Source organism: Rhinoderma darwinii, chromosome 2 (assembly GCF_050947455.1).
Source record: "Rhinoderma darwinii isolate aRhiDar2 chromosome 2, aRhiDar2.hap1, whole genome shotgun sequence".
NCBI classification, from domain to species: domain Eukaryota; kingdom Metazoa; phylum Chordata; class Amphibia; order Anura; family Rhinodermatidae; genus Rhinoderma; species Rhinoderma darwinii.
Genome location: NC_134688.1, coordinates 433,051,545 through 433,119,320, shown reverse-complemented (window position 1 = coordinate 433,119,320; position 67,776 = coordinate 433,051,545). Strand labels below are relative to the sequence as shown.

Below are 67,776 nucleotides of genomic sequence, written 5' to 3'. Positions count from 1 at the left end.
GCCAGTGCTGATTTAATGATTTTTCCAGAAAGATACAAAGAATAGACTACAATCGATTTGATAATTATTTACTTTGATTTTATATCAATTCATTCTCAATTTATCTTAAGGTGAAATAGACATTTAAATTGTATTTAACACCAGTTATCCTTTTAAAATTCATTAGTGCCTTGAAAATGTTCTATATATTGAGTATTGTATTTGTAAGAGACATAGAAGGGATAAAATCAAGCGATATTTAAATGAAAAGTTACCATTTTAAATAACTTTTGGTGACACAATATGCTATTTTAATCTCAAATCCAGCGAATAATATGCAGATCTCTTGATTTTTAAATGTGAACATGCAGGTACAAAGCAATATATAGCAATATATAGCATAACACAAACCCATTGTTTATTCTATTCAATTACCACTCAGCAAAACTACATGTGTTTTGCCCAGGTTTTGCGATGCAGCTTTTGGCCGCGTTGCTTCTACAGGCGAAATAAGTTCTTTCAACTTATTTCCCCTGTAGAAGTTGTGTGGGCAAATATTGCATTGCAAAACCTGGGCAATTCTTGGTATAAGCTGCATGTGAAATTGTCCTAAATGTCTGTTCTATGATGCGCTATTGGAAACCAAAGAGTCCATAAGTTGTTCTTGCACAGGGGTCCTATGCTGTCTTTGTCCGCTTCTGATAGGTGCGAAATACCATATAGTCACCCAGTATTCTGTATCAGACAGGCATTTTAGCTGGTGTTTTTTAGCCACAATTATGATAAGTATATATATATATATATATATATATATATATATATATATATATAGATCGCTCAGCCAAACATTAAAATCATTCACAGGTTAAGTCAATAACATTAATTATCTCGTTACAATGGTGCCTGTCAATAGCTGGGTGTATTAGTCATCAAGCAAACAGTTAGTTCTTATAGTTGATGTGTTGTAAACTGGAAAAATGGGAAAGCGTAAGGATCTGAGCGACTTTGACAAGTCTTATGGGGTGTTCCTCGTATGCATTGGTTAGTACCTACCAAAAGTGGTCCAAGGAAGAACAACCAAGGCAACAGGATTATGGGCGCCCAAGGCTCATTGATATGAGTGGGGAGCAGAGGCTAATTCGTCTGGTCCGATCCCACAGAAGAGCTACGGTAGCACAAAGGTCATGAAAAAGTTAACGCTGGCTATGAAAGAAAGGATTCAGAACACACACTGCTTAGCAGCTTTCGGCATTTGGGGCTGCGTAGCCGCAGACTGGTTGGAGTGCCCATGCCGACCCCTGTCCACTGCCAAAAGCGCCTACAATGGACAATTGATCATCAGGACCATACCAAGCTGGCGGATGTAGTGTGATGCTCTGGGGAATGTTCTGGGAAACTTTAAGACCTGGCAGTCATGTAGATGTAACTTTCACACGGACCACCTATCTAAACATTGTTACAGACCAAGTACACCCCTTCGTGGCAATGGTATTCCCTCATAACAGTGGTCTCATTCAGCAGGACAATGCGCCCCACCTCACAACTTACAGGACTTAAAAGATTTGCTGCTAACACATGATGGATACCACATGACACCTTCAGAGGCCTTGTGGAGTCCATAACTCAATGGTTAAAGCTGTTGTGGAAGCTCTGTTGTTTTTTTAATGCTGGTACAGTTGGATTTCCCATCACCATCTCGTCTAAAGACTAGTTTAGAGCAGTAGGAGAAAGAGGAAAAAAATTAGAGAAAAGGGATGGGAGAAAGGATGTATGCACAAAATCTGCCATTCATCTCTTGCCTATATGACTAGCTTAAAAGGCTTTCCCACTATAGAAATTGATGACATATTACTAGTTAAGCGCCACAGCTTCTTCACTGTTTTTCCCTTTACAGTGATGCTCCTGGCCACCCGAATGGAGCTGTGTTATACTTCCCTGCAGAATGGGTGGCCAGGTGCGCTACTCTGCAGGAGCAATGCAGAAGGGAGCTGTCCCTAGTGATGGAAATACTCCTTTAAAGCGGTTGTTAGTTTGGGGGCTGTTTTTTATACTGTGGATAGGTCATCAGTATATAATCGGTGGGGGTCCGACACTAGGACCTCCCCCACCGATCAGCCTCCCTGGCTGGCTCCAGAAGCTTTGCAAAGGTTGGTGCCAGAAGCAGAAGGCTGCGACCATTGTATAGCGGCCCTGTTGGGTTACTGTAGCTCTGCTTCTATACAATGGTCAGGGCCATCTGCTTCCGGCACGACTCCTGCATAGCTTCTTGCGCCCAGAATGGCAGATCGGTGTGGGGTCTTGGTGTCGGACTTCCACTGATCATATATTGATGACCTATGCTGTTGAATGGTCATCACTATAAAAAACAGCCCCCAAACAGACAACCCCTTTTAGTGTCATATTAATTCTTTTAGTTTTTACATTGTAGCCATAATCCAGGAAGTTTGGGATGAATAATGGTAAAAGATTTTCCTAGATACAAAACTTCTGCAGTTCATTAAATTATTGGAGTACACAGAAAACAGTAAAATCACATTGTTAGGCCTCATGCACACGGCCGTGCACGTAAAAACGGTTCGCAATGACGGGCACGGCTGGCTGCTGGCGGCCAGGGACAGCCACCTGCATTTTCGGCCTGTGCTCCTATACAAAGTATGGGAGCACGGTCCGTAAAAAGCAAAGAATAGGACATGTCCTATCTTTTGGGGAGGCTTTCTACTGCCCGGATACCTTCCCGAAAATATACGGAAAGGTGTCCGTGGTCAATAGAATGAATGGGCCTACAAAATCTACGATCGTGTGCATGTTAAAAGGGATACATTAAAAAAATCTATATATACAGATGTGTGATCCCTTAACTAAACTCTAAACTGACATTTCCCGAGATATATGGCGTGAAAAAACATATATGTCCAACAGATTCCATCTGTCAGCCATCCGTCGCCCATAGACCATCATGTTCAAAAAACATATTGAATTGTTATTATGAAAAATTCTATAACTTGACGCGATTCAAGAAAAACGAATGGTGAACACATCTGCACATGTACTTATTATCAATAACTTACTATCGTTGATGCATTTGTAGATACAATTTACATCCCTCACCCCATGTTATATAGGAAATTTGTACACTTTCATATTTTTATCAATGTATATATAAATATTACATTTTTCATGAAATAAATGCATGAAAAGCAATAGAACAACTTCCATCTTTAAGAAGGACGGTACCTACTATTCACCTAAATCCCTATATTCCTCTTGGTACAGCAAATGTCCTGTTTTGGAACAAATAAAGTCTTTATGAATAAATCTATTATATTGCTCCAAAAAGTGCAATTCTCTGTCACCACAAGATTGCACCCCATCATCGACTACTGCGGGATCACACAACATTCGGAAGATATTTCCAGAAGTTTAATATAAGAAAGGTTTTTGTAGTATAGTTTATTAACTGTCGCTGTCACAGGAGAAACAGTAGAAGACTTCTATGGTACTGAATTATATGTTCCTTAGTGTAGTCAGAACCCCTATAAGTGTGTAGTGGTCTGTTCCATAATACACACGGCACCTTGGATCATGGTGGAATAGACCATAGCCCACATATAAAGGTAATTGCCCGAGATTTTATTCTCTCTGTTTGTTACAGCGTGCAAGGCAATATATACATATATATTATTAAAAAAAACACACATTCTTTTATTACATTCACCCGTAGCAGGATTGCTGTGGATTTTCCACCCGGATTTGCAGGCGGAAAGTCCAGATCACATGACAGTAGCAGCAAAGTGGATGAGATTTTCACAAATCTCATCCACACGCTGTGGAAAATATCTGTGCAGAAATTGACCTGTGGTGCAAATTTTAAATCCGCAGCATGTCAATTTATGCTGCAGAATGCTTGCGTATTTGTTGCAGATTTTCCCCTTCAGTGGGGAAGTGTAAATCTGTAATAAATGACGAATGTTGCATTTTCTTTTTTTGCTGAGGAATAGCTGCGTATCCGCAGATAAAAAAGCAAGCAGAAAAAAACCACTACTTCCACTTACCTCCCCTGGTACTTACGTGGAGACACGTGCCTGCTTTCCTGGCAGGTCTCTGTGATGGCGTTTCGTCCTATGTGACCGCTCCAGCCAATCACATGCTGCAGCGGTCACATGGGACAAAACTTTATCACAGAAGACCAGCTGCACAGTGATTAGCCGGAGGAGCAGGGACGCATTGGCATTAGATGTAAATATAGTCTTTTTTTTCCCCCTCTGCTGTTCTCCGCAGCGGCAAATCTGCACCAAAATAATCTGCACCAAAAAATCTATGATTTGATGAGGGTTTTCGGCAATAATTCCCTGCAGAATCTGGGTCGTATTTGCTGAAAATGCCCTTAAAATGCTCTGTACAATTATTTATTGTGCTAAAGGTCAACCTGCACATCAATCATCCATCTTTGATCATCTGAAATGTTGGGAAGTATGCATGACTATTGTTGAAATCTTAATTACATTTGATTACTAATTATTGTTAAAGAAGACCTGCAGTGGAAACCCAACTTTCCATGTCTACATTCCCCACCTGACTGTATACCACTCTCTACACTTATTTTATGTATACTCTACTTACTTTTCAAACTGCTGCCTTGTCTGTGCTTTAAAAAAAGCATCCATCTAAATTCTTAAATTTCCCCAACTTTCTCTTCCTCTCTGCTTTTGTTAAGGATCTGCCAGGCACAGCTTCTGTATCCACGCCCATAGGTAATCAGTCTGCACCTGCTTCTATGTCTGTGAGACTGACTCCATCTTCCACCACTCAGGATGGCAGGCTTAGGAGTGGGAGAGCCTATCACAGCCTGGCCAGACGGAGCTAGCTCCCGCCCTCTGTCTATTTATACCTGCCTTTCCTGTTCCTCCTTTGCTTGTGATTCTTCTCTGCTGGTTTCCTGGCCCTGCTGCAGCTTCTGTACTATTTGACCCTGCTTCATATGACCCTGGCTTACTGACTACTCTTCTGCTCTGCGTTTGGTACCTCGTACACTCCTGGTTTGACTCGGCTCGTTTACTTCTCTTGTTGCTCACGGTGTTCCGTGGGCAACTGCCCCGTTTCCCTTTGTTCTGTGTTTCCTTGTCTGGTTGTCTGTCGTGCACTTACTGAGTGTGGGGACCGTCGCCCAGTTGTACCCCGTCGCCTAGGGCGGGTCGTTGCAAGTAGGCAGGGACTGAGTGGCGGGTAGATTAGGGCTCACTTGTCTGTTTCCCTATCCCTGTCATTACATAATCACAAGCCCATATACCTACTCTACCCTGGTCCCTCACACCACTATGGACCCCCTTGAGACCCTGGTTCAGCAAATGCAGGGTCTCTCCCTACAGGTCCAGGCCCTGGCTCAGAGGGTCAACCAGCCTGATGCTACCATGGTAGTGCCCCTCACCTCTTGAACCCCACCTCAAGTTGCCTGACCGGTTCTCAGGGGACCGGAAGACTTTTCTCTCCTTTCGGGAGAGTTGTAGGCTCTATTTTCGTTTAAAGCCCACTCCTCAGGTTCTGAGAGCCAGCGGGTGGGTATAATTATGTCCCGGCTCCAGGAAGGGCCCCAAGAATGGGCCTTCTCCTTGGCTCCTGACGCCCCTGAACTTTCCTCCGTTGATCTTTTCTTTTCTGCTCTCGGACTCATTTATGAAGAGACTGACAGGACTGCCTTTGCCGAGAGTCAGCTGGTGACCTTACGTCGGGGTAAGAGACCTGTTGAGGAGTATTGCTCTGACTTTAGGAAGTGGTGCGTAGCTTCTCGGTGGAATGACCCTGCCTTAAGGTGCCAGTTTAGGTTGGGTCTGTCGAACGCCCTGAAAGACCTGCTAGTTAGCTATCCCTCTTCTGACTCCCTAGACCAGGTTATGGCTTTAGTGGTACGACTTGACCGACGTCTCAGGGAACGACAACGTGAACGTTTATGTGTTTTCTCCTCTGACTCCCCCATGATGCCTCCCGAGGTTCCATTGCTTCGTTCTTCCACGGAAGACTCGGAGGTACCCATGCAACTCGGGGCCTCCGTGTCCCTCCAACAACGTAGAGAGTTCCGCAGGAAGAATGGTCTCTGCTTCTATTGTGGGGATGACAAGCATCAAGTGAACACCTGTCCTAGGCGTAAGAATAAGCAGCCGGAAAACTTCTGCGCCTAATTGATCATCGGGGAGGTCACTTGGGCGCACAGGTATTTCCCGTAAATATGAAACGTAATAAAATCTTGCTTCCCTTTCAGGTCTCTTTTGGTGGTAGGTCTGCTACCGGCAGTGCCTTCGTGGATTCAGGGTCTTCTGCTAATATCATGTGGAATTTGCTATGTCTCTAGCTATGCCTTTGATTGATTTGCCTAAACCTGTCCCGGTAGTGGGTATCAACTCCACTCCTCTTGCTAATGGTTATTTTACACAGCATACCCCTGTTTTTGAACTCCTTGTTGGCTCCATGCATTTGGAGCAGTGCTCTGTACTGGTGATGCAGGGATTATCGTCCAATTTGGTTTTAGGCCTTCCCTTTTTGCAGTTGCATAATCCCATGTTTGACTGGAATACTGGGGATCTTACCAAATGGGGTAATGAATGCTTGACGTCATGTTTTTCTGTTAATTCTATTTCTCCCCCTGAGGAGGTGAACACGCTACCTGAGTTTGTTCAGGACTTCGCTGATGTTTTCTCTAAGGAGGCCTCCAAAGTGTTACCTCCTCATAGAGAATACGATTTCGCTATCGATTTGGTACCAGGAGCTAAGCTCCCTAAGGGTAGGATATTTAATCTCTCTTGTCCCGAACGTGAAGCCATGAGAGAGTATATCCAGGAATGCCTCGCCAAGGGTTACATTCGCCCCTCTACTTCCCCGGTAGGTGCTGGCTTCTTCTTCGTAGGGAAGAAGGATGGTGGTCTTAGGCCATGCATTGACTACCGTAACTTGAATAAGGTCACTGTAAGGAACCAGTATCCCCTTCCTTTGATTCCTGATCTGTTTAATCAGGTTCAGGGGGCCCAATGGTTCTCTAAGTTTGATCTACGGGGGGCGTATAACCTTATCCGCATCAAAGAGGGGGATGAGTGGAAGACTGCGTTTAACACGCCCGAAGGTCATTTCGAATACCTCGTCATGCCCTTTGGGTTGTGTAATGCTCCCGCGGTCTTCCAGAATTTCATAAATTAGATTTTAAGAGATTACCTGGGGGTATTTCTTGTAGTGTACCTTGATGACATACTTGTGTTTTCCAAGGACTGGTCCTCCCACATTGAGCATGTCAGGAAGGTGCTCGAGGTCCTTCGGGAAAACAAACTGTTTGCGAAGACCGAAAAATGTGTGTTTGGGGTGCAGGAGATACCATTTTTGGGTCAAATCCTCACTCCTCATGAATTCCGCATGGACCCCGCCAAGGTCCAGGCTGTGGCGGAATGGGTCCAACCTGCCTCCCTGAAGGCGTTACAGTGCTTCTTGGGGTTCGCTAATTATTACAGGAGATTTATTGCTAACTTCTCAGTCATCGCTAAGCCTCTTACGGACCTCACTCGCAAGGGTGCTGATCTCCTCCACTGGCCTCCTGAGGCTGTCCAGGCTTTTGAGGCCCTTAAGAAGTGCTTTATTTCGGCCCCGGTGTTGGTTCAGCCCAACCAAATGGAGCCATTTATCGTGGAGGTTGACGCGTCCGAGGTGGGAGTGGGGGCTGTCTTGTCCCAGGGTACCAGGTCCCTCACCCATCTCCGTCCCTGTGCCTACTTCTCCAGGAAGTTTTCGCCCACTGAGAGTAACTATGATATTTGCAACCGCGAACTCTTAGCCATTAAATGGGCATTTGAAGAGTGGCGCCACTTCCTGGAGGGGGCTAGGCACCAGGTAACGGTCCTTACCGACCACAAGAATCTGGTTTTCCTAGAATCGGCCCGGAGGCTAAACCCGAGACAAGCTCGATGGGCGTTATTTTTTACCGGATTCAATTTTTGGGTTACCTATAGGGCTGGGTCTAAAAATATTAAGGATGATGCACTGTCGCGTAGCTTCATGGCCAGCCCTCCTTCGGAGGAAGATCCTGCTTGTATTTTGCCTCCAGGTATAATCATTTCCTCTATTGATTCTGATTTAGTCTCTGAAATTGCTGCTGATCAAAGTTCAGCTCCCGGGAACCTTCCTGGGAACAATCTGTTTGTTCCCCTGCAATTCCGGCTAAGGGTACTTAGGGAAAATCATGACTCCACACTATCTGGTCATCCAGGCATCCTGGGTACCAAGCACCTCATTGCCAGAAACTATTGGTGGCCTGGGTTGCCTAAAGACGTTAAGGCCTACGTCGCCGCTTCTGAGGTTTGTGCTAGGTCCAAGACTCCCAGGTCCCAACCAGCGGGCTTACTACGTACTTTTGCCCATTCCCCAGAGACCTTGGACCCATATCTCCATGGATTTTATCACCGATTTGCCTCCATCTCAAGGCAAGTCGGTGGTGTGGGTTGTAGTAGACCGCTTCAGTAAGATGTGCCACTTTGTGCCCCTCAAAAAACTACCCAATGCTAAGACGTTAGCTACCTTGTTTGTCAAACACATCCTGCGTCTCCATGGGGTCCCTGTCAATATTGTTTCTGACAGAGGGGTACAATTTGTTTCTTTGTTTTGGAGAGCCTTCTGTAAAAAGTTGGAGATTGATCTGTCCTTCTCCTCTGCCTTCCATCCTGAAACTAATGGCCAAACCGAGAGAACTAATCAGTCTCTAGAACAATATTTAAGGTGTTTTATCTCTGACTGTCAATATGATTGGGTCTCATTCATTCCCCTCGCCGAATTTTCCCTTAATAACCGGGTCAGTAACTCGTCAGGGGTCTCCCCCTTTTTCTGTAATTTTGGGTTTAATCCACGGTTCTCCTCCGTTTCACCTGGTAGTTCCAACAATCCCGAGGTAGAGGTCGTTCATCGGGAACTGTGCACAGTCTGGGCCCAGGTTCAGAAGAACTTAGAGGCGTCCCAGAGCATACAAAAAACTCAGGCAGATAGAAGACGTTCTGCTAACCCCTTGTTTATGGTCGGGGATCTGGTGTGGCTATCGTCTAAGAACTTGCGCCTTAAAGTCCCGTCCAAGAAGTTTGCTCCCCGGTTTATAGGGCTGTACAAGGTCATTGAAGTCCTCAATCCTGTCTCCTTCCGACTGGAGTTGCCCCCATCTTTTCGAGTACACGACGTGTTTCATGCCTCCCTCCTTAAACGCTGCTCCCCGTCCTTGGCAACCTCGAGGAAACCTCCTGTCCCCGTTCTCACCCCTGACGGGGTAGAATTCGAGGTGGCCAAGATTGTGGACAGCAAGATGGTCCAAGGCTCCCTCCAGTACCTGGTCCATTCGAGAGGATACGGGCCTGAGGAGAGGACTTGGGTACCCGCCCGGGATGTTCACGCTGGGGTATTGGTCAGGAGGTTCCACCTTCGTTTCCCCAATAAACCAGGTCCATCTAGAAAGGGTCCGGTGGCCCCTCATAAATGTGGGGGTACTGTTAAGGATCTGCCAGGCACAGCTTCTGTATCCACGCCCATAGGTAATCAGTCTGCACCTGCTTCTATGTCTGTGAGACTGATTCCATCTTCCACCACTCAGGATGGCAGGCTTAGGAGTGGGAGAGCCTATCACAGCCTGGCCAGATGGAGCTAGCTCCCGCCCTCTGTCTATTTATACCTGCCTTTCCTGTTCCTCCTTTGCTTGTGATTCTTCTCTGCTGGTTTCCTGGCCCTGCTGCAGCTTCTGTACTATTTGACCCTGCTTCATATGACCCTGGCTTACTGACTACTCTCCTGCTCGTTTGGTACCTCGTACACTCCTGGTTTGACTCGGCTCGTTTACTTCTCTTGTTGCTCACGGTGTTCCGTGGGCAACTGCCCTGTTTCCCTTTGTTCTGTGTTTCCTTGTCTGGTTGTCTGTCGTGCACTTATTGAGCGTAGGGACCGTCGCCCAGTTGTACCCCGTCGCCTAGGGCGGGTCGTTGCAAGTAGGCAGGGACTGAGTGGCGGGTAGATTAGGGCTCACTTGTCTGTTTCCCTATCTCTGTCATTACAGCTTTGCTATCAATCTCATGATGTTTCAGCACAGCACAGTATGACAAGCTAAAGACCATACCATTTTTTCATGCTGGGGGACACTATGATTATCATTCTTTCTATATTCTCCTAAACAAGCTGAGACACCATAAATATACAGGCAGGCTGCACTATATTCTTCTACATTATACTTGTTTGACAGGAACCGGTCTAAGTATCAGTGGGAGCTGATGATAGAAGTTTCTGTCACCCCCGTGCAAAACTAGTGTGGTACAGGAACTGCTGACACCTGTGATGTGTGACACATAGATCTCCATAGACTCATGTAGAGAGAGCGTGTCACCGAGCCAGAGTCACACTGCTGCTAAGCAGCTAATCTCGTCTGATATATAGATATAGAAGAAAAATAACAAGTGGGAGACTGACACATGAAATACCATAATGGTACACATGGGAAAGTTTAGTTTTGGCCGGAGTGTCCCTTTAAGAAACACTGACTTATTTTAGAGTATATGACTGACACCATACAGTAAGTAGCCTTAAATATAGTAAATTGAATTTGCTTTCCATATTTTGTCAGCACCTAAACTACCAGCTCCTCCACCTCCATGTGTCTTGGAGTGTCAAAATGGTGGAATCTGTGAAAACAACCTCTGCCGTTGCCCAGATAAATATACAGGGGAACTTTGTACAATAGGTAAGTAAAATGTTAGCAGCACTTTTGGTTTTAAAATGACAATAGTTGTAACAATATGGAGGACATTTCTGACACAAGATACATAGATACATTTAAATATATTGGAAATATTATATATGCATACATTAATCGTATTTTGAGCTGTCAGAAATGTTTTGAAAAAATGGCAACTTGGAAAACATTATTGTATACCAGGATTGGCCAAACATGTTCAGCATGGGATCAACTCTTGTGGAACTTCCAATAGGTGATCTACTGGGGACAATGTGGCACACAGAAAATGCAGCTGTAATTTTTTTGGCATGGCTTATTTTCATGTGCCCTAGTGCACCCATAATAGTGATAACATCCACAATTAGTTACCTATTGCACTTGCTCCGTTCCTTCTTTATACGAGACCGTGCTGCTCCTGTCCTATGGCCTGCTCCTTGCTAGAGTGTATATTATCTGTCAGGGTTGTGTGAGACCCACACCAGCTAATGGCACTGGATGGGACTCACAAGTCCCTATACTGTATGATTCACCAAAGAGCCTTTCACTAAAAAAGGTGGTGACAGGAACAAATAGATAGGAACCTACGAGCAGCCAGTTTTCTAACATCCAAGTAGAAGCCACCAAGAGAACGTTCTGGTGACCTAACATCAAGATCTGCTGGTTCCCGCTTTGAGGTTGTATACTATGGCAATTCAGAGCACTAACTTTCAATGCTCTGTATGCAATGGTGGTGGTAATACAATTGTGGCCTGATGTATAATAGCCAGTGTGCGGAGTGTGTAAACCCCACAAGGCCACTTATAGCATGTGTGCCTTGGGACCATCAATGTAGTACTACCTTGGATAGTGGTACATTTGTAGAATATCTCAGGAACAAAGCGACAAAGAGGCATAAAATGTTTGCTGCTAAGTTTTATAAACCTATTTTCATCTTTATTTTATAGAAAACTTTTGCAGAGGTTTTAAAAGTTGCACCGACCAAGGATGCTTAACTTTTGGAGATATTCTAGTAGGCATGTATGGGTATTCAGAAGAGACCTGCAATGACACTGACGTGAATGGTAAGTATTGCAACTGCTATTAGGATTGTGTTTAGACTCTATTTAGTCTCTACTGTAAAACTCTAACTCCAAGCCTATTTAAGGGGGGGAGGGGGTGAATAACACATCCCGCTAATGTGAGAGACCTGAGGGTATATCACTTTAAGAATATGTCTGTTTGTGCTTTTATGTTGTATATATTCTGTATATGTGATGTGTATATTGTGTTATACCATGTTGCACTGTCCCACACTTGCTATGCACTATGAGGTCCGAGGTTTAATGGACTAGCAGGCTGCGGTACGATGCGGCACCATCGTATCCTGTCAGAGTAGCTGGGCAGAAGCAATATTTTTTTCCTAGCTGCCAGCTTGTAGACGGAGGTTTCAAAATACGGCGCGTAAAAAGACGCCACGTAAAAAGAAGTGCAGGTAATTTCTTGGGAGGTTTTTGTAGCCGTTTTTCATTGACTCCATTGAAAAACAGCTCCAAAAACGGCCGTTAAATACGCCAGGAAAAACGCGGGTTGCTACAAAAGTGTCTGAAAATCAGGAGCTGTTTTCACTTGAACATCCCCTTACAGTATCAATAATGTAGTCAATTCAGAAGGCGGTGTGCAGAGAACGGCATCACTGATTTCTAGTGTTGTAAGACCCAAAGCATATGTTCCCTATCACACAAAAAAAATATCTATATACATATACAGTTATTAAATCATACCACTATACCAGATGAAATTATACCCCCATACTGTTACTGAATAATACCGTCACACCATAACCACATAGTGACTGACTAATACCTCCATACTGTTACTGAATGATACTACCACACGATAACCACATACTGTTACTGAATAAAACCCACTATACAAAGACCAATATTACCACCATGTAGTGACCATATAGTGGTAGATGCAAGTTATACACAGGAACTCTACAGACGATATAAGTGATTACAGCACATTTATATCTAGTGACTCACAGGTGATGTTTTCTCTGATTAGAATCGTTCACTTTCCCTTTTTTTCTCCATCCATCCCAGACCACTGTCACGACTTATTCCAGCCACGACTCGTCTCTGCAGAATCCGACACACAGACATGTTGGTTTCTGGCTTTTCAAGCACCCTCCACACCTATACCCCATCCTCTAAACAAACTCGTAATCTACAGTGCCCCAGATGATAATAATGATCCCTCAGTGCTCGACACAATTAAAGTGTCCCATCAGTAACCGTGCCCCCTTTGTGCCCCCACAGCAGTAATGCCCCCACAGCAGTAATGCCCCCTTTGTGCTCCCTGTAGATAGCGCCACAGTCCTCCCCCCTTATATGTAATGACACACAACCCCCTTAGTAGATAATGCCACACAGCCCCCCCTTGTATATAGTGCCACACAGCCCCCCTCCCTTGTATATAGTGCTACACAGACCCCTCCCTTGTATATAGTGCCACACAGTCCCCTCTTGTATATAGTGCCACACAGCCCCCCTTTTATATAGTGCCACACAGCACCAACCCTTGTATATAGTGCCACACAGCACCCCCTTGTATATAGTACCACACCCCCTCCCTTGTATATAGTGCTACACAGAAATCTCCCCTGTATATTGCCACACAGCCCCCTTCACTTGTATATAGAGCCACCCAGAACCCCCCTTTGTATATAGTGCCCCACAGCCCCCTTGTATATAGTGCCACGCAGCCCCCTCCCTTGTATATAGTGCCACACAGCCCACCTCCCTTGTATATAGTGACAAAATGCCCTCCCATTGTATATAGTGCCACATAGCCCCCCTTTTATACAGTGCCACACAGACCCGCTCCTTGTATATAGTGCTACACGGCAATCCCACCTGTATATTGCCACACAGCCTCCCCTCCTGTGTAGATAGTGCCACACAGAACCCCCTTGTATATAGTGCTACACAGCCCCCCCTGTTGTATATAGTGCTACACAGCACCCCCTCCCTTGTATATAGTGACATACACCCTCCTCCCTTGTACAGTTAGGACCAGAATTATTTGGACTGTGACACACTCTTCATGATTTGGGCTCTGCATGCCACCACATTGGATTTGAAATTAAACAACTGAGATGCAATTGAAGTGTAGACTTTCAGGTTTAATTCAAGGGGTTGAACAAAAATATCCTGTAAAACGTTTGGGAATTACAACAATTTTTCTACACAGCCTCCTCAGGGGCTCAAAAGTAATTGGACAAATTAGCATTACCATAAATAAAATGTTTTTTTTTTTTTTTAATACTTTGTAGAGAATTCTTTGTAAGCAATGACGGCCTGAAATCTGGAACCCATGGACATCACCAAACGCTGGGTTTCCTCCTTTGTGATGCTTTGCCAGGCCTTTACTGGCGCAGTCTTCAGTTGTTGCTTGTTTGTGGGTCTTTCTGACTTAAGTTTTGTCTTAAGCAAGTTAAATGCATGCTCGATCGGGTTGAGATCTGGTGATTGAGTTGGCCATTGCCGAATATTGCACTTCTTTGCCTTAAAAAACTCCTGGGTTGCTTTCGCAGTATGTTTTGGGTCATTGTCCATCTGTACTGTGAAGCGACGTCCAATCAACCATGCTGGATTTGGTTGAATTTGAGCAGAACGTAAATCCCTTAACACTTCAGAATTCATTTGGCTGCTTCTGTCTTCAGTCACATCATCAATAAACACTAGTGACCCAGTGCCTTTGGCAGCCATGCATGCCCATGCCATCACACTGCCTCCACCATGTTTTACAGAGGATGTTGTGTGCTTTGGAACATGAGCCTTCTCCATACTTTCTTCCTTCCATCATTCTGGTACATGTTGATCTTAGTTTCATGCTGTTCCAGAACTGGGCGGCTTCTTTACATGTTGTTTGGTAAAGTCTAATCTGGCCTTTCTATTTTTGGGGCTGATTAATGGTTTGCACCTTGTGGTGAACCCTCTGTATTTGCTCTCATGAAGTCTTCTCTTTATGGTAGACTTAAATACTGATAAACCTGCTTCCAGGAGAGTGTTCTTCACTTGGGTAGATGTTGTGAAGGGGTTTTTCTTCACCATGGCAAGGATTCTGCGATCATCCACCACTGTTGTTGTAACGTCCATGGCTGCGGACCGTCGTTCAGACTTACCATCTGACAGCTCCGGCTATGCACGTCTGTGTTCTCGGCACTCACTTCCGGGTTCTGTGACTGTTACCCGCAGGTAAAGGGCCAGTACGCGTCCAGTTGTCTATAATCAGTAATTAGCCCAGAATGCTGCTGGACTATAAAAAGGGCTCTGTCCACTTGTTCCTTGCCTAAGTGTTGTTGCATACCTAAAGTTTGTCTTGAAAATGGTCTCCCAGTGTTTTCCAGTTCCCAGTGTTACCTGTTCCTGCTGCCTGTACCCTGTATCCCGTGCTACCGTGCCTCTGTGCAATCTACAGTGAAAGTCAAGTCGTGTCTTCCGCTTCATCTACTGTGCTATCTACGGTGAAAGTCAAGTTGTGTCTCCGCCACTGTTTACATTGCCTCATGTACCCTTTCTGGACTATAGACATTGTTTTGTACCTATCAGGCCAGATGCTATCCCGCTATGCGGTATGGCCCAGTGGGTCCACACCCCGCGTCGTGACAGTTGAGTTCCGTGGACGTCCCGCCTTTTGGCGTTCACGAGATCACCAGTTCGCTTTTTATACTTCAAGAATGTACCAAACTATTGATTTGGCCACTCCTAACATTTGTGCTATCTCTATGATGGAATTCTTCATTTTTTTTCAGCCTAACGATGGTCTGTTTCACTTGCATTGAGAGCTCCGTGGAATCAACTCCAGACCTTTTACCTGCTTAATTGATGATGGATTAACGAGGGAATAGCCCATGCAGCCCATTTAATAGCTTTTGTGATAATTGTCCAATTACATTTTGTCACTTGAAAAAGAGGCAGCTACATATTGAAGAACTGTAATTCCTAAACCCTTCCTCAAATTATGATGTGAATACCCACACATTAGAGCTGAGAGTCTGCACTTTAAAGAGGCTCTGTCACCAGATTTTGCAACCCCTATCTGCTATTGCAGCAGATAGGCGCTGCAATGTAGATAAGAGTAACATTTTTATTTAAAAAAAACGAGCATTTGTGGCCAAGTTATGACCATTTTTTTTATTTATGCAAATGAGGCTTGCAAAAGTACAACTGGGCGTGTTGAAAAGTAAAAGTACAACTGGGCGTGTATTATGTGCGTACATCGGGGCGTGTTTACTACTTTTACTAGCTGGGCGTTCTGACGAGAAGTATCATCCACTTCTCTTCACAACGCCCAGCTTCTGGCAGATCACGCTGTGACGTCACTCACAGGTCCTGCATCGTGTCAGACGAGCGAGGACACATCGGCACCAGAGGCTACAGTTGATTCTGCAGCAGCATCAGCGTTTGCAGGTAAGTAGCTACATTGACTTACCTGCAAACGCCGATGCTGCTGCAGAATCATCTGTAGCCTCTGGTGCCGATGTGTCCTCGCTCGTCTGACACGATGCAGGACCTGGGGAAGTGACGTCACAGCGTGATCTGCCAGAAGCTGGGCGTTGTGAAGAGAAGTGGATGATACTTCTCGTCAGAACGCCCAGCTAGTAAAAGAAGTAAAAACGCCCCGATGTACGCACATAATACACGCCCAGTTGTACTTTTACTTTTGCAAGCCTCATTTGCATAAATACAAAAATGGTCATAACTTGGCCAAAAATGCTCGTTTAAAAAAAAATAAAAACGTTACTTTAATCTACATTGCAGCGCCGATCTGCTGCAATAGCAGATAGGGGTTGCAAAATCTGGTGACAGAGCCTCTTTAAGCCCATATTGAATATATAACTGTATATTCAATATGTTTTGGTAAACCGCTTAAATGTCAAAACTTGTGTCACTGTCCAAATAATTCTGGACCTAACTGTGTATAATGCCATACAGCCCCCTCTTGTATAGAGTGGCACAATGCCCCCCCTTTTATATAGTGGCACACAGCACCCCTCCCTTGTATATAGTGGCTCACAGCACCCCCTTGTATATAGCGCTACACAACAATCCCCCCGTATATTGCCACACAGCCCCCCTCCCTTGTATATAGTGCCACACAAACCCCCCATTGTATTTTAGTGCCAAGCAGACCCCCTTGTATATAGTGCCACACAGCCCCTCTTGTGCATAGTTCCACACAGCCCCACCTTGTATATAGTGCGACACAGCCACCTCCCTTGCATATAGTGCCACATTGCCCTTCCCTTGTATATAGTGCCTCCCAGCCCCCCTTTTATAAAGTGCCACACAGCCCCCCTCCCTGTATATAGTGTTACACAACAATCCCCCCTGTATATTGCTACACAGCGCCCCTCCCTTGTAGATAGTGTCACACAGAACCCCCCGTGAACAGTGGCGTAGCTATAGGGGTCGCAGCGGTCGCAGTTGCGACCGGGCCCCTAAGCCTGAGGGGCCCACGGGCCCCTCTCGCCACACTTAGGGTATGTTCACACGGCCAAATTTCAGACGTATACGAGGCGTATTATGCCTCGTTTTACGTCTGAAAATATGGCTACAATACGTCGGCAAACATCTGCCCATTCATTTGAATGGGTTTGCCGACGTACTGTGCAGACGACCTGTTATTTACGCGTCGTCGTTTGACAGCTGTCAAACGACGACTCGTAAAAATACAGCCTCGTCAAAAGAAGTGCAGGACACTTCTTTCAGACGTTTTTGGAGCTGTTTTCTCATAGACTCCAATGAAAACAGCTCCAAAAACGAGTTGGTAAAAAAATGAGTTGGTAAAAATGCGAGTTGGTAAAAAACGTCTGAAAAGCAGGGTCTGTTTTCCCTTGAAAACAGCTCTGGATTTTCAGACGTTTTGGTTGACTACGTGTGAACATACCCTTAGAGTGTCCGTATCATTCATTATCGCTTAGCTAAACTTTACACAGCGCAGGTGCAGCAGCGTATGTAATCCCCCCTCCCTTCTTGTGCTCTGAGGCACTGGATTGGAGGAGACAGGGGAGGAGGAGTCTAGATACACACACTGCTGCACGCTGTGTAAGGACAAGCTCATGTCTCATCCCTGCTCGTTTCCCCCACATCTATGTGAGTGCAGGACGGGCATCACTCATGCAGTTACATGGTCTTTCTTTAGTGGTATTTCCCTATACTGTGTCTGTGCTTTGCTGTCTCTCTCTGTTCTTTCTATCCTGCAAATAGAGGACAGAACGGGAGGATTCAGCAGTGAGAGCAGCGCAGACAGGACACTGATAAGAGGTTACTGAGGGTCATAATTCAATACAGGACAGCTCCAGCCTCCAGTTATGGGGAAGACACTGATAAGGGGGCTAGAGGTTACTGTGGGTCATGAATGATTGCACATTACTGGAGGTCTGGAGCTGTGCTGTAATGTGAAACACAAAGCCCTGCTATGCCAGTGTCCATTAGGAAACTATAGATAATAAAGAGGCTGCTCCTACAGGTTTATTAGATAATATCTAGTAACAGGCATTTTCTTAACGTTTTTTTTTCTAGAATCATAAATTACCACCTATCCTTAGGATAAGTGATCATTTTGTTATCGCTGGGACCCCCACCAATCATGAGAACTGGGGTCCCGGACCCCTCATTCCTCCGCACTGTAAGCAGGACATTGAATGGAGCAGTGATTGTGCATGCACTGTACTGCTCCATTCAAAGTCTATGGGAATGACAGAAACAGCCGAGTACATCGCTCGGCTGTTTACGTCATTGTCATAGACAGTGAATAGAGCGGCGGGCGTATGCTCAACAGCCGCTCCATTCAAGCTCCTCTTTACTGCAGGGGTGCAGTGAGGAGGATCTGAGGGTTTGGGACCCCTGGTCTCTTGATCACCTCCAGCAATAAGAAAATGATCAAATATACTGTGAATAGGTGATAATTTATGATTCTGGGATTTTTTAAAAAAAAATATGTTGCTATTAATAAAATTATTAACTGCCCAGGTGGAATTTATCCTGTGTAGGAGGACATAGGGGGCAGCAATCCCTTTGTGGGGGCAAAAAAGTTGGTATTATTACTGTATAAGACACAAAGGCGGGTATTACTGTGGGCCACAAAAAAGGCATTATGATTTTGTGGTGGGGGCACTATTACTTTGTAGGGAACAAAAGGGGGCACTAGTACAGTTTGGGGCACAAATGGGGCCACTATTAAGGTGGAGGGGGCACTAAGAGGGCTATTGGGGCTAGCAGCATAATTTGTAGTTTGTGTGAAGAGACAAGTTGTGGCTGGAAGAAGTCATGCCGGTCTGGCCTGGATAGAGTAGAAAAGGGAAATCGGGATACAACTGTAGTGTATTAATTTTTCACTGTGTAGAGCTGGTATATGACCATTATTTGGTGACTTCATTATTTAGGTATACTATCATACATAGAACTGCGCCTCTTTAAGCCTGCCGTGTTATAAAAGTTGTTTTATTCGTCTCTGATGTATATATTTTTGTTTTGAGGGGTTACTTTAGAGACCCAGTAATGCAGCTGAAAGTTAGAGAGAAGATGCGTAGGGGGGCCCAAACTGAAATTTTGCACCTGGGCCCATGAGCCTTTAGCTACGCCCCTGCCCGTGAATATAGTGCTACACCAGCCCCCCTCCCTTGTATATAGTGCCACACAGAACCCCTCTTGTATATAGTGCCACACAGCATCCCCCCTTGTATATAGTGCTACACAGTGCCCACCCAATTGTATAAAGTGCTACACAGCGCCCCTCCTTTGTATATAGTGCTACACAGCTATTCCCCCCCTGTGTATTGCCAGACAGCCACCAAAAATAAATAAAAAATTGTACTTTCCTTGCCCCGTTTCCACATTGGACGGAGTGATGCACAGGACGCATGCGCAGTCTAGCGTGATGCAGTGAGGTCATCACGTCGGCCTGCGCAGGGATTCTTCCCAGCGCCTTATAGGCTGCAGGCCTAACGTGGCCTGCAGCCTATAATATTAATTTGTATCTGCGTCCTGAGGGCGCAGCTACAAGTGAATGTGGTTGTCGCTAGCACAGGGGCCCCCTCCGGTGCTAGCAACACCACCGTGCATGAGGGGGCCCGTGCCGCCCGGCCCATAAATGTTATGGGCTGGGCTGTGCGGGCCCCGTATCAGCTATGGGCTGTGGGCCCTAAGTGGATGGGGGCTCTGGGCAATTGCCCAGTTTGCCCCCCCCTAACGTCGGCCGTGCGTTTAAGTGTTTTGTACCACCAAGTGTGACTCCTTGTGTTTGTGACCATCAAGTGTTTGTGCTACTGTGGTAAAGAAAATATAGCCTTCCGTTCAACCATTGTATTCTGCGATTATTTTTAAAGGGGAATCTTCAACCACCCATTACAATTCTCAAAAATCAGTATAGATATATACAGATAAATGATCATGATCATATTTTTGGCCTGTATTTAGGAACATATTCATTTGTGTAAGCTATCCTCTAAGAAAATAATCTGTGTGTTTGAAATCCAACAAAACGAGTTAAAATGACAACAGCACGTGTTTTCACTATTTAATGACCATTAACATATATCTTTGGTCTCAATTATTATATTGTGTCCTACAGGACACAAAGGAAATTGCTTATGGAGCTTAAATAAAAAATTAAAGGGGTTTTCCAGTCCTGTCCACGCTGTAATACTGTGAACCGCCACTACAAGTGTGTTCGCGATTCACAGTACGAACAGATAAGGAATAAAGGGGAAGCAGCGCTCGTACGAGAGCCGCGGCCCCTTCAAAACAGCTAATCGTGGGGATGCCGCGAGATGGACCTCCACCTACCATGTATTGATAGCCTATCCTGAGGATAGGCCACGAATTTCTATGGACTGAAAAACGACTTTAATATAGTGTGCAATAAAGTCTTAAGAAGACCATACCCATTAGAGATCTAGTTTCTGTTAATATTCTAATGTCTGATGATACCGACATACTATCCCCTAATATCTCCCAGGCTCAGTGAGGTTATCCTGCCCCCATTCCCCACCAAAAGAAATAACAATCATGTTTGGCTAAGCAATGGTAACATAGACTTATTTGTCTTACAGCTATCTTATGTACATGGCCACCATTAGGGTATGTTCACACGCACTGTTTTCAGACGTAAGTCAGGTGTTTTACGCCTCGAATTACGCCTGAAAAAACGGCTCCATTACGCCTACAAACATCTGCCCATTGCTTTCAAAGAGTTTTACGATGTTCTGTTCCCACGAGCCTTAATTTTACGCGTCGCTGTCAAAATACGGCGCGTAAAAAGACGCCCGTGAAAAAGAAGTGCATGTCACTTCTTGGGCCGTTTTTCGAGCCGTTTTTCATTGACTCCATTGAAAAACAGCTCCAATAACGTCTGTAAAATACGCCGCGAAAAACACGAGTTGCTACAAAAACGTCTGAAAATCAGGAGCTGTTTTCGGCTGAAAACAGCTCTGTATTTTCAGACATATTTTGCTAAGCCGTGTGAACATACTCTAAGGCCGGAATCACACGAGCGTGTGCGTTTTGCGCACGCAAAAAATGCGGCATTTTGCGTGCGCAAAAGGCACTTAACAACTCCGTGTGTCAGCCCCGGATGATGCGTGGCTGCGTGATTTTCGCGCAGCCGGCATCATTATGACACTGTTTGGATGTTTGTAAACAGAAAAGCACGTGGTGCTTTTCTGTTTTCATTCATACTTTTCACTGCTGTTGCGGGAATCACGCGCGTCCCACGGAAGTGCTTCCATGTGCCATGCGTGGTTTTCACGCTCCCATTGACTTCAATGGGTGCGTGATGCGCGAAATACGCACAAAGAACGGACATGTCGGGAGTTTCACTGACTGTCTGCACGGCCCCATAGACTAATATAGGTCCGTGCGAGGCGCGTGAAAATCACGCGCGTTGCACGGACGTATATCATGTTCGTCTGAATAAGCCCTAAGACTGTGTTAGGGTATGTTCACACGCACTGTTTTCAGACGTAATTTGGGTATTTTACACCTCGAAATACGCCTAAAAAAACAGCTCCATTACGCCTACAAACATCTGCTCATTGCTTTCAATGGGTTTTACGATGTTCTGTTCCCACGAGGTGTTATTTTACGCGTTGCTGTCAAAATACGGCGCGTAAAAAGATGCCCGCAAAAAAGAAGTGCATGTCACTTCTTGGGCCGTTTTTGGAGCCGTTTTTCATTGACTCCATTGGAAAACAGCTCCAATAACGGACGCAAAATACACCGCGAATAATGCGAGTTGCTACAAAAACTTCTGAAAATCAGGAGCTGTTTTCGCCTGAAAACAGCTTTGTATTTTCAGACGTAATTTGCTAAGCTGTGTGAATTAAAATTGGTGATCGCTCCCTGAGTGTGCAATTCCTTTTACAGTCTGTGTAAGGGTATGTTCAAACACAAACTCAAAAACGTCTGAAAATACGGAGCTGTTTTCAAGGGAAAAGTGCTCCTGATTTTCAGACGTTTTTAAGCCACTCGCGGCGTTTTTCGCGGCATTTTTTACGGCCGTTTTTGGAGCTGTTTTCTATAGAGTCAATGAAAAACAGCTCCAAAAACGTCCCAAGAAGAGACCGGCCGTCGGAACAGAATGCCGTTTTTCCCATTGAAATCAATGGGCAGAAGTTTGGAGGCGTTCTGCTTCCGATTTTTCATCCGTTTTTCGGGCGTGTACGGTCCGAAAAACGGCCGAAAATAGGCCGTGTGAACATACCCTTATTGCTGTATTCCTTTGACATTAAAGAGGTTGTCCAGAATTAGAAAAACATGGCTGCTTTCTAACAACAGTGCCACACATGTCTATGGTTGTGTCTGGTGCTGCAGCTCAGTTCCTTTGAAGAAAATGGGGTTGAGCTGCAATGCCATACACAACCTGTAAATAAAAGTGGCACTGTTTTTAGAAGAAGACAGCTATCTTTTTCTAATCCTGGACAACCTCTTTAATGCATTTATCCAGCTATGTTCTTGAAAGCTATATGTAAAGATGGCTATAGACATGAGATTGTTGTCAGCATAGACCCCTGCTTTTGGTGGGATTTACCATCTCGATGGTTCCACAACAGAAGATAGGTTGGACAGGAAGGATTTTAACTTGTCTGATCCTTTGTTCCTCTGGGAGATAAGTAGTGCCAGATGTGTATGGCAGCCATTATCCCCTTAACCCTACTAAAATAAACATTCAGCTTGGCTGATCGGAGCATGCATTTTTTCAGAGGGGCCGGGAAGGACAGCTATTCGGTTGATATTTATTGTCAATCCTAAACCATTTCTGTTAGATAATGCTTGCTTTATATTGCCCTCATTGCTGGCAGCTTTGCTGCTTGTGTTCTCTATAAAGGCCCAGCTATGATAAGTAAACGCAGTCTGAAATCCACCTCCATTCTCATCAGAGATGCAAACTGCTTAAAGGCTTTGTAAACCTTTGAAAGAGATATTTTTATTTTTATTTTTATTTTATTTTTTTAAATAAAAAGATCAGTCAGTGTGTTTGGTGCAACTTTCAAATTAGTTGTAATTAAAAATAATTTTTACTTTTTGATATACAGTTGCTTTGTATCCGTCAAAAAGAGACAGAGCGAAGCAGCACTCAAAAATAATTGGGTTTATTCATCCAACATCCACTACAACGTTTCACCTTTTCTATGAAGGCATTTTCATATACGCTCTCCCTTTTTGAAGTGTATCAGGCAAGGATAGGTCACTCCTTTGTTTGAAGCATAGCACAAACGTTGCTTTGTATCCTCTATACAGAGCAGCTGTATCGTTCACTGAATCCTGTACCCGTTAGTTCCGCGGGACTGACGAGTTCAGTGAAAGCGGCTAGACACGCAGGATCCACCTGTTATTCATCACATCTAAGTTCATACCGTAGATGTGATAGATTACAAGTGGATACTGCGTGTCAGGGACACGTAGGACCTCCTGATACTGAACCCATCAGGTCCGCGGGACTGACGGATTCAGGTCTTAGCGAAAGATACAGCTGCTCTTTATACAGGATACAAAGCAGCTGTAACTCAAAAAGTAAAAATAATTTTTTATAAAAAGTTATTTGAAATTGACACCAAACACACTGACTGCCATTTGTATGTGTATATATATATATCCAAAAAAGAGAACGTGAAGCAGCACTCAAATAAAGTGAATTTATTCATCCAACATGGAACCATGAGGGTATGTTCACACGGCCTATTTTCGGCCTGTAAATGCCCGAAAAACGGCCGGAAAATCGGAAGCAGAATGCCTCCAAACATCTGCCTATTGATTTCAATGGGGAAAACTGAGTTCTGTTCCGACAGACCGTTTTTTTACGCGGCCATTTTGAAAAACGGTTGCGTAAAAAAACAGCCGTGAAAAAGAAGTGCAGGTCACTTCTTGGGCCGTTTTTGGATCTGTTTTTCATAGACTCTATTGAAAACAGCTCCAAAAACAGCCGTAAAAAAAGCAGCGAAAAACGCTGCGAAAATTGCGAGTGGCTAAAAAAAACTTCTGAAAATCAGGAGCTGGTTTCCCCAGACGTTTTTGACTCAGCGTGTGAACATTAAAGGTTTACATGCCCTATCTTCGCGCGATTACGCCTCTGACCTCCCATTAAGAAAGCGTATTTCGCCACATTTTATGCCTGCGGCGCTCAATGGCCGCAGGCAAAAAGCGCAGTGAGAAACGGCGTGCAGGCAGAGGAAAATCTGCATCAAACTTCCAAATGGAATTTTGAGGTAGATTTTCTACCTGCAAAAAACTCTGTGTGAACCCGGCCTATTATATTACTAGTGTTCAATGGAAAATCAGCTCCAAAAAACGCCTCAAGAAGTGACATGCTACTTCTTTTTATGGAGCGTCTTTTTACGCTCCGTTTTTTAAAACAGAGGCGTAAATACACATACTGTATGAACTAAATGCTGTTTTTCTCATTGATTTCAATGGGCAGATGTTTGTAGGCGTTCAACTTCCGTTTTTTCAGGCGTTTTTCGAGGCATAAACGCCCAAAAATATGCCTGAAAACACTGCGTGTGAACATACCCTTAATGTCTCATCTGTTTGTAAACCATTAGAAAAAAAAAACACTATTAGGCCTCATGCACACGACCGTGCAATTGCGGATAGTATAAAACACATGTTAACCTATGGGCCAATTCACATGGTTTCCACGGTCTGTGTATTGCCCGGAGGCCGGGCTCAATGAAATCAATGTGTGCATAGTCCGCGAATTGTAAACGGCCGGCGGATGACATTCCGTGGCCCGTCGGTGCCGTAATCACGGACCGTGCACTCAGCTAGGGCTGTGTGCATGAGGCCTAACGTCGCTTGTTCTTTTTATTTCTACAGCTAACACTCCAAGGGCTGCCGTGCAGTGTATGAGCGAAGGTGGTAAACCAACTCCAAGACCTAATATACGTCAAAATTGTAATGAGAATCTTCAAACTTTAGCAAATAAGGTAATGATGATGTCCTTGTTAATATTATTATTATTATTATAATATTGTATTACTAATTTATTAACTATATGGTTGCATATTGTTAAGGTCAGACCACAGGGATGTCTCAAAGTATAGAAACCATAATACTATTGTTACAGGGTCCCTCTTGTGTATTCTTTGGTTACAACAAAATGTTTCCATTTTATAGTGTCTCTTTTAAAAATGAGAAAATTTAAAGAAGCCTTTTAGTAATACCAAGGGCATAGCTGGGCATAGCTGGGAGGGGATGGCGTGGCATGTGTCCCGGGTGTTGGGTGCCTTGGCTAGGGTATAAGATATAGCGCTTGGGCAGCGAATGGAATCTTTTGACCCAAGTGAAGGAATGGCTTGCTACGCCTCTAGTAATATGGTGATGGGCATGAGGCCTAAATCAGAATTGCTGAAACATTTTTTTTTTACAATAGAGGAAAACACTTTCGAGCACTTTTGACTCTTTAATAAATCCCACGGGGACTTAAGGTTAAATTAAGTATACACTCAAATCAGGGGTTTCCTAACAAAATGGGAAACAGAAAAAGGGAAGAATAAAACATTCCTGACTCTTTCATTTGAGAGTGTTTACTCCCTTCCTTCATGTTTTTGTCTAAAAAAGTGTAAGAGAAATCAGATCCCTCCTAAGCTTGTAGTATGTAGATAGTCTTTCTCCAAGGTGGCATTAAAAGGTTATTCCCATCACACAAACTGATGGCGTATTCATATGCCATTCCTTTCTGTAATGGGAATAATCTTTTAAGGGCTTGTCCCCTTAAAATAATTTTCAATTGGAATCAAACAAATTTCTAGATGCCTAGATTTTGCTGCTACATTCTTGTTATGGCGCTGCCTATTCTTATTAGCTGCACTTCACAATAGCTGGAATCACTTGAAAAACTGTTATATTTTTGGTGATCTAACCGCTTGAGGACGCGGCTTATTTAGGACTTCAGCACGCTGCATTTTTTTCGTTTTCTGTCGACATAACCGCATGAGAGCTTGTTTTTTTGTTGGACAAGTTACAATAATTGACGGCACCATTTTGAGCTACATATAATGCATTGAATACGTTTTATTCATTTTTGAAGGTATAAGAAAATACATTTCGCCATCGTTTTTTGTTTTTTATTTTTACAGTACTTTATTTTTTTACATAGTACATTTTTTATTGTTTTTTTTGTAATTTTTCCTCTATTTCTTAAAATGTTTTTAAACATTTTATTTCACTTTTATTTTTTTAGCCTCACTAGGAGACTTGACATTGAATTAGCCTGATTGCTTATATAATACACTGCAATGATTCTGTAACACCGACCGTTCCATTGATGTAAAAATACTTCATGAAGCGGGAAGGGATTAAATAATTGCAAAATAAAACATTTAGGAAAACCATGATGATCGCTAAAGAGTTTATAACCAAACGATCGAGCTGCTTTGTAAGTGACAGCGTGCATCTCTTGGGACAGCCAGCATTACAGTAAAGCAAGTAAAGTTAAATGTGGATAAGTACAAAGCAGAAGAGCATGTTGAGATCCCAGAATTGGCTACTTTTTAAGAATTGATTCCATCAATGTGGTAATAGATTATCTTTTCTTAGACTGACATTGGCACAGATAATGCACAGAATATTGCTGTAACCACCCAGATACTTACTTCTGAACCTATGAATCTAAAAGCAGATGACATTTCAAATGCCATAAAGATTGTAAACAGAATACTGACTGTTTCCCCGAATGCTACTGAAGAGCAAGAGGTAAGTACATTCTAAAGATAGATATGTTTCAAAAAGGGGCAAAATGTATTAAATATGGGGCGGTGCATGACCTGCATTAGCCATCATTTGCATGACCACAATAGGAATCTTTAGACATGTCCATATATTCCATCATACTGAATTTATTTTAGGTGGCCCGCTGCATGTTATACAGAACACTTGAGGTGTTGACCCCAGTCTTATCCAATGACCATCCTAATAAAGTTAAGCCAAAGCCTTTCCTATTGTTGAAATCTACAGGGGACTGGAAGCAGGTTTTCTTTTTACACAAGAAGTTCTATGCAATTTATAGTGAACAGTGAAGGGTTAGGCCCCATGCACACGAACGTGTTTTTGCGGCCGCAATTCCCCCGAAAATCCACGGGAGAATTGCGGCCCCATTCTTTTCTATGGGACCATGCACACGACCGTTTTTCTTGCGGTCTTTGCACGGCCCGGGAGCCCGGACCGCAGAAAGAACGGGCATGTCTTATTACGGCCGTGTTCTGCGGTCCGGGCTCATTGAAAACAATGGCGGTGGCCATGTGCATGTCCCGCGATTTGCGGGCGGCCTGCGGCTGACAGTCCGCAGCCGGCCAACCCGAAAATCACGGCCGTGCACACGGCTACGGTTGTGTGCATGAGGCCTTTCATCATTGTAAGTCCAATGTATGTTGTATTACCATAATACTTTGTTTCCACAGGTGGTGGTTTCTGCAGTTACCACTGTAAGCCAGATTTTAAGTGCCAAGTCTGTTGAATTTAGCAATGAGAATGTAGAAAAAGAAGCAGAAAGGTAATTTATATGTAAAAAATACATCATTTTTAGGGTTATCACTACCATTTTGCGAATTATCCCTCTTTTCCAGAATATTACTGTATTTTAGAGAATGTTGGTCCTCTGTCAACGATACTTAATGCCTCGCCTCTAGGGAATAAGATCTTCTCCAAACCCAGGAGATTCTGAGTAAATCTTTATCTAACGTCAACATCATAATGTCACTCATAAAGTTTGTAATTCTTAAAGTTAACGGCTTCCCACTTTGGGAACTGCTAATACTGTCTGAACCAGAAACTTCGTAGTCTAAATATTATTTCTCTTAAATTGCTACTATAGGCAAGGGGTGACTTTTTTAGAATAAGGGGGAGTTCACACTAAGTTTTGTGCCAAGTTTTTTTAAAATGGATACGGCATTGGAAAACGCGCCAAAAAACGTCAGAAAATGCCTCCCATTGATTTCAATTGGAAGCGGAGGCGTTTTTTTCCCTCGAGCGGAAAAACCGTCTCGCGGGAAAAAGAAGGGACATGCCCTATCTTCGGGTGTTTACGCCTCTGACCTCCCATTGACATCAATGGGAGGCAGAGAAGGCATATTTCACTGCGTTTTTTTGCCCACGGCGCTCAATGGCTGCGAGCGAAAAACACTATGAAAAACGCTGCGAAAATCGGCGTGCAGGCAGAGCAAAATCTGCCTCAAACTTACAAACGGAATTTTGAGGCATATTTTCCACCTGCAACAAACTCCATGTGAACCCAGCCTTACAGCAAATTATCTTACCCACTCATATATACACTTACCCACAGTATTTCTAAAAGTAAAGCTAACCATTTAGGCTAGATTCACACGAGCATGTTTGGCCCGTAAAGGACGGAACGTATTTCAGGTGCAAGTCCCGGACCAAACACAGTGCAGGGAGCCGGGCTCCTAGCATCATAGTTATGTACGACGCTAAGAGTCCCTGCCTCTCCGTGGAAATACTGTCCCGTACTGAAAACATGATTACAGTACGGGACAGTTGTCCTGCAGCGAGGCAGGGACTCCTAGCATCGTACATAACTATGATGCTAGGAGCCCGGCTCCCTGCACTGTGTTCGGTCCGGGACTTGCGGCCGAAATACGTTCCGTCCTTTACGGACCGAACATGCTCGTGTGAATCCAGCCTTATAGTCTACCTATTCTATAATTTTTGTATAAATCAGTAGTACATGTGAATAAGCAGACTATCTATAGGTAGAGCTGTCTGTTTACACCAAGTTTTTTTTTGTAACATGGATCTCATGTGTTCTAGTGTTCTTGGCAAATGTCTGGAGTTGATAAAAACTTATAGTTGAATTTTCATTTCATTTTAAAATGTTTTTCTTTTTTTCTAGATTGACCAGGACGATGGAGGTGTTTTCTCTCAACAGCAGTAAATCGTTTTTTTCAGTGGTGCAGCCCAGTGTTGCTGTTGAAACACGTCAGCTGTCTACAATGAATTTCAATGGAATATCGTTTATGTCATTAAGAGGTATAGCATGTTATAATAATATCACATTTCAGGTACCTACAAATAACTTTCTTGGAATTTCTGCCAGCACGGAGCCATATGGTCAGCATGTTCTCCTGTACTGGCTCCTTTAGGTGGTTTCTCTATTCTCCCTATTCTCCCCTAGAAGCAATATTTCGAAATCTGATAGAGCATGCCATCGTTTTTTTCTGTTTGATTCAGTAAAAATCCGTCAGAAAACACCTCAGTATGCTTCAATAAAAAAATGGAGGAATACAGAGGTATAGTAAAGGCCCCATACACTAGAATAGGAGACCTATCACTGCTCCATATAAAATATAGCATATGATATGATTAGCATTAATTACACAGTGTATATATATATATATATATATATATATATATGTGTGTGTGTGTGTGTGTGTGTGTGTGTGTGTATATGTGTATATATATATATATATATATATATATATATATAAAACTATGAATATATTTTATAATAATTTTATCTCATGTATACTTCTTAATGTTGAAGGAGTGAGGTCAGGCCTTTATGAAAGTAAATAAGTACAATTTATTTAAGGCAAAGAAAATTATGCCCTTATCAATAAACTTGACTAATACACGTCATAGGAAATGGAAGAGAAATGTTCAGATACGCTCAAAGTACTGTTGTAAATTACTGCGTAATAACATATTGTACAAACATGAAGACAAAGTGCAAATTGAACCACAATCTGCTACGAACGGAAAATTCAAGAAGATAATTGTAATGTACAGAAATAATAATGTTGCTGAAGGTGTCTGGACGAGAAAAAACGTGCTTTGTGGTTGTTTAAGACGATGTATTTTCTTCTAGTGGTGGCTGATTTGGACGCAGTCAGTTTTGTGGCGATTGTTTTAGTTTTTTTAATTTAGTTTTAATCACTTCTTATTCATTTTTTTTGTAGGCAAGATTAAGAAAAAAACAGCATTTCAGTTATATTTTATATATTTTATAATTTAATAATGCCATACTGTGTGGCAGTATCAATGTTTTATTTTTTATGGCGTTCACCATCCACCAGAGGCATAGCTAGCAGGAGGGCAGTGGCCCCGGGCCCACTGAGAGTGTGGGACCCAGGGAGGGGATGGGTCGTGGTGGTATGTCCATGTCTCCTGTATCTGCGTTCTCAGGACAAAGATACAGTTGAATGCGAGAGCAGGGAGCTGTCAGTTCCCTGCTTCAGCATGCACTGTGTAACGCCGGACGTGAGCGGCTTAGCACAGACAGGCGCAATGCAGTGACGTCATCACGCCTGTCTGCTCTGAGCCACTCGTAGCACATAACAGGGGAGCAGAGTGATCTTCTCCACTCGTCGTGGGAACTGGGATGGGAAAGTATTTTTTTTTTATTAGGCACTATGGGGGCATCATACTGTGTGGGGGCAGCTATGGGGGCAATATACTGTGTGTGGGGCTGCTATGGTGGCATTATACTTTATAGGGGCAGCTATGGAGTATTATACTGTGGGGGCAGCTATGGGAGCATTCAAATGTGTGGGGCAGGGGCATAACTAGGAAACACTGGGCCCCATAGCAAACTGTTGATCGGGCCCCCCTCCCCTTGGTGCCACACACAGCCCACCCTTGTAGATAGTGCCCCCTGTAAATAGTACTATACAGCCCCCTCCTATAGAAAATGCTATACAGACCCCCCCTGTAGACAGTGCTATGCAGCGGCCCCTGTGGACAGGGCTCTACAGCCTCCCCATGCAGTGATATACAGCCCCCTTGTAGACAGTACTATACTTTCAAGTATCACAAAGAGGGACAATCAATGCGGCGCGCAGTGGCATTTTTTTTTCTATTAATCCACGCCTCCAATCCCAACCAATCCCCGCCCATACACACCCGGTTCAGCCCACACAGTATTATGCTCCCGTAGTGCCCCCCACACAGTATAATGCCCCCATAGCTGCCACCATACAGTATAATGCCCACACAGATGCCCCATACAGTTAAATGCCCACACAAATGCCCCATACAGTATAATGCCTACACCGATGCCCCATACAGTATAATGCCCACACAGATGCCCCATACAGTATAATGCCCACACAGATACCCCCATACATTATAATGCCCACACAGATGCCCCCATGAAGTACAATGTCTAAACAAATTCTCCCATACATCATAATGCCCTATAGCTGCCCACACAGTATAATGCCCCCCGTAGCTGCCCCCACAGTATAATGCTCTCCATAGCTGCCCCCACACAATATAATGCCTCCCATAGCTGCCCCCACAGTATACTGCCCCCATAGCAGCCCCCACAGTATAATGCCCCACGCAGTATAATACCCCCTCATAGCTACCCCCACAATATAATTCCCCCCATAGCTGCCCCACAGTATAATGCCACACATAGCTGCCCCCACAGTATAATTCCCACACAGTATAATTCCCCCAATAGCTGCCCCCCACAGTATAATGCCCCTCATAGCTGTCCCCACAGTATAATGCCCCCCATAGCAGCCCCCACAGTAGAATGCACCCACAATATAATGCCCCCCATAGCTGCCCCTATAGCTGCCCCCAAAGTATAATGCCATCCATAGTTGTCCCCAGTGTATAATGCCCCATACAGTATAATGCCCCCCATAGCTGTCCCCACAGTATAATGCCCCCACAGAATAATGCCTCCCATACAGTATAATGCCCCATATATAGTAAAATGCTCCTATAGCGGCCACCATATCAGCCCCCCTTCCCTGCCCAGTATAATGCCCCATAGTGCCTATTAGAAAAATAATAACATAATTACTTACCTATCCCCGTTCCCATGGGTGGAGGATCCTTCGCCTCCGGTCTGTGTTGTGAGTCACTCGGCGCAGACAGGCGCGATGACGTCACTACATCGCGCCTGCCTTCGCCGAGCCTCTCATGGCAGAGTAAATGCTGGAGCAGGGAGTCATCAGCGCCTTGCTCCAGCATTCAGGAAGCGGGATCAGCGCTGTGTGGCTACGGGGGCCCTGTGGGTTGGCCCTGTGTGGCTTAGGGGCCCGGTCGCAATTGCGACCGTTGCGACTCCTAGAGCTACGCCGCTGTATACAGTAGCCTATGGCAGAGCAGGGAGGTGCACCTCTGCTAAAGTAAACATAAATTGGGGAGTCCACTGGGTTGGGACCTACGCAGATGTGTTTCTCCTCCTTGTGCTAAATCCCTAGCTACGCCTCTGCCATCCGCGATACAAAATATGTTTTTTTTTCTTTTTCAGTCTTTACTTTTGCTTGTTTTAGTCTTTATTAATCTTTATTTAAAACATTTTTTAGTCCCACTACAGCACTTCGCCGTGCGATCATTTCCTCATCAGTGTATTGTGCTGACAGGGCCTAATAGAAATTCAAAGAAGGCAGACCTGGGGGCCCATGTTAGGCCTCCGATTGCCATAGAGGTAGTCCATGCAATTTATATGGGGCCTTTGGAGAATGGGGGCTCGACCATTGGTAGTTGAGAACGTGTGTTAGTCTCGCCTCTCCAGAAGAGCTGCACTTTTAGCAAGCAAGGGGGTGAGGAATTGTACCAAGTGTCATGCAAAGGGCTTGCAGAGGGAACCAAACACCAGACCCTTGTGTCCTCTGTCCCGACACCATCATTTTAATCTTTTCTATAGGGCCCTTTCTCTTCTCTAAATGCCACGAATGGTAATGATGCTTTATCTCTAGAACTAATGTCCCATGATTTCTCATTTGGTGTGTATAGGTTTAACAGAAGACCTGGTGTCCAGTAGAGTCATCGTAGATAATGACACCTCAGAGTTTGTACTTAATGAAAAAGCAGAAGTTCAGGTCTTTGTCAAACCAGTAGGAGGTAAGTACTTATAGGTGTGTAACTCTGCAGCTTCTATGGCCATATCCCCTCATGATGGCCCCTTCCTCTTTGCCAATGTTTTTTTTTCCAGTACTCCTACTCTCTACAGTCACCACAATATAATGAAGCAAAAGAAAAAACTTTAATAAAGCTCGTTCTCCTCTCCTTCGACGAAGTTGAGAGAGCAAAGCAGTATCAGCCCTTCATGTCCCAGGATAGGGGCTTGTAATGTTGTAAATCCAAATATATTAACCAGTCCTGAATGGATTGTTCCTTCTACTATTTATTTAGCTGATAAAATGCATATTGTTTACCCCACAGTAACGACAGCTGTATAAATCTGTCTTCAGTGCGCTTCTAGGGTCCCCCTAGTAAGAGCAAAGAATTATGGACCAAAAATGAAATTATCTTCAATGTTGGAGTTAGGTTCTGTTCACATCTGCATCGGAAACTCCGTTAGGGACCTCCATCACAGATCCGGTGAAAAATACCTGAAAAAATAGAACAGCATCCTGCTTTATTTTTTCTGGTAAAAACACCCCCACAGAAACATGAAGGTGCTAGTAGTGACCGTGATGCAATGGCTCCCGCACTTTAGTTTTTCCTTCTTTTGTTCCTTTGACAGAAAAGAACAGAAACATCTAGCTACCAGTAAAGCTTCATTCACATCTGTGCTATTAGGTGCTCAGTGCACCAAGATAAAATGCATTATACGAAGCAAACCATTTTTCCGTTTTTTTGGAATGCAGATCACTCTAGAGACAAGACATTTTAAGCCAGAAATAAAATACATAATAAGAATTTAAATCTTATGCTTTATTTTACTTGTGCAGACATGAATGTTAATGGTACTGTTGGATTTGTCCTGTACCAGAATGATAATTTATTTCCTTCTAAACATGAAAAAAAATTGGGGCTCCGAAAGAAGATAATTTCTGCCAGTATCTCTGGAGCACGTGCTAACGTTGAATTTAGCTTCAATCAGCAGGTACATTATATTGATAATGTCTGTATTTCACAATGGCAGATCATGGATGTGGGTTACTTATGTAAGGTTAATCTCCATCACTCTTGAGTTCCTTTACTCCATAACAGAATTTGTCCAGGATTCATTCATATTTACAAAAATGACCGATCGGGAGAGATTGCACATACAATGGTGTGATGTACAGAAAATCTAAAATGGCTGTGGGCGGAGCCTTTATTTATGGGTTCATGCTTTCACTTAACACACATTCACCAATCAGATGATGCCAAGTACATATAAGCATACACCCAAAAATACTTCCATATAAGGTTTTTATATATAGTTACATAGTTACATAGTTAGTACGGCTGAAAAAAAGACACATGTCCATCAAGTTCAACCAAGGGACGGGAAAAGGGAAAGGGAAAAATTTCTACACATAGGAGCTAATATTTTTTTGTTCTAGGAAATTATCTAACCCTTTTTTAAAGCCATCTACTGTCCCTGCTGTGACGGCTCCTGCGGTAGGCTATTCCATAGATTCACAATTCTCACAGTAAAGAAGGCTTGTCGCCTCTGCAGGTTGGACCCTTTTTTTCTCCAGATGGAGGGAGTGCCCCCTTGTTTTTTGAGGGGGTTTTACATGGAACAGGATTTCACCATATTTTTTGTATGTGCCATTAATATATTTATAGAAATTAATCATGTCCCCCTTAGTCGTCTTTTTTCAAGGCTAAATAGGTTTAATTATTTTAATCTTTCCTCATAACTTAGATTCTCCATGCCCCTTATTAGCTCCGTTGCTCTTCTTTGTATTTTTTTCCAACTCCAGGACATCCTTTCTATGAACTGGAGCCCAAAACTGAACTGCATATTCTAGATAAGGCCTCACTAATGCTTTGTAAAGTGGTAATATTACATCCCTGTCCCGTGAGTCCATGCCTCTTTTAATACACGACAATATCCTGCAGGCCTTTGAAGCAGCTGATTGACACTGCATGCTGTTATTTAGTTTATGATTTACAAGTACACCCAGATCCTTCTCAACAAGTGAATCCGCCAGTGTAGCTCCCCCTAGGACATATGATGCATGCAGGTTGTTGGTACCCAGATGAATAACTTTACATTTATCTACATTAAACTTCATTTGCCAACTGGATGCCCAAACACTTAGTTTGTTTAAATCCGCTTGCAATTCACGAACATCTTCCATAGACTGAACTATATTACATAGCTTGGTGTCATCTGCAAAAATAGAAATAGTGCTATTAATCCCATCCTCTATATCATTAATAAATAAGTTGAATAATAGTGGTCCCAGCACTGAACCCTGGGGTACACCACTTATAACCGGGGACCATTCAGAGTAGGAATCATTTACCACAACTCTCTGGATACGGTCCTTGAGCCAATTCTCAATCCAATTAGAAACTATATTTTCTAAACCTATTGTCCTTAATATACCCATTAGACGTCTATGAGGGACAGTGTCAAATGCCTTTGCAAAGTCCAAAAACACTAAATCCACAGCGGCCCCTCTGTCTAGGCTTCTGCTCACCTCTTCATAAAAACAGATCAGGTTGGTTTGACAACTTCTGTCCTTAGTAAAACCGTGCTGGCCGTCACTTATAATACTATTTTTTGTCACATAATCCTGTATATAGTCCCTCAATAGCCCCTCAAACATTTTCCCCGCGATGGATGTTAAGCTTACTTGTCTATAATTACCCGGGGAAGACCTAGAGCCCTTTTGGAAAATAGGCACCACATTTGCCCTGCGCCAGTCCCTTGGCACTATACCAGCGAAGTGCTGCCTCATTGTCCGTTTTTCTGTCCGATATTGGGGACCTTGGACCGGGTTCTGAAGAGGTGTGCACCGCTTTGGTGGTTCGGTGCTGTGGTATTTTTCTACTTTTGGCACTATACCAGTCACTAGAGAATCTCTGAATATCATGAAAAGGGGGACAGAAATAACTGAACTAAGCTCTTTAGGAATTCTATGGTGTAACCCATCTGGTCACGGGGCCTTGTGCACATTTATTTAATTTAGGTAATGACTTTCTTCCTAGTATTCCTTAGTTTGGAATGCCAGATGATGTCATCTTTACCCCATCTTAGATGATAGGGAATACATTAATTTAAGAGTAGATTAAAAACATATCTAATACATATCTCAAACAATATAATCAGGGGCGTAACTAGGAAAGACTGGGCCCCATAGCAAACCCCCCCCCCTTGTAGATAGTGCCTTTTTTACATCCCCCCTTGTAGATAACGCCATACAGCCCCCCCTGTAGACTGTATGGCGTTATCTACAGAGGGGACTGTATGGCATTATCTACAGAGGGGGACTGTATGGCGTTATCTACAGGGGGGCGCTGTATGGCGTTATCTACAGAGGGGGACTGTATGGCGTTATCTACAGGGGGGCGCTGTATGGCGTTATCTACAGAGGGGGACTGTATGGCGTTATCTACAGGGGGGACTGTGTGGCGTTATCTACAGGGGGGACTGTGTGGCGTTATCTACAGGGGGGACTGTATGGCGTTATCTACAGGGGGACTGTATGGCGTTATCTACAGAGGGGGCTGTATGGCGCTAACGCCATACAGCCCCTACTCTAGAGAACGCCATACAGCCCCCACTGTAGAGAACGCCATACAGCCCCCCCTGTAGAGAACGCCATACAGCCCCCCTGTAGGGAACGCCATACAGCCCCCCCTGCAGGGAACGCCATACAGCCCCCCCCTGCAGGGAACGCCATACAGCGCCCCCCCCTGCAGGGAAAGCCATACAGCGCCCCCCCTGCAGGGAACGCCATACAGCGCCCCCCCTGCAGGGAACGCCATACAGCGCCCCCCCTGCAGCGAACGCCATACAGCGCCCCCCCCTGCAGGGAACGCCATACAGCGCCCCCCTGCAGGGAACGCCATTCCGGCCCCCCCCCAGAAAAAATGCGACCTATAGTGAGTCCTACAAATAACATGCATCCCCTATCCACAGGATAGGGGATACATGTGTGATCGCTGGCAGCGATAAGGAGAACGGGGGACTGAAAGTCCCCTGAAATTCTCCATGACTAACCTCTGACTTCCGGCGTCTGTGTCGGCAGCTCAATAAAAATGAAAGGAGCGCTGGTTACGCATGCGCACAAGCGCGACCGGCGCTCCATTCATTTCTACGGAGCTGCCGACACAGACCCCGGAAGTCCGAGGTTTGTGATGGAGAACTTCAGGGGACTTTCAGTCCCCCGTTCTCCCTATCAATGCCAGCGATCACACATGTATCCCCTGTCCTGTGGATAGGGGATACATGTCTTTTGTTTAATGGCAGAGCGGGGAGATACCTCCCTGCTCTGCCGTGGTGTTCAGTGGCCTCCCGCTGTAGCAACCATAGCGGCTGCTAGCGGAGCCTGCGGCCATGGTGGGGGCCCGTGCCGGCGGGCGACACGGGCCACCTCATGCCGCGGGCCCCGTAGCAGTCGCTATGGCTGCTACGGCGGTAGTTACGCCACTGAATATAATGCAGTCATTTTGATCATATTTATATGAATTACAATAACAGTTATTTTATTTATACAAATTACTCTAACACTTATCACCGTCGGAGTAGCTGCTATAGCTTGTAAATGTTTTTTGCCTCAAACATTTTAATACAGTTAATGTTTAAATGTATTTATTTTATTATTTAATTTTCTTTAAATATTTATGTGGTATATGATTTTTCTAATTAATAATAATAAGCCTCCCATCTCCTGCTCCACTTAGGCCCCATGCACATGAAAGTGCTTTTGTGGCCGCAATTCCCCCGAAAATCCAAGGGAGACCCATTCATTCCTATGGGGCCATGCACACGACCGTAGTTTCCACGGTCCGTGCAAGGCCCAGGAGCCCGGACGGGCATGCCTTATTACGGCTGTGTCCTGCATTCCGGGCTCATTGAAAATAATGGCTGCGGCCATGTTCATGGCCCGCGATTTGCGGGCAGCTCGCGGGTGACACTCCGTGGTCGGCCGACCTGAAAATCACGGCCGTGCACATGGCTACAGTTGTGTGCATGAGGCCTTAATCTCACCCCAGCAACAGCTTTTTAATATGATTTTTTAATTTTGCCTATTAGACAAGCCACCATTTGGATCAACATCCGTTAGGTAGAGCTGTTCCCAACACCGACCTAGGCTTTGAAGGGTATCATTTGCCACAATGGATACAGAATGATTTCAATGGGTACCCTGTAATCCTTCGACCATTTATGTTCCAATTACACCATAATAATAATAATAGCAACAGTGTTGTTTTCAAGGAGTTCAGCAATGTGAAAAATACTTGTCAACACCGGATAAACCCCTTCTCAGAACTATGGGCATCTTACAACAAGCCATGTAGGGTATATTAGCAGGCACAAAACAGGAGGGCAAAACGGATGGACATGCAGACGTCATGGGTATAAATAGTAAGGCAAACATTTTCAGAACTTGATAATAAAAATGATGATGTCTAGAACCAGGTCCACATTGTGAAAGAGAGACAATCGTTTTCCTGCAAGCTATGTACAGATGTAGCCACGTTTATCTTGATTCTGATAACTCGCTGCAGCGTGATATCACACAACAAAAGCCATTGAAAAGCCATTGAAAAAGTCAAGTTAAAGTTTCTGGCCACTGTGTATTTAATGCGTTGAGTCAAAATAAAGATGGCTACATCAATATCTTATTTATAAGTGCCTAGTTTATGGTATCCGGGTGTCGAACGTTATGTGCCATTAGTATATATATACAGAGTGAGCAGCCTTGTGTGTCAGTTGCAAATGTAGCGCCTATTTCTTGGTGGTAAGTATGGGGACCAATAGTCTTTACCACTGTTTCCCAACCTGGTGATGGATTCCCCTTAAAACAGCAGCAAGAGCTATAACTTTTGTAGTAGGGATGGTAAATGTATTTCAGCTTGCTGATAGATGCTTGACAAGGGGGCAGGCAAAGCAGTCAACAAATCCTAACCAGAATATAGAAAGCTTTACCTGCCCCTACACTAAGCGTCCTTGAGATAAGAATGAGAGTTGGATTTTCCCTGGGTTATGGAAACACTTTTTAGGTGTCCTTATACTATAAGCTGCCCCCTGTGCTTTGCTGAGCGGGCCACAGATCTGTCAGTGGAGCTCCATTGCATAAACATTTACAGTAGCATAAAACATGAATCTTGGCTGATATTATTGTGGACAGATTTATTTTCTGAATAAAATACTTTTTTTTCCTTCTGGGTTTCTTTTATTATAGTTTGATCCATCATATACTCTGGTTCAATATGCATGTGTTTTTTGGGACTATGAATGGAGTGAATGGAATACAACCGGGTGCCAGAAGAAAATATCAAACCAGACCATATCAAATGAGACCTCCAACTCCGTCATATCGTTACAGTGTACCTGTCATCATACAACTAACTTTGCTGTTTTAATGGTATGTTTTCTTTAGTTATGTTGTGTTCTGTAGAGGTGACATGAAGGTCTTCCCGTTCCTAAATCAAATAAGAAATACATTAAAGGGGTTGTCCCATCACGTAAGAGATGTACCTGGCACCCCCAGCAAACAGCTGAAGGGGAAATGTAGTATTGCATGGCTCCCATTTACAAAAAAGGTCTTCTATGTAATACATGGACAGCTTATGTCCGCAATGGCAGCTCTCCATTCTGGCTGGAGGGGAGAGTCTTCTAACCAACACTTGGCATTGGTTTGTCTGCAATCGGCGGCCCCCCTTTGTGTGTTGTGCGGTCTATCGCTTCGTAGCTGAGCTGTTGTTCCTACTAGATGTTTCCAATTCACAATAATAAAACAGATGACTTGAGTAAATCTGGCAGATCATAAATTTCACAAACTGACTTGTGGCAAAGGTGGCATCCTATGACAGTGCCATATTTAAAGTCAGTGAGCTGTTCAGTACGACCCATACTATTAGCAATGTTTGTCTACGGAGATTCCATGGTGGTGTGCTTGATTTTATGCACTTGTTTGCAAAAGGTAAGGTTGAAACACCTGAATTCAAAAATTAGGAGTAGTGTCCCCATACTTTTGGCCATATAGTGTTTTTTTCTGCAGCTGCCATATGTTCAAAGTTAGGCTAAGTTCACACTACCATCGTCTTCCGTTTAGGTCTCTTCCGTCAAAGGACCGGAAATCCAAATGGAAAGCATTGCTTCAGTTTGAATTACCATTGTTTAAATTTTTTGCAGTTTGCGGCACTTTTACTTTCGTGAAAAAAAACCCTGAAAACCTAGGGAGCAGAGGCAAACGCAATCCAAATGAAACCAAAGAATTACCATTGAAATCAATGGCAATTCAAACGGAAGCGATGCTTTCAGTTTGGATTTCCGGTCATCTTTTCCTTTGACGGAAAGAGACCTAAACGGGAGATGACGGTGGTGTGGTGTGAACTTAGCCTTAGTAAATGAGTATTTATAAATTCTCATTAACATTTTGTAGAGCTTGCAGCATTTCCTTTAAACCACTTCTTCCCCTTTGACTTGTACTAGTCAAAACCCCTACGTAAAAATACATGCACCCTAATACAGAATCTTCATAAAATTATCCAAAAGGATAGTTTCCAAAAAAACTATTATAAATATAACAGCAAGTGGGTTTTTATGGGTTTCCAGGCATGGATTATGGTTCAGAAAATAATTATTTGTAGCAATGCACTAAAAATCTGCACTTTTGGTACTACACAAATACCAATTATTGAAACTGATATTCCAGTATATATAGTAGATTTTTTTTTTTAATCTTAGAAATTTAAAGAAAACATTCATTTTGCTGCCTTGGACATTTTGTCAACGATTGGCTGTGCAGTTTCTGTAGTTGGATTGAGCATTACTGTTATATTCATGCTGTCTACCAGGTAAGTTCTATAAAATAAACCCTATTTCGTTCATTCAGTGCTTTCAATGTATTATTTACTGTCCAACTTTAAGATTTAAACATTTTGAGAGATGTAAACACTCCACATGTGACACACTCCAGAGGGAAAATGTATGAATCGTTGTACGTCAGTTTTCTACCATGGAAAAGACGCAAAAGCTGCAAAATTTGTGCAAAAAAAATTGCAGCTTTTGCACCGCATATGACACTTTACCAAAAGTGGGTGGGGACTAATGAAAAGGGACATGGCCTTCAGCGGCACAACTAATTTAATATAGAGTGGCATAAATTATACCGTAAATCTACGCCAGCTCATATCTGCCATAGATTTGACTTTTTGGTCATTAGCTCAATGCAATCCTCTGGCTTGTTTGAACGAAAAGTGATTTATCATGCACTTAGCCGTAGTCAGTGAATAGTGGTTACCTGTCAGACTCTACCTCTTTGCAGCTATCCCAATACTGAGACATAACTGCATTACTGGATGTACCTCATCTGCAGGATTGCACTGTATTTTTAAGATTGTAAGGCCCCATGCACACGACCGTATTTTCAACTTCCTGTAAATACTGTACGTAAGCACGGTTAAGTAGTCATCCGTATTGTATCCATTTAGATGGAAGGGTGTCTGTAAATGGGGTCCGTAATGCATCCGTATTTGATCCGTATATACAGATCTGTAAAAAAAAAAGGGAGGCTGCAAATGATGTCACCAACATGTTGCATAGCAACGCTTCCGTAAATACGGACGGTTTACGGATGCACATCCGTAGCCGTCCGTATTTACGGAACCGCCCATAGGCTTCTATGGGAGAGTCAGTGCCGTAATTACGGACAAGAGTAGGACATGTTCTATAATTTTTACAGCATGTACACCCATCCGTAAAAATATGGAAAGATGTCCCTGGCAAATAGAAATGAATGGGTAGTAATTACGGTCCGTAAATACAGATGAAAAATACGGTCATGTGCATGGGGCCTTACTAAGTATGCAATACATTCTTCTATAGAAATTAGTTGGGGGAAAAAACTGCCTTTTGTTGCCTTTTGGAAATCCTGGTTGATAAAATGTAATTCTCTGCCCGCCAACTACCTGTGTCTTTTAGCTTATTAGTCCTTTTAATAAATTAGGCAGATTTTACTCCAGAACTCTTTAGATTAAGGGTATGTTCACACGTACACGTCCGATACGCCTGAAATTACGTAGCTGTTTTAAGGTGAAAACAGCTCCTGAATTTCAGACATAATGGCATGTGCAGGCGTTTTTCGCAGCGTCCATTACGGACGTAATTGGAGCTGCTTTTCTATGGAGTCAAGGGAAAACGGCTCCAATTACGTCTCAAGAAGTGACAGGCACTTCTTTGACGCGGGCGTCTTTTTTACGCGCCGTCTTTTGACAGCGGCGCGTAAAAATAGAGCCCGTCTGCACAGTACATCGTAAAACCCATTCAAATGAATAGGCAGATGTTTGCCGAGGCTTTGGAGCCGTATTTTCGGGCGTAATTCGAGGCATAAAACGCCTGATTTACGTCCGTAAATAGTGCGTGTGAACCCAGCCTAATACTGGCCTGTGAAACACCGGTCTTAATAAATACCTCCCATGTCTTTTCAACATAATTGCTGCAAAGTATCACAGCAAAGTTGCGTGACTTTAATCTTATAATAATTCACTTGACTTAAAGGAGGTATCCGCTTTGGACAACCTATTTTCATTAGAAGGGTCCCCTGACAAAAAAATGATCACATGTTGTGCCACTGCTTGGACCCTCAGTAATCTGCTGTAATCCGTGGGGAAACTGGCAACTATTATCTTGCAGCGCCACCACATGGGAGATGAAGAATTACACAGTGCCCATTAAAAATCAATGTCCATCTAGTGCATAGACATCCGGGGCCCTCCAGAGTAAAATACGCTCTCTGTAGCCACTTTCCGCACTGGCTTATAGATATGGGACCTGAATGCGAGACCCCCCACTATTGACTCAGAATTCCCTAATAGGGTATTGGAAAATGGGTGGTATCTTGCCTATATCCTTATTAATATATCATATGTATACTATATAATTTTACCTATATACAATTTACAAATTTGAATCCTCCATTAACCACTTCTATTTGTCTATTCTGTTTTTCCAGGAAGAAAAAGCCAGTTTCATGGATTCTGCTAAGTTTCTGCTCCTCTTTGCTGATCTTTTACATCATCTTCATTATTGCAATGGAGATGTCAGAATACACTATTGTGACCGCAGATCCGAAACAAAATTATTCAGAAAACAGCTTCTTCTGGAGTGACCAGGACAAGGTGTATGATGGAGTGTGTACAGCGCTGGCTGCTCTACAACACTACTTCCTACTGACAACATTTGTACTGACGGCACTTTTAGGAGTAGAGTTTTATATCCGTATTGTTTCCGCCTCTCATTTCTTGCCAGAATACTTTATGAAGAGTGCACTCATTACAGGATGGGGTAAATAATATATATCTGTTTCTACGTTCTAATTGGGGAAATCATTGTTCTCTGCTCATATTTATTTGTGTTTATTTCTACATGCCCTTCTATATTGACAGGTTATTGTTATTATTAATATGGAAAAAGGCACTCCTCAGACTTACAACCAAGTGACCAACTCTTAGGGTATGTTCACACAGTTTTTTGCAGGCAGAAAAATCTGCCTCAAAATTCCTTTGGGAATTCTGAGGCAGATTTTGACCTGCCTGCACTCTTTTTGCCGTGTTTTTGCTGTGTTTTTCGGCTGCGGGCAAATAACGTAGAGAAAACTGCTTTCTCTGCCTCCCATTGATGTCAATGGGAGGTTGGAGATGGAAACGCCTGAAGAAAGAGCTTGTAGCTTCTTTTTCCCGCGAGCGGAAAAAAATGCCTCCGCCCCCCATTGAAATCAATGGGAGGTGTTTTCAGCCCTTTTTTGACGTGGTTACGATGCAGTTTTTGCGTCAAAAATAGCACCAAAAAACTCAGTGTGAACTAGTCCTTAAAGTAAATGTCCAATTTTTATTGTCTTTTTGTTGTTTTTAGGTCTGAAATTCTATGCTGATTAAATTCTTAATGTATCTTTATAGTTGTTTGAGCTTTGTTCTTTGGATACAGAGCTCCAAATCCCCCGCATAGATATAGATTTCATAAATAACATCCTGGTTGCTTGCAGCCACCATTAGAGGGCACTCAGAAGCTTACGGCATACTGTGTTATTATTAAGTTCAATGTATAAACTGTATGCAGTAAGCTCATAAACTGCCGCCAGTTGTGGCTGCTGGAAGCCAGCATGTTATCTGTTAAAGGGGTTTTCCCATCTTGGACACAGGATATGCCATAAGAGTCCCATAGATGCGGGTCCCACCTCTGGGAACCGCACCTATCTTTAGAACGTGGCCCCCTAAACCCTGTTCTAGCTTACTCGGCTCTGCTGCCTCCCGGCCTCTTCCTGGTTAGGTCGTCGGGAGTTACGGAAACAGCAGAGTGCTCACTGAGTAGCATGGCGCGCTACACTGTTTCCGGAACTCGGTAGCTACGAAACAGCGTAGCTCGCCGTGCTACACTGTTTCTGTAACTCCCATTCACTTCTATGGGAGTTACGGAAACAGCGTAGGTCAGTGAGCTCGGTTGTTTCCGTAACTCCTGACCACCTAATCAGGAAGTGGCCGGGAGGCAGGGGGAGCCGAGTAAGCTAGAACAGGGTTTAGGGGACCCCCGTTCTAGAGATAGGTGCGGGTCCCAGATGTGGCTTATGGCTTTTATGGCATATCTTGTGGATATGCCATAATTGTCCAAGATGGGAAAACCCTTCTTAATCTACAGTATGTCTATGCATAAAATTGGGGGCTTTGTATTAGAAAAATTGAGTTCTGACAACTAAAACGATATACGACTAATAAGACAAATGGATATGGGTTGTCTTGATGAGACAACCCCTTAAAGACATGCCCATCAGACATATCAAGCAAGTGAGATATTTGGAGATTTAAGAGCTGTGACCCTACCGCTATCGAGTACAAGGAGGTCTTGTTAACTACTTTCAATGGCGAGATGGCCACACATGCACAATTTTTCTCCATTGCAATGAATGATCAAAGGTTAGGCAGGGTTATTACACAGAATGCTTCACTTTTTACAGCAACTGCGATATTATCATTGTACTTACAAAATATTTACTTAATTTTCTCTATCCGCAGGACTCCCAGCGATAATTGTCGCCATAACAATTGCAGCAACATACTCTGAACAAAACAACTATAACCGAAAAGAATTGTAAGTGAAATATCAATACTCAATATTTTATCTTAACATCATTCCAAATGTATTTTAAATAAAATTGTGAATATAAAAAAGAAGTACACATGAAAAAAACTCTACTGTATAATTTGTGTGAATTCCATTTAAAATACAGACTCTGGTCGTGAACTCCTGAATTCAGTGCAATGACTTGTTATGTATACAACGCCCTTATTCTTAAATTGTAATACAACAGAAGACAATGTGAATATTGCTTGCCAATTTAATAACAATTCAGTTCCATTGACTTTTATTGGTATGTAACGAGCAATGGGCATGTACCATGAAAGAGTTGAAGTCAATGCATGGCTAAAGCTATTGTCAAGTTGACTTAAAGGCCGGCTCCCATCAGGCTACTACCATTCAGATAGAATGAATATAGGGCTGTTTTACCTCTGTGTGATTTGCATAGGCACGTTGGAAACAGAAAATCGATTACATTTGGCTGTTTCCGTGCTCTCATTAACAGCTAATGGAAACATTGGAAACAGCCAAGTGTGAGTGATCCCACATCTTTTTATGGAGACCAGTTAGTGGCACATGCCAGGGATGTGGGGCCCTCATTTTTGGTATTGGTATGAGTCCCAGGGGTCGCAACACCCCTCTCCCTCTTCCTGAATGATAATCTAAGATGACATCTAATAAAATCAAATAAAATTAACTCAAATCAATAAAATATGAGGAGCTTAGATTAGCATTTAGGATATGAGAGACAGGGGCTGCGGACTTTCCCAACAGGGAGCTGTCTGACGGAATGAGCACAGAACAGCGTTGTTCAGCTTACATTGTATTGTAATACATGCAAGCTGCAGAAGCCAAGCAATAGACAAGTTTTACTTTAAAAATAAAACAGATTTGAAATTAGTTTTAAAGTACATGCAATGCAATAAAAATATTATTTAGAATAAATGTTTTAGCAGTACTCCTAGAGGAGAATACGGTGCTGTATAGAGGCACCCTACGGCTACACACAGAGTGCCTACGGCTCTTTAATACGGAACCGTAGGGACTCTATGTGCCACTGTACTGGCTGTATACATCTTTTGCCATGCGCATGAAGCCTAAAGAACACGTCTATGCAACATCTTTAATCTGTGCTGAACATACAGCCGTGAACACAAGTAAAATGTTAGTTGAATCTGATGTAATTCTTGATTAACTAACAATTTCAAGTAATTGTGATTGTATGAGTTAATTTTCTTTAAAAATCCGCCTGTTTACAGCTGTTGGCTACTTGCTGAAAACAAAGCAAAGCAGTTTGATATTTCTAAGCCGATGCTATGGTCTTTTCTCCTGCCAGTTGGACTCATCCTTATCGGGAATATATGTATTGTGATAGCAGTTGTGATCACAATTTGGAAGAGAAAACCAGAGTTAACAAGGTAAACTATAAATATAGATATCAGGGATAGAATTGTTGGTCATAGCCTGAGGGCATCTAAGGGGACCCATTGGCCAAATTCAAAGAATGTTCAACTATTTTCCAAAACAATCTTGCATAATTATAAATCAAAATGAAACATATTGTACACATTTTATTTGCATAATGACTATATCTATCAACCTTGCATAGCCAAGCCACCACAATACCACAATGTCCTCCTTTCTTTAGACTATTTTTTTATTTTTTAAAACTATTTTTAAATGTTAGCTATGGGAAGGAAGAATAAGTATCACCCTCTAGTGCTAGACTCAATTTATTAGCTATTTTCTTACAGTTATACATCATTAATATTGTCCTTTTGTGTTTTGTACCTAGTACAAGAAGAATATCTTTTTTAAAGAAGACATTGGCCACTTTCTCAGTTATGTCTCTACTGGGAGTCACCTGGGTAGTTGGGTATTTGATGCTGATAGAGACTGATGACAACGCTCATTTAATTTTCAGCTTCATATTTTGCATATGCTGCTCAACTCAGGTAAATGAATGTCATGTCTAAGCGCTCTATAATAAGTCAATAACAAATATTGTATATGATATACTGCATAGTATTGATAGATAGATAGATAGATAGATAGATAGATAGATAGATAGATAGATAGATAGATAGATAGATGATTTAGATAATAGATGCAGGGTCTGACTTGCCCACCAGAGAATCCTGCGGAGGATGTCTTTGCCCCACTACATCAAGTGCTCCATCTGAAGATGATGGTGGATTGGGTCACTTGGTGCTGGAGTTTATCACTTTTTTGTTTAGGTTATTTCACTAACAACATATTAGTTTTGTGTGTGCAATAAAATCCGTATGAGTTATGATAAAAGTTAAATAAACCATTAACAAGTTGTATAGCTTAAGGCTGGGTTCACACTACCTATTTTCAGACGTAAACGAGGCGTATTATGCCTCGTTTTACATCTGAAAATACGGCTACAATACGTCGGCAAACATCTGCCCATTCATTTGAATGGGTTTGCCGACGTACTGTGCAGACAACCTGTCATTTAGGCGTCTTCGTTTGACAGCTATCAAACGACGACGCGTAAAATGACTGCCTCTTCTAAGAAGTGCAGGACACTTCTTTGCAACGTAATTTGAGCCGTTCTTCATTGAAGTCAATGAAGAGCAGCTCAAGATTACGGGCGTCAAAGACGCCTTGCATAATACGAGGAGCAGCATTTACGTCTGAAACGACGCAGCTGTTTTCTCCTGAATCAGTCTGTCTTTTCAGACGTAAAAGCCTCTCATCGTGTGCACATACCCTAAGAGGGGAGCAACTTATTCACCATCTTAGACTGCAGTATTAAGATATAAAAAAATAAAATAAAAAAAAATCTTAGACTGTACAGTTCTACCAGTGGTGAGCTGATTGATGGAGGTCTTTCTGCTGGAACCCCCTGGCAGAGGGAGGCTGCTGGTGCTCATGTATTTCCTATGCAGTACCCATGCAAAGGCAATCTATTGCATTCGAATGTGTAGCCATGTAATTCAGTCTACCAGAGCAAGAGCTGCTTTTTGCAACAGTGTTTCACACTCTCTAATAGATGAGGGTTCCAAACACGGGACTCAGCCTCTATGACATCCATATGCATAAGGACAAGGGGGTTGTCTAGATGGAGCAGACCATGTTACTGCTACTGTAGGCTATGTTTTATTGTTATCCATTTTACTAAAATTTCTGTAATGCTCTTATTTTATCTTTTATATCCAGGGTGTTCAGATCTTTATACTTTACACTCTAAGATCTCCCATATTCCTGAAGAAAGTGGTAATTGTCATTCGCAAGTTTAATTCGTGTAAGCTGTACGTGCATTCTAAGAAGTATTGGGTTAACAAGATTCAGCAACAGGCAAATAGTAAATACAGAGAAAGATTTAGAAACTTAGACTCGACTGCTGATTTATTTTCTGACAACATGGAGAGCAAAGAGTAAAGATATTTTTATATGGCAAATACGTTTTTGAATATTTTTGTCTTCTATGTGAATGATTGTCAACATGTGCTCCAATCTTAAATGTGTGTCTATATTGTCACTGCCGCTGTGAATTCCAATGGAATAAATTAATATGGTGACAAGCGATTGGGGGAAAATCTTGCTATGATGTGTACAAAAGCTATTTTGTCATTTTCCATACACTACTTATTCATTTTATCAGTCAGTATCAATTTATGATAATTAACTACTGAATAACTTCTTGTTGTTTTGGCTATTCCCATTGGATGTAATGTGCGACATTGTAATGTATGTTGGGAGGCTAAAAACATGTAAGTATATTCATCTCCAATTCACAGTCCTGGGTGCTTTCATGAAATTTTGCCTAAATGGAATGTTAAATTGAGAGTTACGAGACCTGAAAACCCAGATTCAGATTATCTGTAAGGCACTGTGCATATCGCTGTATTATGGCTCTCTGCACGAACGGTATATGTATATAATCAGATACCTTGTCAAAGTGACAGTGCAATATATTTATATATAAAATATGATCACATATCATCTTTCTATAGTTATACATAGTGAGTAAAGCACAGCACAAATAGCAAATATAAACGGTATATGCCACTAGTCGAAAACCTTATTAAATTGACAGTGCAATATATCTATATACAAAATATGGTAACATATCATACCATAGGTATACAAAGTGAGTAGAACACAGCAAAAAACAAACAAAACAAAAAAACACAATAAAAAAACAATACAATGCTCCCAACTCTATTCCTATAACTATCCCAACCTCATACGAGCAGTTAAAGTGAACCTCGACAGATGGTCCAAAGAAACATTTACCTGGTTTGATCGCTGTTCCATCTTCAAGATGTACATGTTACCTCGCCTGTTGTACTTCCTCCAAGCGCTCCCCATACACCTGCCTCGCATATTTTTTAGTACCCTTTCATCCTTACTAACTAAATTAATCTGGCCTCAAAAACCGGCTCGTATTGCCCGTACAACTCTCATCCGCCCAAAGCACGACAGAGGTCTGGAGATACCGGATCTCTATCTTTATTATCAAGCAGTGCACCTGGTCCGCATTGTGGACTGGTGCAGACACGGTTTCCTCAAAACATGAATAAAACTAGAACAATCCTACTCCTCTCTCCTTCTACTCGCAATCCCGTGGATGTTAGACCAGCTCACACCACACATGTGAACCCACCCTCTCATAGGACCCACACTACGTGTGGCATCCCTTTCGTTCCCGTTTCAGACTATTTCCCCCTCCCCATCACCACTTTATCCCTTTTCAGGTAACCCATTATTCCCACTGGACTGCGACCCGGGTCCCTTTCACCAGCGACATACTGATCGCAAGACTCAAGCCTGTCACTTCATAGCAGACGAAAACTGGAAGTTGTTATTACAATTTACGGATAACACAGACCCATGCCAACTTCCCCACTGGCAGGCATCTCAACTCCGTAATTTTTTACTGTCTCTCCACTCTCCATCCACCTTTTCCCGCACCACTACAACTTTCGAAAACCTCTGCTCTATGTCCCCTATGTCCCTCTATGCCCCCCTCATATATAGCCTACTTATATCTCCAGCAGAAGACTTACACCTATCCCATCTGTCCCAATGGGAGGTATTTGTAAAAAAATATAAAAATAGGACCATTGGCGCTGCACGATGAGACAGAAGATTAGACGACTTGGATGACCATCATGGCAATATTTAATGAAGGGCTACGCGTTTCGACACCGAACTGGTGTCTTCATCAGGCCAGTACAGATATTATAATATTTTCGGGACAACAAACCCCATTTGTTGTGATTTGGACTTGGCAGCAGCAGTTTCATTACCACCACTACCTTTGTGTCCTTGGGCCAGGTGAGCGTTTTCTTAAACAAGATTGCTCCTCTGCCCCATCCTGCTTTTTCTTTGCACTATGTGGCGCCGTGTCTCCTTTTATTTCCAATTTTAGTTTCCAATGGGAGGTAGACCTTAATCTTACCTTCACCGCAGACCACCGTACTAGGATTTATACCATGACAGATAAATCCTCTTTATCAAGCAGAATTCAAGAAGCGGGCTTTAAGATACTGACGAAATGGTACAGAGTTCCCTCCAAACTACATAGTTCCTACTCCGAAGGTTTCTCCCATGTGCTGGAGATGTGGTACCCAAGTGGGTGATCTTCTACATACCTTTTGGAGCTGCCATAAGCTGACTGCCTTTTGGGACACTGTCCGGCATGTCACTTCGAAATTCACTGATTTCCAGACCTCTTCCTTCTTCATCTGTGTGACATCCCTATCACCACGTACAAGAAATCAGTTGTACGCCATTTGGTCAACACGGCACGTGCATGTATCCTGGCCCTGTGGAGGCAAGTTGACCCGCCTACAATACGGCTTTAGTTTCAGAAGATCCAAGAGCTGAAACGTATGGAAGAACTCACGGCTTCTCTGCGGGATACCCATGACAAATTCTTGCGCTCCTTGTTTTACTGGTTGAGCTTTGAGAACTCTCCGGAATATATCTCGTTTATATCCTAATGTAGCACTCAGATTGACAATGGAGGTTGGTGGATAGTTAATGGGGATTACCATCTCCCCCTCCCATATCTCCCCTCCACCTTTTTTTTTTCTTCCCCTCTTTCTCTTCCTCACTTTTTCTTTTTGTCCTCTTTCTGCTGCTTTCTTTCCTCTCCTTCAAGAGGACCATTTCTATCACTCAGCAATGGCGATTAATTTGATCTATGTTATTTTGATTATCCTTCACAACTGTATGTTACTAAATTGTGAACTTGCGTTTATTCTTTTATTGCCTTTGATAATAAAAAAATAAAATTAAAAAAACCCAGAAAACAATACAGTACAATAATAAGCATTAAAATATTTATAATCATAAATGTGCACAAAAAACAAATACAAATATATATATATATATATATATATATATATATATATATATATATATATATATATATAAGAAATCCCACAGCACTCCCAATGTAGCAAAAATAATAAATAATAAATTATAAACCACTTTTTTTGCTACATTGGAGTGCTGTGGGATTTCTTCTATATTTATCTACAATCCTTGGATTGGGATTACCCACCTGCACCCTTTAGGCTATGTTCACACGGGGTATTTTGCCGAGTTTTTTGACGCGGAAACCGCGTCGCAAAACTCGGCAGAAACGGCCCGAGAACGCCTCCCATTGATTTCAATGGGAGGCGTCAGCGTCTTTTTCCCGCGAGCAGTAAAACTGCCTCGCGGGAAAAAGAAGCGACATGCCCTATCCTCGGGCGCTTCCGCCTCTGACCTCCCATTGACTTCAATGGGAGGCAGGAGAAAGCGTACTTCTCGCTGTTTTATGCCCGCGGCGCTCAAAAAACGGCGCGAAAATCTGCGTGCAGGGAGAGGAATATCTGCCTCAAAGTTCCAAACGGAATTTTGAGGCAGATATTCCTCCCCCAAAATACTCCGTGTGAACATAGCCTTACCATTGTGCATTTGGACATAGAGTGCTGCTCATTTCTGTTTGTGTATATATATATATATATTTGTGGGTGCTCCAATAAGTCAAAACCTGGTCTTATAGAGAATAATAGCACAAAAAAGAGAGCTGCACTCCAGTAAGGGTATGTGCACACACACTAATTACGTCCGTAATTGACGGACGTATTTCGGCCGCAAGTAGTGCACCGAACACAGTGCAGGGAGCCGGGCTCCTAGCATCATACTTATGTACGATGCTAGGAGTCCCTGCCTCTCTGTGGAACTACTGTCCCGTACTGAAAACATGATTACAGTACGGGACAGTTGTCCTGCAGAGAGGCAGGGACTCCTAGCATCGTACATAACTATGATGCTAGGAGCCCGGCTCCCTGCACTGTGTTCGGTCCGGGACTTGCGGCCGAAATACGTCCGTCAATTACGGACGTTATTAGTGTGTGTGCACATACCCTAAGCATAATATAAAACTAAAAATGTATGCAATGATAGTGAAAAGGCGACGTTTCGACCCTACCATAGAGTCATATTCAAGCCTTGAAAATGACTCTATGGTAGGGTCGAAACCAGTGGCGTAACTACCGCTGTAGCAGCCACAGCGGCGTGCTATGGGGCCCGCGGCATGAGGGGGCCCATGCCGCCCGCCGGACGCATATACTATTGAACACTATGGCAGAGGTTCCTTTAGATCGAGAATTATTTGGACAGTGACACAAGTTTTGGCATTTTAGCGGTTTACCACTACATATTGAATATACAGTTATACAGGGTGGGCCATTTATATGGATACACCTAAATAAAATGGGAATGGTTGGTGATATTAACTTCTTGTTTGTGGCACATTAGTATATGGGAGGGGGGAATCTTTTCAAGCTGGGTATTGACCATGGCGGCCATTTTGAAGTCGGCCATTTTGTATCCAACTTTAGTTTTTTCAATGGGAAGAGGGTAATGTGACACATTAAACTTATCGAGAATTTCACAAGAAAAACAATGTTGTGCTTGGTTTTAACGTTACTTTATTCTTTCATGAGTTATTTACAAGTTTCTGATAAAGATAGTGGGGCCATTCTTCATCAATGGAAACCTCAAGGCCACGGGATATCTGAAATTGCTACATGATGATGTGTTTCCCTCTTTATGCACTGAAGCTGTCACGTTCCCTGAGTTTTTCCAGCAAGATGGTGCACCACCACATTATGGGTGTTAGGTCCGAGCATTCCTAGATGAACAGTTTCCTGGAAAGTGGATTGGTTGTCGTGGGCCAGTTGAATGGCCCCCTAGGTCTCCCGATCTGACCCCCTTAGACTTTTATCTTTGGGGTCATCTGAAGGCAATTGTCTATGCTGTGAAGATACGAGATGTGCAGCAACTGAAACTACGGATACTGGAAGCCTGTGCTAGCATTTCTTCTGCGGTGTTGCTATCAGTGTGTGAGAGAAGAGGGTTGCATTGACAATCCAACACAATGGGCAGCACTTTGAACAGATTTTATAAGTGAAAAGAAAAGAAAAAAGATCCAGAAATATATCAAGGCACTCTCAGGTAAACACAATTTATATAAAGTCAATTTTATTTAAAACTCAGAATATTTTCAGATACATTAATATATACATACAAAATGTAAAAAAAAAATCTCCTGGCCAAGAGAGGAAGGATGACATAAAATCTGATACACCTTTACATATAAATTAATTCCCTCATATAATACGTTTGTTCTCCCTAAGCATAGGGACAGATAATAAGTTTGGAACAATCGCTAGGTTGTGTTCACACTTGCGTTTTTTGACAAAGTAAATTTTATATCCTCAAGGTGGCCACCATACCTATTTATGACAAGTAGAATTATTTTTAAAGATATAATCTCCTATATAGTGAGATTTCAATCCTAGGAGAATAACCATCCCATGGTACATGAGCTGTTTGGACGGCAGATTTTTATATTGTTTAGCTCTTCCCTCCTATTGCATACAGCCTTGGATTTTGGGGATGATAAGTAATAATAGGCAGTCTATTTAGTAGACGCAAGGTCTCAATATATCCCACTCGATCCTCTTTGTTCAAAAGGCAATCAATTTTCCAAGATTTTGTATGGTAACTTGTATTTTTACCTCTAATGTTCCGGTGAGCCTCTGTAATCCATGTGCGGGAGCAGTCTGTTAACAGGTGGGACGAAAAGGCCTTCCAAAGGCAAGTTCCAGGCTATATATTCATCTGTTTCTCAGCCCACTTTAGAGCTCCACCGCAAGGTCGGATGGCTTTAGACTTTCTTCTGAATATCCGCTCATTCCACACCGTGCACAAGGAGGCACAAGGTCCGGGAGGGCAAGAGCATATGCCGGCAGTAAGGTGAATTACAATTCACATGATGTCTCCTTCCATATCATGTCTCCAGATTTAGTCAGGGATTTGCAGGGCCAGGTATAGACGTCACTACCTGCCCAGCTTGATTAAGTCAGCTGACGCGTTTCATCCCTACACGGGATTTCCTCAGAGCCGTTTTAGCAAGTGCAGCCAAGGGCATTGTATTTATAGTGTCCCAAAAGTTATTTATTGGTTCCTCAATTGCAAGTGTCAAGAGGCTTTATTTCATATATATAAACAAATGTGTATAGATTATATCCAGTCATCTTTGCACAATACATTTATTTGTAGTTTACAATTCATTCAAAAAGAAGAAAACTTTTCTTTTACGTTTTATTCAGAACAAATAAATAAATAAATAATTCCTTTTATAATTAACCCATATCTATACGATATTTTGTTTATTAACATAATAGTGGAGGATCAGTGGTATGTCTTCAAAGCTAATACAGATAATCTAATGGGTCCGACACGAATAGCATAGGACAAGGTAATTTGTCATAATAGAACTATTACAAATTATATATTTATTCCCGGCTCATAGAGAAACGGAAAACGAATTTCTTCCCTTCCCCCAATGAGTCCGTTCTAATCATACAACCAATTTCTCACCTTTTTTAGCGTCATTCACTGACTAGATTAAACAGTCTCTCGGGGAGGGCAGGGAAACACGTCTCATGCCAAAAAGGCAATATAACCTGTGTCCCCACCCACCCCGAGAGTCCGCAAATCCATTGCCAATCTGCCAGAAAGAAAATTCTTTCAATAACGCAATCTTAATGCATAATTTTTATTTATATCACCATTCTATATGGAACCAATAAGATATTCTCTAATCAATATACCAGGTGCCTACTTATGAAAAGGGAGAATTATTTCTCCTATAGTACAATCTGATCATTCCATAATCTTTTAATATGAGCTTCCAAAAGCAAAAATAGGACCATCTATATAAATATTCCATATTCCAAAGAAAATATTTTCCATTAATTTCAATTCTTTTTATTTTCATCATATCCCAAAATTAGAGCCTTTGGATAGAGATATTTCATATATACTGGAATTACCATTTATTTCAAGGAAGCATAGGGAAAAGAAATAGACCCATGCATTGGCACCATATAGTATTCATATTCCCCATTGGGAATGAAAATTTAACCGTTTAATTTTCAATTTTTATTTTTTATTTTTACTATTATGTTAATAAACAAAATATCGTATAGATATGGGTTAATGATAAAAGGAATTATTTATTTATTTATTTGTTCTGAATAAAACGTAAAACAAAAGTTTTCTTCTTTTTGAATGAATTGTAAACTACAAATAAATGTATTGTGCAAAGATGACTGGATATAATCTATACACATTTGTTTATATATATGAAATAAAGCCTCTTGACACTTGCAATTGAGGAACCAATAAATAACTTTTGGAACACTATAAATACAATGCCCTTGGCTGCACTTGCTAAAACGGCTCTGAGGAAATCCCGTGTAGGGATGAAACGCGTCAGCTGACTTAATCAAGCTGGGCAGGTAGTGACGTCTATACCTGGCCCTGCAAATCCCTGACTAAATCTGGAGACATGATATGGAAGGAGACATCATGTGAATTGTAATTCACCTTACTGCCGGCATATGCTCTTGCCCTCCCGGACCTTGTGCCTCCTTGTGCACGGTGTGGAATGAGCGGATATTCAGAAGAAAGTCTAAAGCCATCCGACCTTGCGGTGGAGCTCTAAAGTGGGCTGAGAAACAGATGAATATATAGCCTGGAACTTGCCTTTGGAAGGCCTTTTCGTCCCACCTGTTAACAGACTACTCCCGCACATGGATTACAGAGGCTCACCGGAACATTAGAGGTAAAAATACAAGTTACCATACAAAATCTTGGAAAATTGATTGCCTTTTGAACAAAGAGGATCGAGTGGGATATATTGAGACCTTGCGTCTACTAAATAGACTGCCTATTATTACTTATCATCCCCAAAATCCAAGGCTGTATGCAATAGGAGGGAAGAGCTAAACAATATAAAAATCTGCCATTCAAACAGCTCATGTACCATGGGATGGTTATTCTCCTAGGATTGAAATCTCACTATATAGGAGATTATATCTTTAAAAATAATTCTACTTGTCATAAATAGGTATGGTGGCCACCTTGAGGATATAAAATTTACTTTGTCAAAAAACGCAAGTGTGAACACAACCTAGCGATTGTTCCAAACTTATTATCTGTCCCTATGCTTAGGGAGAACAAACGTATTATATGAGGGAATTAATTTACATGTAAAGGTGTATCAGATTTTATGTCATCCTTCCTCTCTTGGCCAGGAGATTTTTAAAAAAAATTTTGTATGTATATATTAATGTATCTGAAAATATTCTGAGTTTTAAATAAAATTGACTTTATATAAATTGTGTTTACCTGAGAGTGCCTTGATATATTTCTGGATCTTTTTTCTTTTCTTTTTTGGTTTATATCTCCTTCAGAAATGGCACCGTGCTATATGTATATTGCACTTTTGGGTATGATTTTTGGGTATGGTTTAGCCATAACCTGTTTCTTTTTTGTGTAAATTATCTGGAGGGTGTTCCCTCCTTTTTCTTATATACCCTTGAGAATTCAATTTTCTTTTTGGAGTTAGGGAGGATCAGTGGTGTGCTTTTGAAATGGCATATTGTCTAGATACTGAGGTAGACGCACGGATTGCGGCACTATTGAATTGCGAAATGAATAGAAATACAGAAGTTTTAAATAGAGACATATATGGCCTCTTTAAAAACCATCGTAGACTCATATTGAGTCATTTAAGACGAAAATGGGACATTCAGAGTTTGGAAGCCTACAAAACATCTAATATAACACCAAGAGGTTTGCGAAGACGTACAGTCCCAGCATCACATTTCAAGAGTGAATTATTTTTGGAAAAATGGGATAATGAATACTTAAGACACTCGAGGAACTTGATGGAATTGTTAATAGAGGAAGAGAAAATCATGTTAGGATTACTTACTACTGAAATTGAGGAAAGTGTTAAAAAGCTAGATATGTTTTGTAATGACCCAGAATTTGGGAAATTAAATGATAGCCTTAAAAGAGAGGTGGAAATGGAACTTCGGGAAATATCAACACGCAAAAGGAAAAAATTCCAAAGGGATACCTTTGACTTTGAACAAAAGCAGATTTTTTCATTTCAAAAAAATAAAGAGAGACAAAATAGAGGTAGATCACGGATAAGAAGAAATACCCTTATGTCAACGGATGGGGAAACGACGAGTGACCCATCCAGTGACAATGAGACTGGGAGATATACTAGAATTGAGGAATCTCAACCAAAGGTCTCTTTTTTTAGGGGACAGAAACAGAGGAAAATACGGAGAGGAAAGATCAGTAGAGAGAAAAGGAGGTCCAAATACAAGGCAACGCAGGGGAAGATAGAAAATAATATTAACAACATAATTAATTTAACAGACTTCCCTTTGACAATGGATCATATCTCCCTTCTCAATCGAGGTTTGGGTTTCTCACCTGTTACCCCTGGAAAGGAATTTGAGATCTGTAAAGATCTCCATTTGTTTTTGAGAAAGATCCTTTTGAGACTCTGGCATGGGGAAAGAAATGAGAACAATAGTGGGAATGGTGATGTAGGACCATCACTCCAGGGAGAAATAACTAATTCAGGGACAGCCCCCAATCTAGCGTTATCAGATTGGAATACCCTGGTAGATTTAAAGGAATTATGGAGGGAAGGTTACCCATTGGAAGATATGGATGGATCTGAAGAAGATCATATTGATATCCTCCCTGAATATACAGGATTACGGAAAAAAAAGTAGCACTATGCCAAGCATCTATTCTAATAGATATACGCAGACTTTCTTGGAGGCAATGCTCAGAGATATAGGTCTCATTGACTGGTCCTCTTTTTTGTGTGAGGACAACTTAACAAAAAAAGAACGAAAAGCTCTGAAAGAATTAATAAATGAAAAAAATATAGTGATAAAACCGAGCGATAAAGGTGGTAATGTTGTCCTCCTCAGGGAAGAGGATTAGGTCAGTGAGATCAAAAGGCAATTAAACACGAATACCTATACCCTCTTAATAAATAACCCATTGGAAAATATAACTGAAATATTGAATAGAAAGTTAGCCTTTACATTGGATGAGGGTCTAATCAATAGACATGAATTCCAATATTTGGAGGTGAAGGATCCACGAATACCGACTATCTATGTGCTTCCCAAGGTGCATAAAAATAGGAATATGCCACCGGGCAGACCGATTATCTCAGGGTGTGATGGCCCGACTGATCACCTTGGGAAGTACATAGATGAGAAGTTAAAACCATTTGTCCGTACATTGCCTTCCTTTGTTTTGGATACAGGAGACCTTCTAAATAAAATCGAGAATTTAACGATTGATGATGATTTCATTTTGGTGGGATTAGATGTGGAGTCGTTGTACACATCGATTCCGCATAATGTTGGCATGAGAGCTGCTGCGCACTTCCTGGAGAGGAGAGGAGGAGATTGGTGCCATCAAAATGAGTTTATTATAGAGATGTTGGAATTCATTTTGAATTATAACTGTTTCTCTTTTGATGACAAGTATTATCGCCAGACACATGGAACGGCCATGGGATCCTCCTGTGCACCATCATATGCGTGTTTACATCTGGGATGGTGGGAGGAGTTCATTGTATACCCTCATCCCCTCTTCAGGAAGTGTGCATCTACCTGGCTCAGATATATGGATGATATCCTACTGTGTTGGAAAGGATCTTTGGATTCTCTTAATGAATTTATTGGGGATCTCAACATTAACAATTTGAATATCTTTTTGACGTTTACATATAGTAGAAACACTATAAGTTTTCTCGACCTCAATATTTATAGGGATGGGAATAGACTTAAAACAACTACGTATCGAAAACCAACATCGGGTAATACCCTATTGGCAGCAAGTAGTCATCATTTGCCCTCTCAAATTAGGGGGATCCCAATCAGTGAGTTCCTTCGAATTCGACGGAATTGCACTGATTTTGAAAACTTTAAAAATGAAGCTCAAGATCTATCCTCCCGTTTTAAAAATAGGGGGTACTCTAAAAAATTAATTAAAAAAGGATATAATAGAGCACTTAGACAAAATAGAGAGGAAATTATTAAGAGAGACAAGGGGGACAATGGTGATAACAGAGTTCGATTCATCTCCACATATGGGTCCCACTGGGATATACTGCGGAATCTTATGATAAAGAACTGGCCACATTTAACATTGGATAAAAGGATCAATTCAATAGTAGGGAACATTCCAAGTATGGTCCCCAAAAGGGCACCTACACTAAGGGACAAATTAGTCAGCTCTGAATTTAAGAGAAATACCCCAGAAAGGGACCTATGACTGCAAAAACGCCCAAAGGGAATGTTTAAGTGTGGCTCGTGTAGATGTTGTAAGTATGTAACGAAATCAGATACTTTTTCCGATAGTGAACATAAAAAGGAATTTAAAGTTTACAATTTTATTAATTGCCGCTCAACGATGGTGGTATATTCTGTTACCTGCCCATGTGGGAAACAATATATCGGGAAAACGAAACGTGAGTTACATATACGTATAAGTGAACACATTTTGGATATCACCAAGGGGGAAATGAAGAATCCACTAGCAGCACATTTTAAGACACACCATGGACAGTCACCTATAGGTTTGAAATTCATGGGAATTTATCAATTATTTGAAGATAGAAGAGGGGGTGATCGGAACCATATACTTCTACAAAAGGAGACCATGTGGATTTATACGCTAGGTACCCTAAACCCCAAGGGACTAAATAACGAAATAAAATTTAATATGTTCCTTTGAGTATTAAATGTTGGGAGCAGGTTGATTACTGCTGGGATGGCTGTTTACCAGCGTCCAGAGCGGTCTCCATTTGCCCCCTATCATTAAAAATTAAAAAATTAAAATTAAAAATTGAAAATTAAACGGTTAAATTTTCATTCCCAATGGGGAATATGAATACTATATGGTGCCAATGCATGGGTCTATTTCTTTTCCCTATGGTTCCTTGAAATAAATGGTAATTCCAGTATATATGAAATATCTCTATCCAAAGGCTCTAATTTTGGGATATGATGAAAATAAAAAGAATTGAAATTAATGGAAAATATTTTCTTTGGAATATGGAATATTTATATAGATGGTCCTATTTTTGCTTTTGGAAGCTCATATTAAAAGATTATGGAATGATCAGATTGTACTATAGGAGTAATAATTCTCCCTTTTCATAAGTAGGCACCTGGTATATTGATTAGAGAATATCTTATTGGTTCCATATAGAATGGTGATATAAATAAAAAATATGCATTAAGATTGCGTTATTGAAAGAATTTTCTTTCTGGCAGATTGGCAATGGATTTGCGGACTCTCGGGGTGGGTGGGGACACAGGTTATATTGCCTTTTTGGCATGAGACGTGTTTCCCTGCCCTCCCCGAGAGACTGTTTAATCGAGTCAGTGCATGACGCTAAAAAAGGTGAGAAATTGGTTGTATGATTAGAACGGACTCATTGGGGGAAGGGAAGAAATTCGTTTTCCGTTTCTCTATGAGCCGGGAATAAATATATAATTTGTAATAGTTCTATTATGAAAAATTACCTTGTCCTATGCTATTCGTGTCGGACCCATTAGATTATCTGTATTAGCTTTGAAGACATACCACTGATCCTCCACTATTATGTTAATAAACAAAATATCGTATAGATATGGGTTAATGATAAAAGGAATTATTTATTTATTTATTTGTTCTGAATAAAACGTAAAAGAAAAGTTTTCTTCTTTTTGAATGAATTGTAAACTACAAATAAATGTATTGTGCAAAGATGACTGGATATAATCTATACACATTTGTTTATATATATGAAATAAAGCCTCTTGACACTTGCAATTGAGGAACCAATAAATAACTTTTGGGACACTATAAATACAATGCCCTTGGCTGCACTTGCTAAAACGGCTCTGAGGAAATCCCGTGTAGGGATGAAACGCGTCAGCTGACTTAATCAAGCTGGGCAGGTAGTGACGTCTATACCTGGCCCTGCAAATCCCTGACTAAATCTGGAGACATGATATGGAAGGAGACATCATGTGAATTGTAATTCACCTTACTGCCGGCATATGCTCTTGCCCTCCCGGACCTTGTGCCTCCTTGTGCACGGTGTGGAATGAGCGGATATTCAGAAGAAAGTCTAAAGCCATCCGACCTTGCGGTGGAGCTCTAAAGTGGGCTGAGAAACAGATGAATATATAGCCTGGAACTTGCCTTTGGAAGGCCTTTTCGTCCCACCTGTTAACAGACTGCTCCCGCACATGGATTACAGAGGCTCACCGGAACATTAGAGGTAAAAATACAAGTTACCATACAAAATCTTGGAAAATTGATTGCCTTTTGAACAAAGAGGATCGAGTGGGATATATTGAGACCTTGCGTCTACTAAATAGACTGCCTATTATTACTTATCATCCCCAAAATCCAAGGCTGTATGCAATAGGAGGGAAGAGCTAAACAATATAAAAATCTGCCGTCCAAACAGCTCATGTACCATGGGATGGTTATTCTCCTAGGATTGAAATCTCACTATATAGGAGATTATATCTTTAAAAATAATTCTACTTGTCATAAATAGGTATGGTGGCCACCTTGAGGATATAAAATTTACTTTGTCAAAAAACGCAAGTGTGAACACAACCTAGCGATTGTTCCAAACTTATTATCTGTCCCTATGCTTAGGGAGAACAAACGTATTATATGAGGGAATTAATTTATATGTAAAGGTGTATCAGATTTTATGTCATCCTTCCTCTCTTGGCCAGGAGATTTTTAAAAAAAATTTTGTATGTATATATTAATGTATCTGAAAATATTCGGAGGTTTAAATAAAATTGACTTTATATAAATTGTGTTTACCTGAGAGTGCCTTGATATATTTCTGGATCTTTTTTCTTTTCTTTTTTTGTTTATATCTCCTTCAGAAATGGCACCGTGCTATATGTATATTGAACTTTTGGGTATGATTTTTGGGTATGGTTTAGCCATAACCTGTTTCTTTTTTGTGTACATTTTATAAGTGGTCAGAAACTTGTAAATAAGTCATGAAAGAATAAAGTAACGTTAAAACCAAGCACACCATTGTTTTTCTTGTGAAATTCTCGATAAGTTTGATGTGTCACATGACCCTCTTCCCATTGAAAAAACTAGTTGGATACAAAATGGCCGACTTCAAAATGGCCACCATGGTCAACACCCAGCTTGAAAAGTTTCCCCCTCCCATATACTAATGTGCCACAAACAGGAAGATAATATCACCAACCTTTCCCATTTTATTTAGGTGTATCCATATAAATGGCCCACCCTGTATAATCAATATGGGCTTAAAGTGCAGACTCTCAGCTTTAATTTGAGGGTATTCACATCCTAATTTGAGGAAGGGTTTAGGAATTACAGCTCTTTAATATGTAGCTGCCTCTTTTTCAAGGGACCAAAGGTAATTGGACAATTATCTCAAAAGCTATTTAATGGGCTGCATGGGCTATTCCCTCGTTAATCCATCATCAATTAAGCAGGTAAAAGGTCTGGCGTTGATTCCAGGTGTGGCATTTGCATTTGGAAGCTGTTGCTGTGAACCCACAACATGAAGTCAAAGGAGCTCTCAATGCAAGTGAAACAGACCATCGTTAGGCTGAAAAAAAAATGAAGAAATCCATCAGAGAGATAGCACAAATGTTAGGAGTGGCCAAATCGACAGTTTGGTACATCCTTGAAAAAAAAGAGCGCACTGGTGATCTCATGAACTCCAAAAGGCCTGGACGTCCATTGAGACAACAGTGGTGGATGATCGCAGAATTCTTTCCATGGTGAAGAAAAACCCCTTCACAACATCTACCCAAGTGAAGGGTAGATGTTGGAAGTAGGTAGGTATCAGTATCTAAGTCTACTATAAAGAGAAGACTTCATGAGAGCAAATACAGAGAGTTCACCACAAGGTCCAAATCAGCCTAAAAAATAGAAAGTCCAGATTAGACTTTGCCAAACAACATGTAAAGAAGCCGGCCCAGTTCTGGAACAGCATTCTTTGGGAAGATGAAACTAAGATCAACCTGTAACAGAATGATGGGAGGAAGAAAGTATGGAGAAGGCTTGGAACGGCTCCTGATCCAAAGCACACCACATCCTCTGTAAAACATGGTGGAGGAAGTGTGATGGCATGGGCACTGGGTCACTAATGTTTATTGATGATGTGACTGAAGACAGAAGCAGCCGGATGAATTCTGAAGTGTTCAGGGATTTGCTTTCTGCTCAGATTCAAACAAATGCAGCAATGTTGATTGGAGGTCACTTCACAGTACAGATGGACAATGACCCAAAACATACTGCAAAAGCAACCCAGGAGTTTATAAGGCAAAGCAGTGGAATATTCTTCAATGGCCAAGTCAATAACAAGATCTCAACCCGATCGAGCTGCATTTCACATGCTTAAGACAACACTGAAGGCAGAAAGACCCACAAACAACCAACAACTGAAGACAGCTGCAGTAAAGGCCTGGCAAAGCATCACAAAGGAGGAAACCCAGCGTTTGGTTATATCTATGGGTTCCAGACTTCGGGCAGTCATTGACTGCAAAGGATTCTTTATAAAGTATAAAAAAAACATTTTATTTATGTTAGTGTTAATTTGTCCAATTACTTTTGAGCCCTCAAATGAGGCGGCTGTGTAGAAAAATGGTTGCAATTCCTAAATGTTTCACAGGATATTTTTGTTCAACCCCTTGAATTAAACCTGAAAGTCTACACTTCAATTGCATATCAGTTGTTTCATTTCAAATACAATGTGGTGGCATGCAGAGCCCAAATAATGAAGATTGTGTCACTGTCCACCTGGCCCTAACTGTATCTCCCTGCTCTGCCATTGGCTACAGGCCATTCGGCCTGCAGCCTATCAGGCACAGGGACGGGATCCCTGCACATGCCAGCGTGATGACATCACTGGATCACACCGGCCTACACAAGGATCCTGTCGGGATTGAGGAGGCTGTGTAGAAGCTCATTTAGTCTAGGGGCCTAGGTGAATATAACGTTTTTTTTGTTTTATTTGTTTGAGGGGCGCTATGTACATGAGAGGCTGTATGGTGCTCTCTACAGGGGGGGCTATGTACAAGGGAGGCTCAGACAGAAGGTATATAGAAGAAATCCTCCAGCTCACCTGACACTTGCTGTATGTGTCGCGGTCATCGCACGGGCTCTCGTGTCGGCACACGATGGGTATAGACAGGCAGAGGCAAAGGGGCTGAGTCCAGCGCTGAAGAGGGTAAAAAGGAAACTAGTTCCAAGTTTACTGGGTATTCAATTAAAAAGGTCCAATAGGTTGGAGTCCTGGTGTGCAGACGGGAGTAAGTAACGATCCAGTCCTGGAGCCTACGCGTTTCAGACGTTAAGCACGTCCTTAATCATGGCTGTTTAAGCCATGATTAAGGACGTGCTTAACGTCTGAAACGCGTAGGCTCCAGGACTGGATCGTTACTTACTCCCGTCTGCACACCAGGACTCCAACCTATTGGACCTTTTTAATTGAATACCTAGTAAACTTGGAACTAGTTTCCTTTTTACCCTCTTCAGCGCTGGACTCAGCCCCTTTGCCTCTGCCTGTCTACAAGGGAGGCTGTATTGCACTCTCTACAGGGGGGCTTTATAGCACTGTCTACAGGGGGCTGTATGGCGCTATCCATAGGGAGCACCTGTATGGCACTTTCTACAAGGGGGGCTGTATGGCGCTATCTACAGGTGATCACGCCGGCATACGCAAGGATCCCGTCAGCGTTGAGGAGGCACTATCTACAGGGGGCTGTGTGGCGCTATCTACAGGGGATCACGCCGGCCTACACAAGGATCCTGTCGACATTGAGGAGGCTGTGTAGAAGCTCAGTTAGTCTAGGGACCTAGGTGAATATAACGTTTTTTTTGTTTTATTTGATTGGGGGGCGCTATGTACAGGGGAGGCTGTATGGCGCTCTCTACAGGGGGGCTATGTACAAGGGAGGCTGTATTGCACTCTCTACAGGGGGGGCTTTATAGCACTGTCTACAGGGGACTGTATGGCGCTATCCATAGGGGGCGCTGTATGGCACTTTCTACAAGGGGGGCTGTATGGCGCTATCTACGGGGGATCACGCCGGCATACGCAAGGATCCCGTCGGCGTTGAGGAGGCACTATCTACAGGGGGCTGTGTGGCGCTATCTACAGGGTATCACGCCGGCCTACACAAGGATCCTATCGACGTTGAGGAGGCTGTGTGGAAGCTCAGTTAGTCTAGGGGCCTAGGTGAATATAACGTTTTTTTGTTCTATTTGTTTGGGGGTGCTATGTACAGGGGAGGCTATATGGCGCTCTATACAGGGGTGCTGTATAGCACTGTCTACAGGGGGCTGTATGGGGCTTTCTACAGGGGGTGCTGTATGGCACTATCTACTGGGGGGCTGCATGGCACTATCTACAGGGGGCTGTATAACGCTATCTACAGGGGGGGCTGTATAGCACTATCGACAAGGGGGGCTGTATGGCACTATCTACAGGGGGGACTGTATGGCACTATCTACAAGGGTGAGCTGGCGGGGTGCTATCTACAGGGGGGCTGTATGGCACTCTATTAGTGGGACGTAGCTACGGGGGAGGCTATGTGTCAGTATCTACAAGTGGAGGTGGGGGGCGCTATCTACTGGGAGGGGCTGTATTGCAACAGCTACAGGGGCTGTATGGCACTTTGCAGGGGGCTGTATGGCGCTATCTACAGGGGGGTCTGTATGGCACTATCTACAGGGGGCTATATGGCACTATCTACAGGTGAAGGTGGAGGTCACTATCTACAAGGGCTGTATAGCACTGTCTACAAGGGTGGAGGGGTGTACTATCTACAAGGGTGGTGTTACACTGTCTACAGGGGGGGCTGTATAGCATCATCTTAAGAGGGACTGTATAGCACAGTCTACAGGCTGGGGCTGTATGGCAGAATCTACAGGGGGGGCTGTATGGCAGAATCTACAGGGGGCACTATCTACAAGGGGGCACCTAGGTGTGTGGCACCTAGGGAAGGGGGGCCAGTCAAAAGTTTGCTATGGGGCCCAGTATTTCCTAGTTACGCCCCTGGTCGAAACGTCGCATTTTCACTATACGTGAATACATTTTCAGTGTTATATTATGCCCACTTGAGTGACGCTCGCTTTTTTGTGCTATTATTCTATATATATATATGGATAGGCAAAGCACATATTTCATCTCCATATCTTGGATTTTCACCATAGGATAAGGGGGCACGACAACTGAGCAAATCCCACGTCTATGACCACTGAAGCTAAATAGAATGGAATAAAAATTATATTTATTGCAGATGCATATATGGCCAGTCTAAAAACAAAGGATTAAAAATACTAATAAAACCATAGCAACATACAACTCCATTTATAATTTTAGCAGTCAGATGAACGGTGCAAAGCTCAGAGTCTCGTTGAGGCCCTTAGGCTGCAATGTTTTAACTTCTAAATTCACCTGCTTTCACATTGTGCAAATATTTTAGCTAAATCTCCACCACGTAGGCCTAGGTCAATACAGTCTATGCCCCTAGCTCTCAAGTCTCCATTAGGAATTAGAGAAGGCTCCCTTAACATCTGGAGAAGGAGGTGGCCCCCATCCCATCTAGAGGCAAAGGAGCCACTCTTACCATCACGTTGGTTGGGTTGGGTTGCCTATAAGCTAACAAAGTAAAGACAATGGATTGAGCCAGAAACAAAAAGACGCATCCATTGTGTTGTGGCCGTGACGGGTTGTTGCAACTAGTCTTACAGTACGTTCTTTGAGTTTAATGAAACCCGTCAAAGCCACAACACAGTGTATTTTTTGTTTCTGTTTCCAGCAGAGTCTGTTGTGTAGAAGTGCTATTTCAAATATGTAGGAAAATAATTAACAGATGATACCTACCTTTCCATGGGTCCGATAGTGTTTTGAAGATAATAAGCAAAAGAACACTCCGAAGCCATTTTTATCCCGATGTTTTTTGTTTTCTTTTAATTATTTTATTCCAATGGCATTTTTTTTTAATGAGGTATTAGAAAGTATCTCTGACAAAATTCCAAATGTATAATTATATATATATATATATATATATATATATTTTTTTTTGTGTATATAAGTATATATACATGTATATATATATATC

General features: G+C 42.4%; 1 protein-coding gene across 1 annotated transcript; it reads left to right on the top strand.

Annotated features, from left to right (window-relative positions):
* The first annotated feature begins 17,799 nt into the window (after positions 1-17,799).
* On the top strand, positions 17,800-48,621 carry ADGRG7 (adhesion G protein-coupled receptor G7). The gene is made up of 14 exons (XM_075850891.1): positions 17,800-17,850; positions 25,072-25,181; positions 26,794-26,949; positions 27,654-27,745; positions 29,102-29,238; positions 32,965-33,072; positions 33,906-34,060; positions 39,312-39,494; positions 40,820-40,929; positions 43,086-43,417; positions 45,139-45,214; positions 46,462-46,620; positions 46,998-47,157; positions 48,392-48,621. The coding sequence occupies exons 1-14, from the start codon at positions 17,817-17,819 to the stop codon at positions 48,611-48,613; spliced, it is 2,034 nt and encodes a 677-aa protein (XP_075707006.1). The 5' UTR covers positions 17,800-17,816; the 3' UTR covers positions 48,614-48,621.
* The last annotated feature ends 19,155 nt before the right edge of the window (positions 48,622-67,776 follow it).

What these genes read in the sequence shown, in the direction of transcription:
- ADGRG7 (XM_075850891.1), top strand. Translation starts at nt 17,817, where the DNA reads ATGTCTCATCCCTGCTCGTTTCCCCCACATCTAT. An exon ending in ATGCTACTGAAGAGCAAGAG is followed by an intron (nt 26,950 to 27,653) that starts GTAAGTACATTC and finishes TTGTTTCCACAG; the next exon opens with GTGGTGGTTTCTGCAGTTAC. An exon ending in TGCACTCATTACAGGATGGG is followed by an intron (nt 43,418 to 45,138) that starts GTAAATAATATA and finishes CTCTATCCGCAG; the next exon opens with GACTCCCAGCGATAATTGTC.